This window comes from Hevea brasiliensis, chromosome 11 (genome assembly GCF_030052815.1).
Source record: "Hevea brasiliensis isolate MT/VB/25A 57/8 chromosome 11, ASM3005281v1, whole genome shotgun sequence".
Classification (NCBI taxonomy): Eukaryota; Viridiplantae; Streptophyta; class Magnoliopsida; order Malpighiales; family Euphorbiaceae; genus Hevea; species Hevea brasiliensis.
The window spans coordinates 91882171-91954259 of NC_079503.1; the positions used below are offsets into that span (position 1 = coordinate 91882171).

The window sequence follows — 72089 nt, forward strand, 5'->3', positions numbered from 1 at the left end:
ACTCTTGTAGGTGAAAGAGGATCTCACTCGCACTCTGCATGTTCTCATGTTGCTTCTGTAACTCATTACTCATGGAAGCAAGCATGTAACACTTAGCTCTCATATCATGCTCCTTCCACTTGTCCAAAGTTTCATGTTCCTCTTGTGTGGCCTCTGGAGGTAAGGGACCAGGAACATTTGAATCTAGAACATATCCTATATGTTCAAGGTTCAGGACAAGTTTCAAATTTCTTAGCCAATCAGACAGATTAGGTCCTGTCAACCTATTGTGATCAAGTATGCTTGCAAGGATATTAGATGGTAGTGGTTGTTTTGTGCTCATTTTTATCAGAAAATTAACTGCAGAAAATAACCAGATTAATTAGTAAATGTATCATATAATTAACCAAAATGATTATGGTCTTTTAATCAAATTGGTCCTCCCACTAACTTAGCGAATCCTACACTTCCAACGTAGAAAACGGAAATCCTAGTTGGATAGATTTCTAGTGGGTGATTGAATTCTTATAATTCTATTGATCATCCTCAGGTACATCCATTATTGGAATCATAATAAACTATAAGTGAGCAACTCCTTGCCCATCACATCTCATGTGAGGTTCAATCCTTTACCTAGCCCCTAATGCTCAAAATCTTAGGTACATCCATTATTGACTTATCTTGCATTAGTTAAGTTGATCCCATTGAGCCAGTAATTATGCAAATAATTTTAATGTCCTCAGGTACATTCAATATTGGCCACTAAACCATTTACATATTTACAACATCTCATGCTTAACAATTATTCTTAAGAAAATCTCTTAAATTAATTGCATCTTATGCAACTACTTAAAATTTCTTAAAATAATTGCCCCAATGGAGGGCCTATGTTATAATTACTTTAATTATAGCATTTCCAACTTAATCATTTGTTTGGAAGATTTTATGGTCATTCTAATTACTATTAAGGTCTCACTTTGCACATTATCCAATTAGCATGCATATATCATATAATAGCATACATTCCCATACATCTCATGCATTCATGGATAAGCAATAAATATGGTATGATCATGGACTTTCTACGGGATTCAATTCTGAGCCACCAAGAATTGAATCAGGGCATTCCTAGGTGCATTTCATTCATTCATTCATTTTACAAGAGTTGCTGAAGGAGTACATAATCAACACTTGATCTTGAATTCCTCCCACTGGTCCCACCAATGCTCTTGACCTCCTTGAACTTCTTGCAATCCAATATTACATGGTAATCCTTGGCATACCAAGGCGAATTTACAAGAACTTAAATAAATGAAATTACAACCCAAAAATTATTACAAACTTAATAATACATGCCCAAAATAAATTAAAATAAATTAATTAATTTACAATCCCAAAGAAACATAAAAGAAATAAATCCAATCACATTGGTCTTTTATAGTCCATGATCATCCATCATGCATATCACTATTTAACAATTAAATAAAATATATATTCTTAAATTAAATTGAATATCTCATATTCAACTTAAAAATCCATATTTGAATATGATTCAAATAAATTTAAAAATTCAGATTTGAATCTCATTCAAACAAATTTAAAAATTCATATTTGAATCACATTCAAACATTTTTTAAAAAATCAGATTTGAATCACATTCAAATATTTTTTTAAAAATCAGATCTGAATTTTATTCAATCAATTTTAAAAAATCAGATTTAAATATAATTCAAACAACTTTAAAAATTTAGATTTGAATCACATTCAAACAACTTTTAAAATTCAGATTTGAATCACATTCAAACAATTTTTAAAATTCTGATTTGGATCATAATTTAATTGTGTGATTAAAAATCATAATTAAACATTTTAATTAGTCATATGATGAACCTTTCATCATGCAACAATTGCAGAATTTAATACCAACCATACGCACCATGATCTTCCCAAGCCATGCGCACCATGTTGGAGTTCATCAAGCATGCCGCCACACCTCTTGATCCAACCAGCAATGGATCAATCATCTCATGATCAAATCACACAATTAAATCATATAATCAACAATCTAAATGGCAAATATAGTGGCTCTAATACCAATTGAAGGAACAGAAGCGTGAAAAACACAAGTTTATACCATTGAATTCAAAAATTTTCACCTAGGGTCACATGCATCATGCAAGATTTATTTTTATCTATTGGATTTCAATGATAAACAACATATTAAAACTCTTTTAATATGTTTTTTGGATATGTATTTGCCTTTTAAGATTTTAAAATTAATCAGATTAATTTTAGAACCCTAGATTAAATCAAGAACGATTACACTAACCTCTTGATGCACTGTAGCGTGTCTGCGCCTTTGAGATTCGTCTTCAGGACACCAGATGTTGTCCCTCTAGCTTGTCCACACCAAGAACACCTATGGAAGCCCTTGAACAGCTTCTAAAGCTTTTTCTATTAATTAGAAATTCAAGTTTTGCCTTTTAAGAGATTAGAGATGTAAACAGGACACTAGAAACAATTTCTAGTGTTCTTAATTCAAGAGATTGATGGCTAATCTCTTTGAATTGATGAGAGATGAAGAAGAATAGATGAAAATCCTCAAAGTGGCGTGACAAAGGAGAGGAGTGGCTGCTAGTTGCTTTTTCTTTTCATAACAACACTTAAATAGTTAGGTTAACACATTAAACCCTTGCCACATGTCACCCTTTGATTAGCTCTAGGTTTAAGTGACCCAATCACATTGTGCCAAGTGTCAAACCTATATTTAATCTTGATTTTAATCATCTTACATGATTAAAAAAAACATTTGGCAAGCTTATGTGTAATCCCATGTGTCACCATCTCATGGTGCCACGTGTCACACTGTGAAATGACCAAAATGCCCCTGTGTCTTAATTTTGAGTTCTTAACCCAAAATAATTATTTTCTTCTTCTAATTAATTTATATCAAATATAAATTAATTAATTAATCTCTATTAATTAATTTCTCATTAATTAAATTCATATTTAAACACTTTAAATATAAATTCAACTTATACTATACATCCAATAATCTAGATTTGGTTTCAAGTCATGCTAGGGACTTTGCAATTTAATTGCAAACTAAACCTATTTAATTAATCAATTAAACTCTTTAATTAATTAATTAAATCATATTTAAATAGGTAATAACTTGTGTATGTGTGTGACTTACTAGGCTCATCACTAACTGGCAATGAGTCATGATATCAACTCTTAATATCATCAGAACTCTTTCTTACCACAAATGATTTCTCTAAATCATTTTATGAACCTCATAGACCATGGTTAACACCTAGCATAGCATGCCATGGCCACCCAATTAGTAATAAGGTTTACCTTAAATGAACCTATAATCATATGTTACCATGCACTAGAATCTTTCTGTTACAAAATCACAACTCAAGCTGGAGTCATAGTTTATGTCAAACTCCATTTGCTATGAATATTATGTTCTCTTTTAATTCCAGTTCTTGATTAAAAGATTTTCTCATCAGAAAATCTTTTCTGAATAAATCTATCTGTCCTGGCTAGGAACTTGAAACATCAAGAACAATTAAATGAACATAGAATTTTATCTCTATTTACTTAGAGGAACAGATTCCATCTTGATCAACACCTACCTCCATATATAACTAGTAGGAGCCAACACATGCCATATACCCATACATAGTACAAGTATGAAAGCAGTATCAAACTCAAACTACCTATATACAAGATAACTGTGCTATCTCAGGTCTAAAGATTATATGCACTGATATGATTTATGACAAAACATTGACAAGAGTAAACTCCATGTGCTTGTCATAAGTATCACTGGTTCGGCCTACTTATCATTTATAAGTGCCTATCATGTTTGTTATATGGCATGAGACCCACCATTCCATCTTATTTATATCTCATATAAATAACTTGGGAACAAACATGAATACAATCTTTCTGGATAAGTCATGTCCTTATTATGAAGTATCCTCGATTGAGAACCTATTTATGATACTTTGTGCTAGAAATATTATCACTCATATTCTTAACAACTTAAGAATAATATTTCTAACAAAATATCAATGGACCTTTTCTATTACACATAAATATATTATGTAAACGGAAAAGTGGAAATGCCTTTTTTTATTAATAAAAATATGTACAAGATACATACTAAATGATATGCTCTAGGGCATACTACTAACAAGTAAAGCCTGTGGACCCGATGGAATACCAATTGAAGTGTGGAAGTGTTTGGGAGATATGGGAGTGGCATGGTTAACTAAATTATTTAATAAGATTCTAAACTCAAAGAAAATGCCAAATGAATAGAGGAGGAGTATTTTAGTACCTATTTTTAAAAATAAGGGAGACATACAAAGTTGCTCGAACTTTAGGGGAATTAAACTCATGAGCCATACTATGAAGTTGTGGGAGAGAGTTGTGGAGCATCGACTACTTCATGATACTTCTATCTCTCTCAATCAATTTGGCTTCATGCCCGGTCGTTCAACTATGGAAGCGATCTTTCTCATTAGAAGCTTAATGGAGAAATATAGAGATGTGAAGAAAGATCTATACATGGTTTTTATTAATTTGGAGAAGCCTTATGATAGTGTTCCAAGAGATGTCTTATAGAGTGTGTTAGAACAAAAGAGGGTATCTATTAGGTACATACAAATATTGAAAGATATGTATGAAGGAGCAACTATTATTATGCGTAAAGTGGGAGGGGACACAAGAGATTTTCCTATCTTAATTGGATTACACCAAGGATCAGCTATAAGCCCTTAAATTTTTACATTAGTTTTAGATGAATTGATGAAACATATACAAGAGAGTGTTCCTTGGTGCATGATATTTGCGGTTGATATTGTTCTGATAGATGAGAAGCGAGAAGGAGTCAATAGAAAGTTAGAGCTTTGGAGAAATACTCTAGAGTTAAAAGGTTTTAAGTTAAGTAGAATGAAGACAGAATACATGCATTGCAAGTTCAGTGAAGGCCAAACAGGTGATAGGGAAGGAGTTAGTTTGGATGGAGTGGTACTGTCCCAAAGTAATCACTTTAAATATCTCGGCTCAGTCCTTCAAGTAGATGGGGGATGTGAGGAGGATGTTAGTCATAGGATTAAAGCCGGATGGTTGAAGTAGAGACGTGCCACGGGAGTTTTATATGATCGCAAGATTCCCAATAAGTTGAAAGGAAAGTTTTACCGTACAGCCATACAACCGGCTATGTTATATGGTAGTGAGTGTTGGGCATTGAAGGAGTCGTATGCGTCTAAGATAAGAGTTGCAGAGATGAGAATGTTAAGGTGGATGAGTGGCCATACTAGACTAGATAAAGTATGTAATGAAAGTATTCGAGAAAAGGTAGGAGTGGTGCCAATTGAGGATAAGTTGAGAGAAGGGAGATTGAGGTGGTTTGGTCATGTGAAGCGTAGACATACAGAGGCTCCAGTTAGACAAGTAGAGCACATTAGGTTAGAGGATAGAAAGAAAAAAAGGGGTAGACCTAAATTGACTTGGGGGAGAGTAGTACAACATGACCTAGAAGCATTACAAATTTCTGAGGATTTAACCCAAAATCGTTTAGAGTGGAAAAAGAGAATCTATATAGCTAACCTCAAATTTTTGGAATAAAGGCTTAGTTGAGTTAAGTTGAGTTGAGTTTATGTAAAATTGTACCATTTTATCTTGATAAAGTTCATATTTAAAAAAATTACAATAAAATTTTGAAAGTAAATAAAATTTTAAATACACAATATGTTTTTTAGTCTTAAGTAATTTTAAATTTTCTCAAAAATAAAATTGATAAAGGTCAACATTTATAAGTATGCGTGTATATAAAAAGAATATATTAAAAAAAGGTCAATTGATCCCTTATTTTGTAGTCTATATCTATTACTGCAAATAAGTAATATGTTTTTAGTTAGTAAAACAAATCAGGTTAAATAGTAAGCCTCCAATTTATCATACGAATTGTAACCTCCATGCTTTTTTGTAACTCTTGTAACTCCTTCAAATTCAATAAAATATAAACTTTTCAATAACTTCAAAGTCTTTTCTCTTTTTATCTATGGACATTTGCTGAAGTCCTGAGTTAATATTTATTGTTTATCATTTATGATTTTGATTTTTCATCATCTTCATATGTGCATGTTTTCCCTGTTAATTATCAGACATACCATCTATGTTCCATTCATAAACAGTGAAAATATTAAATTTTGACTGAGTCAAAATATTATGTCTATTTTTTTTACCTATGTCTGGAGCTATTATTGAAAGAGGTTCTATTTTCTGCCAATAAAGCCTATTTATTTCAGGTTTTTTTTAGAGGTATTGTTGGTTTAAGTCATGTTTTAGGATGTTGACACTTCTCTGAGATACTTGAGGAGTGTCAAGTGCTACAGGAGTAGAAGTAGATGTTTTTAATCTACTGAGCTGATTCCTAATAACTTGCATGAATTCATACATATACATACACACACACACACACACACACACACACACATATATATACATACAATTGATCCCTTATTTTGTAGTCTATATCTATTACTATAAATAAGTAATATGTCTTTAGTCATTAAAATAAATCAGGTTAAATAGTAAGCCTCCAATTTATTATACGAATTGTAATCTCCATACTTTTCTGTAACTCCTTCAAATTCAATAAAATACAAAACTTTTCAGTGAGTTCAAACTCTTTTCTCTTTTCATTTGTGGACATTTGCCGATGTCCTGAGTTAATATTTACTGTTTATCATTTATGATTTGATTTTTCATCATTTTCATATGTGCTTGTTTTCCCTGTTAGACATACCATCTATGTTCCATTCATAGATAGTGGAAGTACTAAATTTTGACTGAGTCAAAATGTTAGGTCTATTTTTTTATGCCTATGTCTGGAGCTGTTTGGAAGAGGTTCTGTTTTCTGCTAATAAAGCCTATTTATTTCAGGTTTTCTTAGAGGTTTTGTTGGTCTGAGTTTTTTTAGGATGTTGACACTTTTCTGAGATGCTTGAGGAGTGTCAGGTGCTGCAAGAGTAGAAGTAGATGCTTCTAATTTAATGAGTTGATTCCTAATAACTTGCATGAACTCATATATATATATATATATATATATATATATATATATATATATATATATATATTAATTTTTATATATATATTTTCTTTCAATCAAAATATCACTTTTTTATGGAAACTGAATTGGAGGTGGGATGGTTTCCAACAAGTTCGCTCCTTTCTTTGGATAGCTAATAGCTAATCATGATAGTCTCTTTTCTAATGTAGAAAGAATATGGTGCCACATTGGGGTAGTTTTCATGTGCCCTCTTTTTATGCACGGGCACGAGAAGGAGAAATTATATAATGCCTCCATGATTCTTGGTATGACATGCCATTCATATTTTAATATGTGGAATTATTTTTTGCAAAATAAAATTAAAAAAAAAAAGTTTGACAAAAGGTATATTAAGACCCTTAAAGTTATGCTAAATAGTCATATAAATTTTTAAAGTATTTTGAGATACAATTAAGCCATTCAAGTTTTAAAAATGATCAAATAAGTCTTTCAAATTTTTAAATAAATCAAACAAACTATTTTACTATATTTTACTATTTTGTGAACAAATAAACCCTTTAACTTTTAAAAATAGATAAAAAAGATTGAATTATAATCTACCTCTAATATAAATCCGGCCAAGGCTGTGTATGAAGATCTTATAGTGCATGGGGTCATCAGCAATCTTGCATATCTGATTTGCAATATCCTGAAAGAAATATGGTGTATTTTGGAGCATATTGATAAATTATTATTTACAAAATAGTTCAAGAAGCTTATCTATAGAAATTTCTTAAACCCATAGAGAAGTTTTTTGAATCATTCGGCAAAGAATAATTTATTAATCTACCCCAGAATGCAATAGCTATTTACTAGGATGTTGTAAATTAGATACGCAGGATTGCTAACGAGGACTCCATGGACTAAAAGATTTTTCTACACGGCCTTGACTGAATTTATATTAAAGATAAATTATAGTTCAATATTTTTTCATCTATTTTTAAAAGTTAAAAGAGCTTATTTATCCCCAAAATAGTAAAAAGACTTATTTGATTTATTTTTAAAATTTGAAAGACTTATTTTATTTTTTTTTTAACTTGAAGGGCTTAGTGAGACCCTGAAATATTTTAAGCACTCATATGACTATTGATCATATTTTAAAGGCCAAATTATAACTTTTGCCAAAAAGTTAATAGTGATGACGTGCAAAAATGAAGTGAAAAACTAACCCATTTTCTACAAAAAACAGAAACCTATTTTACTATTATTTTTTCTTCTTAATATTTTTTTAAAATAAATACACATATTAAAATTAATTAGCTTGCCATACCAACTAAGAACTGATTTAGCATATAATTTTCCCAATGAAAGGAGTAATTATATAATAAGTTAGTGATTCCATGTAGGATGCACACATAGAATGACAAACTACTAACAAGTTAACATGTAGATGAATTCATGTTACCAAAAAAAAAAAAAAAAAAAAACTACTTGGTAGTTATTTATTTTGAGATTCACTTTTTTATTTATAGGATCTACTTTTATCTATGTGTCTAAATTTTATTTGCTTGCCATTTTATATAGGATTACCTACATGGAATCACAGTTTTATCATATAGTTTTTCCAATGAAAGGGGACAAGATGAGTCTTGCCCCTCTAAACACTTACGAATGGAAAAATGATGGACAACAAGGAATTTTAACCCTCAAATACATAGTAAAAAATTTTATACATCTTAAGTAAATTTTATATTTTATTAATTTACTTCCTTAAGTTTTCTATTAACTTTATGCACAATGAGTGCACACATTTGTTTCTTATGCCCCACTTATTAAAAAAAATGAAATTAGTGTAAAATAATAAGGCAAAAATCTCAAAAAAAACTATGAATTTTAATTTTTTTTTTTTTACAAAAATATTATGTACTTTTAATTTTATTAATATCTCACATATTTTTTTTTTCAATTGATGAAGTTAGCTCAACGAAGTTGATGTGGAAAATGACTAAAAATTAGATAAATAAATAATTCTCCCCCTCTAAGATCCATTCTTCCCCCTTTTCTTCGGGCTCCCACCCTTCTTTACTCACGCCTTTCTCCTCTCTACTTGCAACCAAACCACACACCCCCCTTTGTCACGACCCAAATTATGGGCTGGACCAATACTAGAACTTAGGTCAGTATAAGGCTTCCAAAGTCTATAATAAGCCTAACTATTCAAAGTCTAAACCTAAGGCCTATCACTGTAGTCCAATTTCAAGAAGACAAATGGACAGAGTCCGGCCAGAAATTGGACTATCCAACGGGGAGTTTTTAGCTCACTGGACCGGTAATAATAAAATATATCTATTTGGGGAGCTCAGCTCACCCTCACAATCCTCAACATAGCAATTTAATCAAATGGAAGCTTAGCTCCGTCATTCCAGATAAATACACATCCCATATATCCACAAATGCATAAATAATAGGTTTACAATTTCAAAATAAATAAACTATTATAGTCTCAAGCTAAATAAATACTTCTAGTACATACGGAGCTCTAGATTTTTAATTAATACAATGAAATACATATTGCTGCTAAAAGACTTGCGAGAAAGGAAACAGGTTAATCACAAGAAGGAGATCCTCTTATAACTTGAAAAAAAAAAGTGAATAGGAGTGAGCGTTCGACTTATAAAGTAAGATATTGATTTTAAATATAATTTCTATAACTACCTAAGACTAATACATCCCTAAGGATGAAATGTAACAAATACTAATATATTCAACAAAATTCAAATAATATTTTCAAAAAAAATAATTTGGAGCACTCACACACCCGTATATCAAATCAACATATGTATACATATAGGAGCTGATCCCCTATACAGCTCTCTTAATCTAATGCCTGCCAGCGAGATTAACTCGAGCCAAACTTTTTCTTAATAATCCAAATGAGGGGGTCAACGAGATGAACTCAAAGCCATACTCACCCCGACTTATCACAAAAAAGATTGGGCCCTAACGAGACTAGCTCCAGTCGATCTGCCTATCCTACCCATATCCAGTATCACGCCACACACACCAACCCATACACAAAGCTCTAAATTACCCTAAGGCGACACCTACATCGATTTCATCAAATAACAATGTAATACAAGGCGTGCCTAATAATAACTATATACATATACTTATAAATGATGTATGGGCAAGCCTTGAATATTTAATAATATTGAAGTCATAAATAAAATTAATATCTATTCACTGATTAACCAGAAGCTACTATGGTGGCTGAGTGGATGAGGATGGCTGACCCTAATCACCTAAACAGTTATATTATAAATTTATCAGTGCTAACTTTAAAATAAGACTTTAAAGAGACAAAAAAGTCCTAATTTATGCCGAAAATTCTGCAGAGTTTTTCCTAATACTTAGTACCTACTCAACTAGCAAAGTGGTTCAAATCACACTTCTAAAATCACAAGTCTCAAACCCACATCTCAACAATATCACATGGCCCCTCCTGGGCTCTCCAAACCAGGCAAAACTCACGTAATTGAAAAATTCAGTTATAGTCTTTAAAACTGACATTCTACAAAAATCATTTAAACTAGCTCTAAAAATTCTAAAATTTTGCCCTGCAATTCTTAACAATGCTATAAGGCTATTGCAAAAGGAATTATAATTTTCTAGTCACTCACAAATATTTTATAGATTTTTATTCTAAATCCAGCACTAGGCAATTAAGGAAATTTAGAGTTCGGGTTTACCTAAACTAATTCTGACACTTAGAACGCATTCAGAGCATCTGAAATTGGTGGCAAGGACTATAATATAGGCACAGTTTGAGATAATTTGATGCACTTTATGCAGTTTGAAAATCTGAATCAGGGAGCCGGTGGAATTTCTGCAAAATGAAAGTACCTATGCGAAGCCTACAATACTAAGATTTAGAATATAATTTTTATTTAATTAAATAATCTCATTAAAGGCTCAGAAAAATACTACAAAGTTCGTGGGACCCATTGAATTTTCAGTGTCAAAAAATTTTGAAATTTATATCACTACGAAGCTCTCGCCTAGTAGAGCGTGCTGATGGTCTTGGAATTGTCGTGGGATTTTCAGTTTTGGAGAAATTTAGCCCATAATTTGAAATAAGCTAAAACTTTTAGGGCTTAAATCGGACAAACTGCTCGCCAAAAATTCGTGTTCTTGGTGTCTTTGGAAAGCTCTTGAAGAGTAGAACGTGATTGGGACTGGACTTGGTCCGATTGGTGGCTGGATCGATTGGAATCGGCCTTCAAAGTTAAAACAGCAGGCTGCACGTGGCGATAGGAGCTGCGGTCGACGGTGGGGAGGCATCCTGGTGGTGCACCGGCAAGTTGGGGAGGGAGGGGAGGTGGTGGCTGGCAATGGGGAGGGGAGAGAAGAGAGAAAATGAAGAGGAGGGGAGGGGAGGTCGTGCGCAGGGGAGAAGGAGGGGAAGAAAAATAGGATCAGTCCGATTCAATCCAGTTCGAGTCGGTCGATTCGGTTTAGGATACCCAAAATTGAATTTTTACTGTGTCTTGTGACCCAAAATGAGACCCGAAAATTTTAAAAAATATTTTCAAAAATTCAGAAAAATTTGTGGAATCCAAATATATTTTTAATTTTGCCACGTGGTCTTTAAATTAATTTTTAAAAATTGATGAAATTTATTGTCTCAAGAAAATCAAACCCCATTTTAAAAATCCAGAAAATTCTAATTTAATTTTCATAATATTTAATAAAATAAAATATTATAATTTACATATAAAATAATTATTTAAAAATTTAGGGTATTACACCCCTTATTGACCTCTAGTTGCAAACTCTTTAACTTTTGTCCCATCTCTCTTTAGCTATACATTTTCACAAATTTTAACACACGCACACCCTCCTTTTTATTGATCTCCATTAAAACCCCATCACCATTATTTTTGTTGGATTTGATGAAATTTTTACGTAATGCATGGGATATGTCTGGTTGAAGAACCCTATAATTATGAGATTGATTACCAAAATCTTAGGAGTGATTTATGATTTATTGATTACATTCCATATGCATTATGTATCTTACATTATAAATATGATCATCTATGTATTATGGAAGACACACAATAGAAGTGAATCAAATGGAGCCCTTTTAATCCTAGGGTTATAGGTTGGGGATGGGTTTGTATTGTAGGTCAGGTTTGGGTTTGGGTTTGGGCTGTTTTGAGTTGGGCTTGTTGCTAACCTTCAAAGTTTTTCCCTTAAGGGCTTTTAAATGCGGCTTTGCACATTTAAAAAGAAAAAAAAATTAGCCCTTTTGAGGTTGTGCCCATGGATGTAAGCTTTTCATAACCGAACCATCTCTTGATAATTTTTTCCTATATTTTCCATTGTTCTAAATTTCAAAATGGCATTAGAGCTTAGGTTAAAATCCCTACTATTCTTCTCCTTCATTAGATCTAAGGGTTGAAATCCCTACTCTGTTCTTCTCCTTCATTAGAGCTAAGAGTTGAAATCCCTACTTTGTTTTTCTTCCTCAAAGTCAAGAGTTTGAAGTTCCTACTCCATTTCTTCCATTTTCTCCTCCATTTCTCAAGAAAAGAAACGAACCTAAGAATAAAAAAAGATAGATTAAAGAAAAACAAAAAGAGACAGAATAAAAAAAAATTTAAAAAGGAAAGAGATGACATATTAGAGAGAGAGAGAGATTGATGATGAATCCATGAATTTAGCAAAAATCTCATAAGAGGAGCATTATATTTGATGAAAATTTTCCTTAATGCATGGGATATTGTCTCATTAAAGAACCCACGATTATCAGAAAATCATGAGATTAATTACCAAAACTTAGAAGTAATTTATGATTTAGTGATAGCATTCCATATGTATTATGTATCTTCTGTTATAAATATGGAGTTCTATGTATCATGTAAAACACACAACACAAGTGAATAAAAAGTAACCCTTATCCTGTGGATGTATGCTTTCTATAGCCAAACCACATACCACACAAATCCTTCTATTGCTACTTTTCTCCTATCTTTTCTATCCTTCTAAATTTCAACAGTTATAAACATTGATCAAATTGTTTTCCACATCAATTACCACCTTCATGGAATCCGTAATGGGATCTCTATGTTTGTTATCAGTAACATTAACCAAGATTTCATCGAGGATCTTGTAAAGAGTTGAAGCAAGCTTTTAGTGAACGTTCCAAAACGTTTTCTTTGTAGGATATTCCAAAACATTTTCTTCAATCCCAAAACTTGAATTTTAAGCCTTCAACCTCAATATCACCCCTCAGAAGTCCATATCCAACCTTAATAAGCTATTTCATGCCTTAAACATCCAAAATAACCTCTAAACAACCTAAATCCAACAATTATACTCAAAATCTTCAAATTAACCCAAACAATTGAATCAATTTTCCTTTATGTAAATACGGTTTCAAGAAGCTAAAGGAAGTTAGAAAAAGAAAGGAAATTTACTTGAAGACAGGTTTATCAAAAAGGGAAGATTTTTCCCAAAACTTATCTCTCAACTTTTTGAAGAAAATGGAAGGAGAAAGAATTTACTTCTCTTGTATGAAGAGTTTATAGGAGTCTTTTAATGATAAGGGCTTTGGAGAGTGAGAAAGTTAAGGGGGAGAGTGAGAAAGTTAAGGGAGAGAAAATGAGAAGGAGAAAGAGAAATTGTGTTAGGTGAGAAAATGGTCCCAAAATATCTCCTACCAGCCTTGTAGTCATCTCTAGGGACTTTTGATGGTTGAACCTTAAACTTCGACAATAGATCCTAATAGTTGTGCTTGGCAGCTAAACCCGCCTCTAGAAGTCCTTCCACTACTATTCTTGATTTGTTAAACCCTGAAAGTTTGCACAATAAAACCCTACTCTTACTTACACACTATTGCATAATAAAACCCTACTCTTACTTACACACTCTCACAACTCAATTCCTTTCATTTCCTGTCACCCAGGCCTTGAAGAATATTATGTTTAGCTCAAGTAATGGCATTACAAAATGTACATAAGTGAGTCTTATAAAATAGTAACTATCTAGTATGAATCCTAAAGAAAATAACTACTTAACAATTCTTTACACTTATCTATTTTCAATTATATTGCCATTTCATGTATTAATCATAGATGGAATAGCAGGGTAGTATATAATTTCTCATAAAGAAAGGTCGGAGGGAGAGAGAGAGAGTGGAAGGAAGACATGGTTAGAGTATTTTAGATTTAAAAGAGATTTTCTTTGCTCTGATTACCCCAAAAACTTATTAACTAATAAAAAATTATATTTAAATGAAATCAAATACTCCCTCCATCCACCTTAATAAGTCACTTTTTAAAAGTTGTTTTGTCTAAAATTATTTGTCACTTTAAGAAAGAAAATTAAGATGCATTAATTATTTTTTTTTCCAATTTTACCCTTATCTCACCTAATTAAGAGAGAAAGAGGTGATAAGATGAGTTACAGAAAATTATAAAAATAATTATTGTGCTAAAAAGATAATTTAATCAAATTATGAAGAGTTTTGTTATAATTTATGTGATTTAATTAAAACCTTAAACCAGAATAAAAGTGAAAGGATTTAATATAAAATATTAAATCATATATTTTTTAAAGAGTAGTGCTATATGGATCATTATTTATTAAATGTGGTATATTATATACTTTTAAAATACTATATAATACTAAGTTACATACTCATAAAATATTATGTGAACCTTAATTATTTTATCAATATGTCATTATAGTTTAGATCGATTATATCATATACTCATAATACTATGTAAGTATTAATTATCTTATCAATGTATCATTATTCTTTAAATCATATAAATTATAAATGTTTAAAATGCTATGTAAGACTTGATTACACACTCATAAAATACTACATAAACCTTAATTATTTGGGATACTAATAGATCGAGTATTTGTGGGTACTCAACCGGACGGAACCCTAATAGAACGGGCTTAAATAATATATAATCAGGTTTAGGACAAGTTAGTGTTTGAGTAATAATACTCGTGATGAGCACGGGTCGGTTCGAGTTTTATATGTTGGGTATCTGTTACTCGAACTCGCTTATGTAAATAACAAATTACGTATAAAATATATTTTTTTATAATAGGTTTTATACATTTTAGTTTAAAAAATGGAATTTAAATGTTTTATGAAATTATTAAATTTTAAAATATAAACTATTAATAAAAATATTTTTTATGTAGATTAGTAATTAAAATATATAAAATTAAATGAGTTTAGATATTTTTTGGTTAATAATAATCGGATTTAGGATGGTTATAGTAATTTAGAATAAATTTTAATTGAATTCGGGTATTAAAAATTTTAATTGAGTTGGGGTTCAAATATAATAATTTTTACGAGTATTCTACTAATTGCCATCCTTATTAATTATCTTATCAATGCGTCATTAAGTTTCATACTTATATATTACATAGTTACAAAATTTTGTATAAGACACATATAGAATATACTAAATACTTGTAAGTACTATATATATATATATATATATATATATATATATATATATATATATATATATATAATTTTCAATTTAAAAGTTAAAATTAAGTACAATTATATCATTTTAATGTACAAATTCGTTAATATCATACTTATGAATGATGAAAAAAGTAATCTTTGGATATATTAAGAGAAAACACATGAATATTTTTATTTAAGGTGTGTTCTCTATATTATATGCAAGCAAAAAATAATACAAGAAAATGAAAAAATAATAATGATGTTGTTTGCTCAAAAACCAAAAATAATATAAGAAAATGGAGGAAAAGTGTAAAAGAAGGGAAGAGAGAGCAATAGAGGAAAAAATCTCTTACTTTGCCGCTAAAACTAATTAAGGGCATCGAGGGTATTTTATATTATTAGAAACCTTTGATTTACAGTAATTATGGATTAATTTGATAGGCAAATTTCACATGTAGTCACTCAATTTATGAGATCTTCATAGAAATTATTAAATTTTATTTTTTTTATAAAATTCAATGAATTTCAATTTGATTTTATAAAAGTTATTGTGATAGAAAATTAAAGGTTTCATATTAACCTACTAACCCGTCAATTATTTATAAATAAAATTATTTTATTTTATTAGTTTCTTAAAAAAAAATAAAGTACATAAAATGCATCTAGCTATCTTTTTTACCATCAAATCCCTCCTTTTTCTCCGTTTCTTCCCACCATTAATCACTAGTTAAATAATTTTATTTGTAAGTTAGAAGTTAATTTAAAAATTTTTAATTTTTGGTCATAGTAATTTTTATAAAATTAAATTAAACTTTCGTAAATTTTATGAAAAAAATTAAAATTTAATCATTTTTATAAAAAATATTTATAAAATTGAGTGATTATATAAATAATTATCCTTAATTTAATCTAATAACTTTTTTTTTCAAAAAATTAATATTAAATCATTAATTTTGAGATAATTAAGCATTGAATAACAATGTAAGCTTTCGTTAAAAATTGTTTTGTAATGAGTGTGGACGGATAGAGGTTAGTTGGGGGGCAATCTGTCTTCCCCCCACTATAACCGTCACTATCTTGAATTGGAACAGCTAAAAAGAAAAAAGCATTCGTCTAGCAAACTGAGTCTAAGAACTGGCGGGCGGAACTCTTCTCCGTCCTCAGTCGTCGCTGGATCAACATAAACCAATTTATTCTAATTTGAAATCTAAATACCGAAATCAGAAAGAATAAAAAAAAAAAAAAAAGCTCTGCATTTCTCCGCAATAGAAAGAGAAGGAATTTAAAGAAAAAAACAAGAAAGTCTGAAACTGAAACCAAGTCCACAGCTCTTAATCACTTTGTTTTCTTCTCCAATCGCGGTGAGCACTTCTTAATTACGATTCTTAGTTCATTTCTTCTTCTTTTTCTTTGTTTGCATTTTGATTTGATCACTTAGTTAATAATCTAATTAATAGAGGAATTCTTAATCAGGTTTCAAAGTAATAATTGTATGTAAATGGGAAGTTGTTACAGTAACAGACTGTCGAATGGTTTTAGCGAGTCAACTTGATTTTTATATGTGAAGATTTTTTTAAATTGGGATTTTTTTTTATTGGATTGGAATAGTAAGGTCCGGGGGTTTGAATTAATGGTGAGCGATAATGAAGTTCAATGTGGAATTAGTGCTTCTAGGACTTGAACGTCAATTCAATGTTTCTAACCTTACGAGTCTGGAAAAAATAGAATGTATTGAATGCCCCTTTTCCTCTTTGACCTCTCTTCCTATTTGTCTCTCTTCAATTATTGAATTTTTTTGAAGGTATAACTATGTGATTTGAAGGCAGCAGCAGCAGATCAATTGCAGGCAGATATGAGGTGTAGCTGTTTTGGTGCAAAAGGGAGAGCTGACGGTGCTCATCGTGCTACAGATGGTGAGAATTTCATCTGGGTATTTAACGAAGTTTAACTGTTAGTGAAGTTGCTTCAAATCTTTATCTATTTGTCTCTCATGATGGCCGCATATTATTATTGTTTTATCTGTTTCGTAATCTGAGACTACTTAGATTCTAAATTCTAACCTAGGGATTCAGCTTCAGTACTCAAGTGCTTTAAATACAAATTGTAGGCAAACTTTACCTTGCCGACCACTTAATGATGGTTTTCTATCTATGGCTTTGACACTTTATATGTTAGCTTGCAAAATATGTACCTGGGCTAATTTCACGTTTGGGGATTCTGTCTGGCAAGTTGCTGTATTTTACAAATCTTACGCAATTATAATTGATGAGGTTCAATAATGCACGTGCAACTGATATGAGTCATGCTTCTAACTGTTGGATGACATTTTTCATTTTTAATTGGCAAAGACAAGTAGAAGCCAAACCTAAAATTTGTAGAAATTAATTGATCTGTTGTCTGAATCAAGGTTTGTTTGTTTATGTTATCAGCTCAATAACACTGTTATTGACATGTGGATAGCTAAAAGGGGATTAGATCTTGCTTGAGGCCATATGGATTGTGGTGGTGGGTTTTAGGGATACTTGTGTAGTTGTGTGAAGGGTAGAGGTTTACCAGTTTTGTGGTTGTCTTAAAAGCCATTTGAACTGCAATAGTGTAAGACATTGAGCAGCTAGCAGACTGATTTTGATAATGCCCTGGCTGTTTGTAAACATAACTTTGTACAATATTATGGTCTAAAATTTTTATTATGTTTTTGGACAAATTTTCTTAGATATATTTGTTGTAAGCGATTAAGGGTTGCACATATTTTGATATTTCTAGGATATGGGCCATGTGGATTGATGTAAGCCTTGAGCTTTACCGGTAATGGTTTCGTCATTATCATCAACAAGCGAAAGAAAATCGGTTCATGGGTCTTTTATAAGTGCTTTGTACATTCTATATCAATTTAAGTTCAAGTTTGAACATTGATTGTGTTATAAATGGTGTTAATGTACTTTCAGCCACTGTATATTGTGCGACTTTATTTTTTATTTTTTTTTTCTCTCATTCTTTCTCACCCATTACTATATTTTGGCTTCCTCTTCATAATTTTTTTGTGTTGCTTCATTTTCTGTTGCTAGGGAATTCAATTCGTGACATCAACCATTTCTCTTATAATGAGTTGAGATCAGCAACAGATGACTTTCATTCAACCAATAAGATTGGACGAGGAGGCTTTGGAACTGTTTACAAGGTGCTCAGAATTTACAGATGGTTTAGCATGTTAACCTAATGGAAATTGCTGAACTTGATATTAACTCTTTGAAATGTACTCAGAACATTGCATTGATATTCCTTCTTCTTTCAACTTGTTTCTTATGCAAGTTTGATGGTCATCGTTTTGATGTATGATTGTTATAACATAAGTTTAGTGAATTTATGGTTGGCCGGGCTCAAAATTGATTGAACCAAAAATCAGAAGCATGTGATAATACACATTGTTTATTTTGGACATTTGTGGATTCTTACATTTCTTTAAGTTATAGCTGGATATTGATATTGAGTAAACATTACACATGTAAATAACAAAATTCTCCTCCATACTTGTAACACAACTGGAATGGGGAAAAAGAAAACCTGTAGTGCCTAGGCTATAGAGATTTTGATATTCTCATATTGCTATATCATGTTTTTGCTTAAGCATATGAACTTAATTTTTGTAAAGAGCATAAATTACCATTTAAAATAATCCTCTTTTTCCTTTTTCATCTTAAAGTTTCACTCTTCTGTTAAATATATATACCAGCTTTATTTCTTGTTCATCTCATGTTTATGAAGCCTTTTATTTATTTATATTTTCACAATTTTGTTAGGGAACCCTCAAAAGTGGAAGGCAAGTGGCTGTAAAGACACTTTCTGCTCAATCAAAGCAAGGAGTGCGTGAGTTTTTGAATGAGATCACTATAATATCAAAAGTTAGGCATCCAAACCTTGTTGAGTTGATAGGATGTTGTGCTGAAGGAACAAACAGAATTTTAGTGTATGAATATGTAGAAAATAACAGCCTTGATCATGCATTACTAGGTAAATTTATTAGAATTTTTAGTATGACAGGTGAAACCTCAGATATTTCTGAACACAGTAGAATTGGAATACTGATATTGTATTTTGTATTTTGTCCTTACCTTTTCAGGTCCAAATAATACAAATATTAAACTGGACTGGGGAAAAAGATCTGCAATTTGCTTGGGCATTGCTAGGGGCCTTGCATTCCTTCATGAAGAACTTGTTCCACATATTGTGCATAGAGACATCAAAGCTAGCAATGTGCTTCTTGACAAAGATTTTAACCCAAAGATTGGAGATTTTGGGTTGGCTAAACTCTTTCCAGATAACATCACTCATATTAGCACAAGAGTGGCAGGAACAACGTATGTGGTCCCTGAACTTTTAATAATTGCTTATTTTTGTTTGGCATTCTTCTTCTTGGTTGTTTTGATATACTTGCTGCTTTAAGTGGCTGATCTAGACAACTATTCAGTGGTTGTGCTGTCATGAGAAATCCCAATAACCAGTAAGTTTGTTTTTGGCCATTGAAGGATCTGGATTTGAAAAAAGATGTTTTATTTTTCTACAAGTGATTGCAAATAGAAACATTTATAATGAACAAGTAACATTATATTGTTTACATTAGTTAGGAATTAATAAATATAAAATTATTTTTTAAATATCTAATGACAATTTTTTCCATTTCTGACTTATCTATCGGGACCTTTGCCCTTGAAATTGGTGTCCTCCCCCACCCCCACCCGAAAAAAAAAACAGAAGGGGGAAAAGATAGAATGCTTATTGTGAGTGATACAAAACAAAATTAATTAACTTTGTACTTATCTTCTTCCTCATGCAGTGGTTATTTGGCACCAGAGTATGCACTGGGTGGTCAGTTAACCATGAAGGCTGATGTGTATAGTTTTGGGGTGCTTATCCTTGAAATAATTAGTGGCAAAAGCAGTACAAAGGCCAGCTGGGGAGAAATGCAAAAGCTCCTCCTAGAATGGGTGCGTTTATTTTCCTTTCCCAATTTTAGATGCAATTCCTGATACCTTCAGATTTTTATTTCTTTTCTGCTCATCAGCTTGTTTGCACAAATGTCTTACATGGATTCCTTTTGCAATATATTTTAAGTCCACATTTCCCTCTAATTATTCAAGCATTGGAACATTTTTCCTGCTTAGTGCTTACCATAAAAGATTTTCTTGTTAAGAAAAATTACATTTCTGCTCTGAGAAATCAACATTCTCTTCCATGGTTGAAGAAGTTAAAAATGATTACTCACCTTTTCTATAGTCATATTTTTCTGTCTAACAACCATTCTGCTTCAACAGGCATGGCAGCTTCATGAAGAGGGGAAACTCTTAGAAATAGTGGATCCAGAGATGGGAGATTTTCCCGAAGAAGAAGTGGTAAGATACATAAAAGTAGCCTTTTTCTGCACCCAGGGAGCAGCAAGCCGGAGGCCACTCATGAGCCAGGTTGTTGACATGCTTTCAAGGAACATCCGGCTTAATGAGAAGCTACTTTCAGCGCCGGGTTTCTTCCAAGATTCAGTAGGCGTCAGTGGGCCATCATTTTCAACTAAAAAGTCATCTGCTGACTCTTCTGCTAGCAACCAGATGAGCTCTGTTCCTGTCACAATCACTGAGGTGACCCCTAGATGAACAGGTTTATTTTTTTATTTATTTTTATTACTATGGATACTTATGTATTGGTAAGAGCTTTCAACTGGAAAATGGGAAAAATTAGTTAGTAGGCACATTCATATACTTCATTACTCAGTAAAGTGGCAAATTATATTGAATGCTGAAGGTGATGATGTGAGGCAATTATTTGTATGGTTATTAGGCGTGTTATTTAGGTTTTTTAGTGCTATTGGGCGTGATTGTCATTCACCGTTTGTTCAGGTCGCCGATTAAATATTGTCGTCCTTAATTTATGCCACTTCATAAGGTTTACAGACCACTGAGTAATATTAAAAAAATATGAACCCCTTTTGCAGGATCTTAGCAATTAATGATATTCAGAGTGTTTGGATTAGAGGTTTAATATAGCCGATAAAGGTTTCATACTCAATAATTACTTTAAAATTCATTTTGTAAAAATACTGAACTGTTGTTGTTCAGTTGATACGCTCTTACGCTCTTAAACTGTTATAATTTCAAAATATATAAAAAAAAATATATACATTTTTAGAGTTATTCTCAAACGGTTGTTGCTGCTTCCAAATAAAATTATTTTACCCTTAATTTGTATACATCTCAATATTATATAGAGAACGCATATATGTATATATATTACACTGTTATTTATACTTTTTTATATTATTTAATTTTTATTTATTTATTTCAATAATAAAATAAATATAATATAATAAATAAAAAAATTATATATTTATTTAAAAAATAAATATAAATAATATAATAAATTAATAATTATATATTTATTAATAATTACATGTTATATAATATATATATTTTTTTATTAGTCATTTTATAAAATTTTATTAAATATTTAATATGATTTAATTATCATTAATTATTAATTACCAACTAATAATAATAATTATTAATTAACTGCATTTAATAATTAAATTAAATAAGCACTTAGTGCCCGTTTCTAGGGGTGTGCAAACGGTCGGTTCGGTTCCGAACTGATAAAATCGAAAATTGAAAATAAAAAATTTTAAAAACCTAACCGAACCGATTGATAAGAGAAAATCGAATCGATAAATATCGGTTCGGTTCGGTTTTAAACCGATCAAACTGAAATTTATAAAATTTCATATTTTTAACATTAAATCTAAATAATAAAAACATAAAAACAAAAAAAATTAGAAATCAAAACTCAAAAATCTTAATGTTCGGTTCGGTTTTCTTTGATTTCGGTTCGGTTCGATTCGGTTCGATTCAATTTGGTTCGATTTTTTTATTTTCTATATATATTAATAATTTTGGTTCGGTTCGATTTTTTTGATTTTTTTTATGAAAATAACCGAACCGAACCAATTAATCTGAAATTATTAAAATTATAAATCGAACCGAACCGTTTAAATTTTAAAACCGAACTGATTAAACCAAATTAACCAATTTGGTTCGATTTTTTAATTTAAACCGAAAACTGCACACCCCTACCCTTTTCATAGTCCAGTCCATATTTCCATGTTTCTAGGTTACACTTAACGTGTAACATGGTGCAAACTGAAAGGAAAGAGTTTGGATCAGACAAGGGGTTAAGTGTAACATGATGCAGACTGAAAGGAAAGAATTTGGATGAGACAAAGGGTAGACATAACTGTCCATGAATGAAAATGTCACATTTCTTTTTATTTTTTTTTTTTAAGTAGAAATAAATAAACCTAATCCACGTTAATGGTGAGAATAGACTACACCTTAAAATTATAACAATTTAAAAAAATTTTTGTTCTCATATAATTTAATACACATACTTATTCATTGTCAATATGAAATTCAGAAGGAATATCCCAAATTTGCACGCCGTACACAGAGGAAGACCACCCCAAATGTTCACATTTCAATTGCTTATTGCTGCCGTCATTATTACTTTATTACCATATATATGTGAGATTATAATTTGTATTATTTTTTTAATAATAATAATATAAATTATTTTCAGTTCATTTTGAACTAAGAATTTGTATTATCTAAATTCATGTTAAATTATTTATTTATGATAAAAAAATATAAAAATACATTTTTCATTCAATTAATAATTTAATTAAACATTAGAAAACAATTAATTGATATTATCTTTTTTTTAAGCAAGTATTGAAGAAGTTTAATAATAAATATTTTATTAATTCTAAATTAAAAAAACAATGAAATTTATCTCAATAATATTGGATTTTAAAATTCAACTATTGATCCATGCAGAGTTCTAGATTTAAATAAAAGACAATAAAAGCGAATCAAAATATTTTCTGTTTAAACTTATGGAGAAAGTAAATAGGTTAATTATAAATAAAGCCACCTGTCACATGAGAAAAAATAGTTGAACAGGAGTAAGCGTTCGACTCAGAGAGTAAGATATTGATTTTAAATATAATTTTTATAACTATATAAATCTAATGCATTTCGATGTATAAAATGCAACACATTCACATAGTTCAAATAATTCAATCAATATTTGCACAAAAAGATAACTTAGAGCACACTCACAGCCATGTGTCACATCAATATATATACGAGAGCTGATCCCCTATATAGCTTTTTTAATTTAATACTTGCTAGCGAGGTCAACTCAATCCGGACTTTCGCTTAATAATTCAAGTATAGGGGCCAGTGAGATCAACTCAAAGCTGTGCTCACCTCAACTTATCTATATATAAGGATCGGGTTTCAGCAAGTCAAGTTCTAACCGCGACTATTCATCTTACCCATATCCATATCCACACCATACTCACACTAACACACACACACAGAGCTCCAAGTTATCTTAATGCAACATCTACAAATAAAATCAATAATATATGCAGCAAAGGAGCATGCATAACATTTAACTAATTATATACATACATATGAGTGAATGCATGAGCGTGTCTTGAATATAAATTAATAATATTAAAATTACAAATAAAATCAATATCAAACTCATAATGCAACTCAATACTTATTGGTTCTACTGAGAAGAAGAAAATTGTTGATTTGGATCACCTGAACAGAAGACAAAGTTATTGCCCTTGCTCAACCCCTATTTCTGCTCCTATTCATCATCTTTCTCCTTTTCTTTCTTTAATTTCTTGATTTTCAAACTACTCTTCCTCTTTTTCCCTTGTCGACGTCCATCTTTGCTAGAGAAATCTCAAAAATCTAGCCACCATCTTTCTCCTTCCTTTCTTCTTTTTCTTCTTCTCTCTTTCTCTCTTTTTCCTTTCCTTTTCTCTTTCCCGATTCTTCTACTCTCCATTTTTTTTTCCTTCTTCTTTTTTTTTTTTTATAATTCTAGAGAAGGGCTGCCAGCTGTCTCTCTTTTTTAAAAAATTTCATTTTGGTCCTTGAATTCTCTAAAAATCATATTATTCACCCTAAAACTTCTAAAACTTTACTTTTAGGTCCAAAATTAAATTAAACTTTTCTTTCCAAAACTTTATAAATTATATTTCCATTCAAATAATAACCATATTTAATATTTCTTCAAAAATTGGGGTGTTACAATTAGTATGACAATTTCATATATTAGATCATATTAAATAAGTTATTCTTATGATTTAATAACTTAAAATTAAAAATATGTATAAAATTAAAAAAAAAAAAGTGATATGGCAATGGTATCATTGACAACGGCTAAGTTCAAAAAAAATTTTAGTAGTATAATAACTTTTATAAAATTGTGCCTTATGTTTTAATAAATTTGTTATAATTATAATAATTGTAATAATTAAATAGTTAAAATAGGCTAAGATTAATTAAATTTAATTAAAAAATTTAATGAGTTCATATTTTAATTTAAAATGTTATTTTTTATTAGTCTAACTAAATTGAAAAATTAATTACTCATATTTTTAAATTTTTTTTATTAATTTTCTTTTAAGTAATAAAAAAATTTAAAAATAATCAAATTATGGGAGTGAGATACACAAAGACACTTAAATTTAAATGTTACATTTCTTTATGGAAATGTTGTATCATTAATTGATTTTTTTATTGACTCAATTAAATAAAAAATTTAATTAACTAATATTCTAATAATATAAAATGCTAATTTTTTTAATTCATTCATTCATAAACTGCAATCAACATAATATACATAATATAATATTATCATAATATATTGATTTTTATTTAGTCATTTATTATCATAATATTAAATTACCATGATTGTGTTTTACTCCTAATTAAAGTTAGTTTGTAGTTTTTCAATTTTTTATACATTTAATTTATTAATCTTAAATAAAGTTAGAATATATTTTTTTAAACCATCTTTATTTTATTTTATTTTATTTTTATTTACTAATAATTGTTTCTTCCAATTATTTTGCTATATATGTAACATTTTTATATACCCAACTAATTTTAAAATTAATTAATTTCTTAGGTTTTCTCTACCATCAATTTTCAATAATTGCAAGATTATTATATTTAATTGCAAACTCCGCCTAAATAGTTTGTGCTTAGCCAGTCCCAAGCCCGGATAAAAGAGGAGGGTTGCGGTAGGTGACAACCAGCGTAAAAATTTCGTCACACCTCATGATATGAATATTTACATTAGTTTTAGATGAATTGATGAAACATATACAAGAGAGTATCCCTTGGTGCATGATGTTTGCAGATGATATAGTTCTGACGAATGAGATGCAAGAAGGAGTCAATAGAAAGCTAGAGTGTAACACCCTCACTGTAACAATTCCGTACATTCTACTGTTCCAGTGACAGGTGTTGGTCTGGACAATTAGAACGTCTGGAAAAAAATATTTAGACTAGAGTGAGGAGTCATAAATAACTCAAATAATATTAAGAAAAATTTAGGAAAAATTTTAGAAATAAAATACAACCAAGTTAAATGAGCCGGTGCCCTAGCGATGGGTAACCTCGTGAAAAGTTGCAGTCTTCGCAGCTAGGAGACCTAAACCCGGGAGAAAATTTATGAAATAATTATTGGGACTCCAGAGAAGAGTCATTGAGGTTTTGATGGCATTAGAATGCTAAGAAAATGCTTAGAAAATTTATTCAATCGGTACAGATAATTTTAGTCTTTTAAGCTAAATGAAGGGTATTTTGGTCATTTCGCCTTCAGAGACGATTTTTGACCATCTTGTCCATTCAAGTAAGGGAGAATTATGTCCAAAAATATGAATAAATATTGAAAAAAAATAATTAAAAATGAGTAAAGAAGGAAGAAAGAAAATAAAAATAAAAATGAGATTAAACGCTAATTATGACATAAGCTTTAAGTAAAATGATGTAATTAAAATTTGTTCCACCAATCATACTTAGACAAGCACATATAAAAAGACAAAAAAAAAAAGAAATAAACCAAAAATTCATTCATCTTCTTCATTTCTCAAAAGTTGGTCGAAGCTCTCCCTCTTCCAAAGCTTTCCACCATTGTTACTCTCTTTAAGCTTAAATTTCCTTAAAATCTCACCATATTTCCCATAATTATCTTCATAAAAACTTAACATCTAACCTAGCTAGAGTGTTTGGAAGTAAAAGGAAGCAAGAATCTTGAAGTTGGCAAGAAAGAGACTTTGCTAAACAAAGGTTAGTGCTATAATCATCCTACTTCTTTCCTTTAAGTGTTATAAGCATGCTAAATCAAGTTAGTATGACATGAAATTGAAGAAAATATCAAGCATATGGGAACTTAAATTTTTGGCAGCTTTGATGTATGAGGGTATGATGAGTTTAATTGGTATTAAACTTGCCTAGAAATGGTATTAGATATGTATATATGTGATGGATATGTTGATGGAGTATAGGTTGCATGGAAGTTGAGTATGGAAGTTAGGGTTTAGAGCAAACTTAGGGTTTTGCTCATGTGTTGGTGAATGGAAGTCCTAATTGTCAATTAGTGACAATTTGGCTATGTTTGATGAGGAATTGAAGCGAATTATGGCTTTGGATTTGAGGTTGGGTATGCTGCCTCATAGGACCCGCAAGGCTGGATGTGAGTCCAGCAAGTTTGGGTAGCTGTAACTTGAGTTGTGTAGGTTCAATTGGTGCAAAGCGAATTGGACATGAAACTAGACACATAATGACACAACTTTGATGAAGAAACCTTGCCTAGAAAACAAACTTAGGATAACCTAAAAATTAGCCAAATTCGGGTAACCAATTCTGGACCTGGTAAAAGTGATCAAATAAACAATGTTTGTTCATTTGGGCATAACTCAGAGTATAAATATCCAATTGACCTGAATTTTATATCAATAGAAAACATAGACAAACAACTTTCATGAAGAACACAAACTCAAATTCTGAACCTAACCAATTCAAATTGCTAGTCCAAATTAGGACACCAAATTTGGCATTTGCCCAGAAAATCTGGGTAACGACCAATCCGGCCAGTTATGGTAAATTGACTATAACTTGAGCTACAAAACTCCAAATGGAGTGATTCAAAAAGGAAATTAAAGAAGACACATAAAGAAACTGTAACACCCCTGATTTTTTATATATTATTATTGGGCTTCGTATAGGTATCCTCAATTCGCGGAAATTCGACAGTTGTCCGGATCTGTGAATTTCCGGCCAGACAGACCAGCTACCGAAAAAGTCTCCGAATTGGATCGAGGTTTTGGCTACCCCACCATTGTCAGGCATCCCGAGCGCGTTCCCGAAGTCGGAATCGGCAAAGGTAAACCCGAACCTTATTTTTTCGTAATTTTCTAGTGCTTAAATAGGATTAAAAATCCATAAAATATTCGTGGTAGGTTAGAAAATTACGATTCTTTTTGCAATAGCTTAGTAATATTTCTAAGGACCAGCAAGTAGTTTTATAATTTTTAGAGCTTATTTGAGCAGTTTTGCAAAAATGATCAATTATAAGGACTAAATTGAAATTTTACATATTGTGATGAATGATTGATTTGATGGGCGGGAGGGGCTGTGTGATGTGATTGAGTTGTGGATATATGGATTGTGGATATAGAAGTGTGTTTTGAGCCCTTTGCGAGTTGGGTAGGTCCTAGGTATAGGGAGATTCTGGGATTTTCGGCACGACTTAGGACGTATTGGGTCTTTTCTTGATTTGTATTGGGTCATTTGTATTAAATAATTGTAATATAATTGTCAGGTGAGCCGGGACAGCCTTCTTCCTCTGCCCAGCCGCCACAGTGATTGCCGTCAAGTCTGTGAGTAAAATATTAATTTTAATTGTAATTTCGATATTATTATATGTTCAAGCATGCCCATGCATCACTTATATGCAAATATTTATGTAGTTAAACTCTAGGCACGATTTATGTTGCATTCATAACTGTTAGCGTGCCATGGATGTTGTTGTGGTAATTTGGAGCAGTGTGCGTGCGTTGGCGTGCATGTGATGTGGTGTGGACTATGGATAGGACGGGTAGACACGGCTTGAGATCTTCGCTGGGACCCGGTCCTTCGGGGTAGACACGGCTTGAGTTCTTCGCTGGGACCCCGATTTGGTTATTAAGTGGAAGTCCGAGCTGAGTTCTTCGCTGGCACCAGGTTGGATTTAAGAGAGCTGTATAGGGGATCAACTCCCATATATTATGATTGATGTTACAGGGTGCGTGAGTGCTTCAAATTACCTTTTTGTTGTTATGATGTGAAAATATGGTTGCTGTTGCATTTCACTCCACAGGTTGCATTAGTTCTAGATAGTTATAGAGATTATGGTTAAAATTGATATTTTACTCTCTGAGTCGAACGCTCACTCCTGTTCAATATTGTTTTTCTCAACTAGGAGGATTTTATTGTGGTTTACTTGCTTTTCTCCTTCGCAAGTTGTTTATCAATAGTTTTGTAATTTTATTTACTCCTAGAATTTTCGCATGTGTTAGAAATATTTAAATGATTCGGGTCTATAATATAAATTGTCATGTGGACCTGTAAAATTATATGCATGTTTGATGGATTGGATGAGGGAGCTGAGCTCCCATTTATTTTTATGCCGATATGAGTATGTGGAGGGTGAGCTGAGCTCCCCAATTGATGATATATTTTGTTTACAGGTCGGATGAGTCAAAACTTCCCCGTTGAAAGGTTCACTTTATGGCCGGACTCTGTCCGGTTGGTTTCTTGAAATTGGGCCCAAATGGGCCTTAGAGTTGGGTTAATGAACAGTTAGGCTTACTACGGGCCTCGGGGGCTTTAGGCTGGCCCAGGTCCTAGTGCCGGTCCGACCCATAGGTTGGGTCGTGACAAATGTGGTATCAGAGCTTAGGCTCTAGATTCATGGGAAAGAATATAATTGGGAGTGTAAAAAAGAGTCTTGTTAGGATGTTACATGCGGAGCATAGGATTCTGTTTTGTCTTTTCTGTAATTCTTTGTTTCTAGATTCTGCGTTATACCTCGGGAAATATAAAAGTACCTCAGTTAGTGTCTTGATTTTCGTGGAGTACATAGAAATGTGAAATAGAGTTAGCAGACATGTTGAGGTCTATCATGAAGATACGTACTCCAAGAAATGCTATGTTTCTGTCTGTATGGGTTTAAATGGTGTGCCTATTTCGTGCAAGGCACGAGTACATAAAGGTGAGGATACCACTGCTGGCAGTCATCAGTGGGTGACCCAGTCAGAATAAGTTTATGATAATAGAAGATTCAAGAGAGATAAGAAATTAGGAGACCTAGTCGGTCAGGACGTATCGTAGTAACTATACAATGTTCTCGATGTCTGCTCTGTAAGCTGCAGATTACAGTACCGACATGAGATTATTGTGTAGAGCTACGTACTTCCCTGTAGTGCTTATGATGAGGATGTTGCGAGGTCTACTGTTTTGGTACGATAATACGAGCAGTTTTATATCTGCAGAGGAGTTGGGAACTCCTGGTTAAGAGTTTAGAGCTAAAATATCGAAAGGTCACAATTGGGTGGTAACTAGAGTCAGTGACTCAGTTACCCAAGCATGAGCTAGAGTTACAGTAAGAGTTGCCATCAGACTGAGGTTTGGACTAGTTGCAAAGTAAAGGTGACACCTATAGAGTGAGACCATCTAGTCTTCGGTATGGAATTTTGGATGATTTTTTGCAGTATGACAAACATTTTGCTTAGAGCTTAGTGAGAATAGTATACCTTGTGTGTATTAGTATGGAATAAAGTACAACCCTACTACCTAGGGAAGGTCAAAACTATGAATTAATGATTCACAGAGCTATAATATGATAGGAGAGTCATTAATTTGACATGGTTTGGGCAACGTGGTAAATGTAGTACCTTTGTTGCAGCAAGTTAGGGTATAGTCCTATATTTTCAGAAGGGATCGAAAGTTATTATTAACAATGGGGACCAACAAAATAGTGCCCCAGATGGGACTGTAGAGTGTGGTAGAGAGTAGTTGGCTCGGGTATCCTGGAGAGGATACAAGTCCCATTATAGGAATCATATATAGTCAAGATCATGATGGATGTAAATCCTTTAAATTGGATGGCAGGTTTGGGTGCCCGGAATCTTAAATATTGGCGAATTGAGTAAATATAGAAAAAAATAATAATAATAATAATAACAAATAAATAAAATTACTGCAGAATCAGTTCTCGAGGTAGTAAGGATATTATGTAAGCTAAAGGATAAGAATAGAGATCCTACAATAAAAGTATGACTGTAATTTCCTGAGTTCCTTTCTAACTTCACATTATTCAAAACAATAGTATAATCTAATTATAATAGTGTTAAGAGAAATAAATTAGCGAAGATAAATTATAGAAGGCCAATGGATAGAGGAAGTGCAGAATGAAGGTTTGGATAATTGATTACAGATGCAATATAATCTAAATGCCAGTGGAAGTACTAGCTAGAGTGGTCAAAGGACCAAATCTGAGTAGCACAGATATGTGATAACGTGGTAGAGACTCTGAAAAAGATATAGTTAGCAGGTACAGCTGTCATGTTAGGAAGAAGAATGGAACCAGGGATAGAATAGTTAAGTTCTATTTTGGATAAGAAAAAGGAAATAAATGAAAGGACAACCTAAAGGGCGCGTAACAAAAGGAACGAAGTTAAGATATAGGGTAGGCTAAGTGTTATTCTTGGCAAGGAGAATGACAATGATGGAAAACCCAAAATGGGACCACATTAGTAAGAACAGTGATGGAGGTATGGAATACAATAATAATGAGTAAAAGCTAGAAGGTGTGCGATGATATTGTGGACTATCTAATTAGGCAGAGAAGAAGAAGTTAGTAAGTAGTAAGTTTAATAAAAATTAATCTAAGGGATCAAAAAGGTATGATGAGAGGAAAAGAATGATAGATAATGACACAGAGGCTTTAAGTTAGACTTTTGAGATAGTGACAAGGTAGTTAGAGGTTCATTATGAATGTCAGGCAAACATTTTTAGTGTGATCAACAGAATCACTTTGTAGTGAAGCAATAACGACATGACAACAGTAGGGGTAGAACGAGAAGTGACAAGTCTGGGTGGTTATAAATCACTAGAAAGTTCAAGGATCAAACTAATGACCATAGATAAGATTAGAATTAGTGTTGGAAGAATCTATTAGTAAGAGAAATCTTTCAGGAATCAACAAAAGTTAAGGCACAATATAAACGATGATGGATATGAATCAGAGGTCGAGTATAAGTAAAGTTAATAAATTATAAAATATTATGTCAGGAAGGACAATGGTTCGGTAAAGAGTTCATGCAGATGACATCTTATAGGTAGAGCACAATTGTGCTAGGAGATGATGAAATTTTAAGAGAAAGACCAAGAAACATAGGTTAAATGTTGTTATATGGACAATCCAGCGTAGTTGAATATAAGAGGACATTTTTCTTTCTATCCAAGTTTAGCTTGTGCTATTGGTTCTAGAGGGCTGTATAAGGAACAAAAATTGAGGCAAGGAGACCTAGTTATTTGAGATTTTAATAGGCACCAATTCATATACAATTTCTGATATGAGAATGACAAGAAGTGCATACCTAGTGTTAAGTATGAAAGGACGATCAGAGTAATGACAGGAGTTAAATTGAGTTAGCTACTAAGGTTTGCGACTGTTCTAAACTATGAGCTAGATGAAGTACTATTTATGGATGAGTTTCAATAGATGAAATTGTTACTAATGGGAAAAGTTGAGGCTGGAGTTTGGAAAGCTATGGGCAATATATGTGATTATATTAAGGAGAATGAACATGTGAAGTATCTTGTTTAGAATTAAGGCATGGCACACATTTTCCATAGCCGTGTTAGTTCAGATGGAACTTATAGTTCTGGGGCTCATATCCATCCAGGATAAGCAATTTCCTACTAAGGCTGGTAGGGAATGATAATATTCGATAGTTAAGTTGGGAAAAGGGGTATACAAGGAAAATTTTCTATGGTTAATTACAAGTGTTACATAAGGTGAAGAATGTGCTAATAGGAGTAAATCGTAAGGTTAGAATTCCTGAAGTAATAGAACTAGTAATCAAGATAAGACTAAGAAACAAAATGAAAGTTAAAGTTGATGATGGGATAGACATCTTTGAAGGAAAATGTGTAAGGATGAGATAGGACTAAAAATTAAGGAATAAGTACAGCAGGTTGAAAAGATATCAACAATACTAAAAAATAGGAAAAGGGAAGTGGATAAGATCCAAAGGACAGGAAGAGAGCTCGATAGAGTCAGTTATAATGATGAGGATAAGGAGTGTCTAACCACTGCCCCTGTGTTAACACTACCTATGAGCGGTGAAGGATACACCGTGTACTGTGACGCCTTCAGAGTTGGCCTAGGGTGTGTTTTGATGCGGAATGGAAAAGTAGTGGCTTATGCTTCAAGGCAGCTGAAGAGGCATGAGCAGAACTATCCCACCCATGATTTGGAAATGGCGGCTGTAGTCTTTGCACTAAAAATCTGGAGACACTACCTATATGGTGAAGTGTGCGAGATATACACCGACTATAAGAGTTTGAAGTACATCTTCCAACAGAGGGATTTAAACTTGAGACAGAGGGATTTAAACTTGAGACAGAGGAGATGGATGGAGCTTCTGGAAGACTATGATTGCACCATCCAGTACCACCCTGGGAAGGCCAATGTAGTAGCAGATGCTTTAAGCAGAAAATCTTACGCGGTTGGCGCACATTTCAGCAGAGAAGAGACCGTTGATTCAGAAAGTACATGAGTTGATGGATCAAGGTTTAATCCTAGATCTTTCAGATGAGGGGGTCTTGTTGGCTCATTTTTCAGTGAGGCCAGACTTGCGAGATAGAGTTAGAGTTTCCCAACACAGAGACCAACAATTAATGAAGATCATAGAAAGAGTACAGCAGGGTGAAGGTGGTGAGTTTGGATTTGCCAATGATGGCGCCCTAGTGCAAGGTTCTAGGATATGTGTGCCCAATGTGGACAACCTCAGAAATGAAATCATGCGAGAGGCACACTATACACTGTACAGTGTCCACCCAGGTTCCACCAAGATGTACCATGATGTGAGAGATAGCTATTGGTGGAATGGCATGAAGAGAGGCATAGCAGACTTTGTGTCCAAGTGCTTGACTTGTCAGAAGGTGAAGTTTGAACACCAGAGACCGTCAGGGAAGTTTCAAGAGCTCCCTATCCCAGAATGGAAGTGGGAAATGATTTCTATGGATTTTGTGGGTAATTGTAGACCGCCTAACCAAATCAGCTCACTTCTTGCCTGTGAAGACTACATATTCTGTGGCACAGTACGCCCGGCTCTACATTCGAGAAATAGTCAGATTGCATGGAGTTTCGGCTTCCATAATATCTGACAGAGGGCCCCAGTTCACTTCTCGATTTTGGAGAAAGTTGCAGGAGGCACTTGGCACAAAGTTGAACTTCAGTACGGCTTTCCACCCTCAGATAGATGGGCGATCAGAAGGACAATCCAAACATCGGAAGACATGCTTCGCATGAGTGTTTTGGATTTTGGAGATCAATGGGATGAGCGGCTAGCTTTGGTGGAGTTTGCCTACAACAATGATTATCACTCCAGTATAGGGATGCCACCCTATGAGGCACTATATGGAACAAAGTATAGGTCTCCTCTGTGTTGGACGGAAATGGGGGAAGCGAAGGTGCATGATGTAGACCTAGTGCAGTACACTTCAGAGATAGTTCCTTTAATCAGGAACGATCAAAACAACTTTTCAAGAGGCGTAAGAGTTATGCACCCTGCACGGAGGGATGTGGAGTTTGCAGTAGGCGACTACGTATTCCTGAAGATTTCTCCAATGAAGGGAGTCATGAGATTTGGAAAGAAGGGCAAGTTGGCACCTCGGTATATTGGACCTTTTGAGGTTACTGATAGAGTTGGAGCGATTGCTCACCGGTTGGAGCTACCACCCAACCTTTCTCACGTTCATCCCGTGTTTCACATCTCTATGCTCAGGAAATACATTCCCGATCCTTCTCATGTACTACAGTCGGATGTAATAGAACTAAAGGAGAACTTGACATTTGAGGAGCAACCTGTAGCCATAGTGGACTACCAAGTGAGACAGCTAAGATCAAAACAGATCCCTATGGTTAAGGTTTTGTGGAGGAGCCAGTCAGTGGAAGAGTGCACCTGGGAGTCAGAACGGGACATGCGTAGCAAGTATCCTTATCTGTTCAATGTGTAATCATGTACTTTATTCTGCCTTGTGTAAAATTCGAGGACGAATTTTCTATAAGGGGGGAAGAATGTAACACCCCTGATTTTTTATATATTATTATTGGGCTTCGTGTAGGTATCCTCAATTCGCGAAAATTCGACAGTTGTCCGGATCTGTGAATTTCCGGCATGCACTGACCACTCAGGAAAAGTCTCCGAATTGGATCGAGGTTTTGGCTACCCCACCATTGTCAGGCATCCCGAGCGTCCCGAAGTCGGAATCGGCAAAGGTAAACCCGAACCTTGCTTTTTCGTAATTTTCTAGTGCTTAAATAGGATTAAAAATCCATAAAATATTCGTGGTAGCTTAGAAAATTACGATTCTTTTTGCAATAGCTTAGTAATATTTCTAAGGACCGCGGGGCAGAGTTTTATAATTTTTAGAGCTTATTTGAGCAGTTTTTGCAAAAATGATCAATTATAAGGACAAAATTAAAATTTTACATATTATGATGAATGATTGATTTGATGGGCCCAGGAGGGGCTGTGTGATGTGATTGAGTTGTGGATATATGGATTGTGGATATAGAAGTGTGTTTTGAGCCCTTTTGCAGGTTGGGTAGGTCCTAGGTATAGGGGAGATTCTGCCGGATTTTCGGCACGACTTAGGACGTATTGGGTCTTTTCTTGATTTGTATTGGGTCATTTGTATTAAATAATTGTAATATAATTGTCGTGAGCGGATGACCTTCTTCCTCCGCCACCGCCACAAAGTGATTGCCGTCAAGTCCGTGAGTAAAATATTAATTTTAATTGTAATTTCGATATTATTATATGTTCAAGCATGCCCATGCATCACTTATATGCAAATATTTATGTAGTTAAACTCTAGGCACGATTTATGTTGCATTCATAACTGTTAGCGTGCCATGGATGTTGTTGTGGTAATTTGGAGCAGTGTGCGTGCGTTGGCGTGCGTGTGATGTGGTGTGGACTATGGATAGGACGGGTAGACACGGCTTGAGATCTTCATTGGGACCGGTCCTTCGGGTAGACACGGCTTGAGTTCTTACTGGGACCCCGATTTGGTTATTAAGTGGAAGTCCGAGTGAGTTCTTCACGCACCAGTTGGATTTAAGAGAGTCGATAGGGATCAACTCCCATATATTATGATTGATGTTACAGGTGCGTGAGTGCTTCAAATTACCTTTTGTTGTTATGATGTGAAAATATGGTTCTTGTTGCATTTCACTCCACAGTTGCATTAGTTCTAGATAGTTATAGAGATTATGGTTAAAATTGATATTTTACTCTCTCGAGTCGAACGCTCACTCTGCTCAATATTTTTCTCGTGCTACAGAGGATTTTATTGTGGTTAACCAGCTTTTCTCCTTCGCAGGTTGTTTATCAATAGTTTTGTAATTTTATTTACTCCTAGAATTTCCGCATGTGTTAGAAATATTTAAATGATTCGGGTCTGTAATATAAATTGTCATGTGGACCTGTAAAATTATATGCATGTTTGATGGATTGGATGAGGGAGCTGAGCTCCCATTTATTTTTATGCCGATATGAGTATGTGGAGGGTGAGCTGAGCTCCCCAATTGATGATATATTTTGTTTACAGGTCGGGTGAGTCAAAAACTCCCCGTTGAAAGGTTCACTTTATGGCCGGACTCTGTCCGGTTGGTTTCTTGAAATTGGGCCCAAATGGGCCTTAGAGTTGGGTTAATGAACAGTTAGGCTTACTACGGGCCTCGGGGGCTTTAGGCTGGCCCAGGTCCTAGTGCCGGTCCGACCCATAGGTTGGGTCGTGACAGAAACAACTTTGGTGAAGAAAATTTTACCAAATTTCCACTGTAACAATGACCAATGGAACAATAAACTTAAGGTATGAAAATTAAAAATTTTGAATAACATAAGATAAGCTTTGAAATGGTATTGGCAATCAATGCCAACAAAAATAAAATGCAAAATGTGGTATCTTGGTGAACTTTGGTTCAACAAATCTATTATGTATTAAAAAGTCAATTTTTTTGTAGAAATAGTTAAGTGAATAGTAACCTCAATGAAATGAATGCAAGGGACCAAAACTTAAATTGCTAATGATACCTCACTTAAATGATTTAATGTTTGTTTAAATTATGTGATTAGTTTGATGGGATTTGTAGGCTTATCACAAATGGAACTTAGGAGAAATAGTTGATATAATTTGAAATGTGAATTATAAATTACTATAAAGAAAATATTAAAGGTATAAATAATGTGTAAACAATATTTGGGGGCTTTCCCTTTTTATTGAATAAAAAAAAATAAAAATTTGCTTGATCCTAGATACATGTGAATTGGTGTAATAGATTAGAGATGAAATTGTAAATGAACTATACAAATGAAATTTATGAACATATGCATTAGATAAAAAAATGAATTTGGACATTGTATACCCCCTAGGAAATAAAATAAAACCTATTGACACTTAATGGTACATGAGTAAAATTAAGAGTAATCATAAATACTTAGTAAGCAAAAACATTTCTTGAATTTCAAATGATAAATTATATAAATAGTATAATAAATAAATGAACCATATTAATATATGAATGAGACATTAGTTCTCATTATTGTAGAAAGGAAAAACACTTTGAGTACAATGGTACATGAGAACCATTGTTTTGAATTGTGATAATTATGGATAACATAATGAATATATAAATTACGCATAAATTATATAAATATTAGACTTAGATATTTATGTTTCTATTATGAAAAAGATTAAAATGCTAAAAATTATAATTAGAACCTATAATAAAATAATGAAACTTATAAACACTTAATGGTACTATGTGCCCATATATTGCTTAGACACGTGTGTCAGATTGAATAGATTGGCATGCCAATAGGGTATTGTTTTAGTAGTACTGCGTAAAGTTTTGTGCCCGTATTCATGGCTTTATGCCCGTATTCATGGCTTTATACCCGTATTCATGGCTTATGCCCGCACTCATGGCTTTTAGCCATATTATATGTTATTATGGCTTTTTAGCCATACTGACTGGATACGTGGTTGACGTTTCACGTCCCATGGTATGACGGCCCGAGACACCGCGGTGTCCAGTGCCAACGACCGTTATCCAATTTAGTCAGGCTGTCATAGGTTACCTGGGCAGTGTAAATTATTGAAATTATTTAAAAACATTAATAATTAAAAACATTAGAAAGTATTGAATGAAATGAGAAAAAAAAAAAAAAAAGATTAGCAATAAAAACATAACTGAATCAAGTAGTACAAATGAAATTTTTAGAATTGTAGGAACCGAAAATACAATACTCTTAGAATAAAATATATATTAAATATTATTACTGTAAGGCTATAAACGCGGTACTTTCAAAGAGGAATGAATTAGCATATAAGATAGTTAATACTAGAAATATCATTTTAAATCAAATTGATACTTGAATATCTAGAATGTTTGATTCTTTCTTATTTGTATACATTATTTCTTATTATATTATTGCACCACTAAGCAGAAATGCTTAGCGCGATGGATTTGTTTCCTTCGCGCAGGTATTGAAGGCAAAACCCAGTGGATATTAGACTGAGATTTTGAAGTCCAGTTCTGTAGAAGTGTCAGAAGAGTTCAAGGTTGTCACTTCCTCAGTAATGCATGTAGATAGGGCCCATGTAGATCACATTATGTATTTTGTATGTAAAAAATATTTCGTATGTTGTAATGTAAACAAAGAATTTGTAAGAAATATTTATGTGATGTAAATTAATAAATTGATTAGTTCATATGTAATTAATTTATAGATCATGTAAATTATAAACTTGTGTAATTAGTTTATAAATCATGTAAATTTATATAATTTGAAATTTTTACATATAAATTAAGTATGAATGAAAATGTATGGAAATGATTATGAAATTGAAATATATGGATGAGATTTGAAATATGAGATGACTATGAGAATGATTTATAAGATAATTATGATTAGTATGGATAAGATTTTATTGTGAAAATATTGTTGAATTTCAAGCAGGTAAATAGTAAAATACGCCAAATGGTAATAGAAACAGGGGAAACTCCGCTAGTTTCTCCTTAGTAAAATAATTGATATTAAGATATAACGAGTTCAAAATTACATAAGAAATAAAGTAAGATAAGTTAGGGTGCTCCGGCGCTGAGTGTGACGTACATTGCTCGGCTACACTGTAGACGGGTAAGGGGTATCACATAGAGCTTTGGAAAAGTACTCTAGAGTTAAAGGGTTTTAAGTTAAGTAGAACGAAGATAGAATACATGTATTGCAAGTTCAATGAAGGCCAAACTGGTGATAGGGAATAAGTTAATTTGGATGGAGTGATACTGCCCCAAAGTAATCACTTTAAATATCTCGGCTCAATCCTTCAAGTAGATGAGGGATGTAAGGAGGATGTTAATAATAGGATTAAAGCCGGATGGTTGAAGTGGAGAAATGCCACTGGAATTTTATGTGATCCCAAAATTTCCAATAAGTTGAAAGGAAAATTTTACCGTACAGCCAAACGACCAACCATGTTATATGGTAATGAGTGTTGGGCACTGAAGGAGTCGTATGTTTCTAAGATAAGAGTAGCGGAGATGAGAATGTTAAGGTGAATGAGTGGTCATACTAGACTAGATAAAGTCTGTGATTAGAGTATTAGAAAAAATGTAGGAGTGGTGTCAATTGAGGATAAATTGAGAGAAAGGAGATTGAGGTGGTTTGATCATGTGAAGCGTAAACATACGGAGGCTTCAATTAGACAAGTACAACACATTAGGTTAGAGGATAGAAGGAAAAGAAGGGGTAGACCTAAACTGACTTAGGGGAGAGTAGTACAACATGACCTAGAAACATTACACATTTTCGAGGATTTAACCCAAATTCGTTTAGAATGGAGAAAAAGAATTCATATAGCCGACTCCAATTTTTTAAAATAAAAACTTAATTGAGTTAAGTTGAGTATTATATTTAATTGCAAAATAAAAAAAAAAATTTGACATTACTCTTCAAAAATAATCACTCATTTGGAATTTAAAAGAAAAAATGGAATGAGAGAAACAAAGGAAAAATTGAAAGAAAATTTTTTTTAAAAAAAAATTTAACATGACACCTATTAAAAAAAATATTGCATGCTCTTTGACGAAAGAAAAATTATTTTCATAAAGTAAATAAAATTAAAAAAAAATTAATTAAATGAGAAGAATATAAAAAAAAAATAGATAAAATGATGTATCACTTTAAATATACCAAAAAAAAAAACTTAGTCCTCATCCAAACTCTTAAATGGTTGAATCCAATTTTATTCCAAAAAAATCCAATCAATAGACACGGTGAGAAGTGGACATTTTTTTTAATTAAGAAAAATAAGATTTGTTGTAACATTGTTAATGGCAACAACATTAAGAAATTTTTTTCTTTTTTCCTTGTTGGGTTACAAAAGGTTTGTTAAAAAATCAGAAAATTATGTTTAAGCCAATATAATCTAAAGTGCATATCAATTAGCTCATGCTAAGAGGTCAGACTGGGCCTTAAAAAATAGAAGAATACTAGAGTAGACAGAGTTGAAGAATGACCCACACACAAAAAATTAAAAGCTTAAAAAATACTTTAAAAAAAAGTTGGCTTCCCAAATTACTGTTCCCATTTATTTTTTAACTCTCCATATTGAGTTGTAATTCTGCAAAATAGTTGAGTGTGTTGTTCTTTTACTTTCTGCAACTTTGCTTCTTTTAATTTCTCTGGAGAATTTGTCTGAGCTTGGAATTTTTCTTCTGGCTGTTGATAAGGGCAAAATTGTAAAAACAAAATCTGAATTGTGCTTCATGAATGTAGTTGGCAATGGCAGGATACTGATATGAAGAAGGACAAAATGGAGCAACGTCGTTTTCTAATGAGGAGTATGGCCAGATATGCCAAGTGGATGAGGGCAAAAATGTAAAACAGAAAATTTAATTTACATATTAAGTGCAGATGGACAAAGCGAATAAAATATAGTTGTAAATGCTTCTTCTTCATCATCTCAAATCAATTAGAGATGTACTGTTCATTCGGTTTCTTTAATATATATAGTAATAGATGCTTTAATTATTTATTTTATAAGAAAATTTTGGAGCGACTTTTTTCTTTAATACGTTGAATACAGATTTTATAACATTGATGAATTGAAGATATTAAAATAAATGTGAAAATAAAATTCTTTGTTTTAAAATTTAGTTAAATTGATTTTTTATAAAAAAATTATTTTAAAAAATAAAAATTAAATATAATTATATGAAATTTTAATTGAATCATTCCACCGTAAATTATTTATTTCAAATAAAACATTTAAAGTGTTCAAACCTTTCAAGTAGGAATTACTGTATACATTTTTCTTTTTAATGCGGATGAAAATGAAATCCACGTGTGCTTTATTACAATAAAGACCAAGAAAATTAAGGCTTTGTTTGGATGGAGTGAGGAAAAAGTAATTAATAAAAGGGTAAGGGAGGGTAAAAAAGAGAAAGAGTGAGAAGAGTTACAATAAAAAAAAAATCTCATATTTGAAAAGAGATGAATTAATGAAAAGGTGATGAGAGATCATGTATATTATTTATGTTTAAAAAGAGGTGAAAGAAAGGTAAATAATTATTAGAAATATAAAAATATCTTTTTTATTAGATAATTTATTAAATGATAAATTCATTATGATAAATCTTGAATTTGTAAATAATAATAGTCCACTATAACTAAATCAAAAAATTAATAAATCAAAATAATAATACACAAATCTAACAAAGATTGAATGAAGAATGAATTATTTAGAAAAAAAAAATTGATAATTGAAGTATAATAATTATATCAAACTATTGAAAGAATAAATAAAAAAAATAATAATTAAAGTATAATAATTACAACAAACTATTTAAAGAACAAATAATTAAGAGAGGAGAAAACATGTATAACCACTTAAGAAAGAAGATATTTATTTACAGTGATACCCTAAGTTTATTTTTAATGGATATAATTAAATTTTTAGTAAAAAATTAAAATACATTAGAAAAATAAAAAATAAAGAAATTTTCAATTCTTACCTCTCTGCGCTTACACCTCAACTTGAAGTATAAGAAAAATTTGAATTTGAAGAGTAAAAGAGGATAAACCTTATACTTACTTACCCTTATCCTTTACTAACTCACTTCTTCTTAAACAAGTTATAATAATTACTTATTTCTCTTTACCTTTATTTACTTTTCCCTTACCCCACCCAAACAAAGTGTCACGTAAAAAAAGGGAGGAGAGTTTTCAAGAGTATGCTGCTGAAGGTCTATACATGCTTTCATGCAGGCATACATTTAGATATGGCAATGACCAATTCCGAACCTAAATCGACAGTTTCGATTCGAAGTTCAGGGGGACTGAAATCAATCCTTCAAAGTTTCCCAAATTTCAGTTTAAACCAGTACGATTCCGAACTTACCAGTTCACATTCTGTTATTCGTCTAATAAAGGAGCATACGACTGACTAATCAATCATATTATATTTGAATTTACACACTATTATTGGCATCAACAGAATAGAGAAAATATATATATATTAATAGAAATTCAATCGCATGAACAGGAGGGTAATTTTCAGTTGTTTTACCATGCCAGTAAACAAGCTTTATGAAAAGCACGAAGTGGTCTACAAAACTAAATTCCAGTTTATGCAATATACCCCCTTCAAAGAATAAAACCCACTGTCAGATCTGCATGCAGATAAAAAGACAATAGCTCGACAAGACAAGGAATATGAGGACAAAATATTGATAAAGATCATACAAAATATAAAATTGAAAAAGCTAGTGAAAACAAGGTAATGCCATTGCAAGCAATTAGGCAGTTGGTTTTGATTCGGCTTCCGAGGCATGCTGGTCACCAGTTGGAGAAACCACTTCTTTGGGAGGGTGCGATGAACCATTTGAAGTGGCATCTTTAGGAGATGCAACAGGCTCCTTCACATCAGAACCTGTTGCATTTGATGCTGCATCTTTTCCAGTTTTGGCGTCCTTTCCATCCTTTCCATCTTTGGCATCCTTTTTGGGTGCAGGTGGAGGTGGTATCATGTGAGGTGGGGGTGTGTGTTTCAGCTTCACGAGTATCTGGCGCATCCTTGAAAGATCAGTGGGTTTTCCTGGCTTTGGCCCCTGGATTACAGTAATTGACGGTTTCTTTTCTTGATCCTTCTTGCCTCTCTTCTTCTCAATATTGGGAACCTCGTAAGGGATAAGCTCTGCTATTGCTTTCCAGTACTGTTTGTCAGCCTCTTTATGGAATTTCTCTTGGTTGGCCAAGTATAACTGCTCCACACACAACCAAACAATCATGATTCGATGGCTAGAAAAAAGACTTAAAATCTAGCAAAATGAATCTCTGTTGGAAACTTTACCTTCTCCCTTTCCCTGTTATTAGTTTTGTTGGTCTCAATGTTAAGCTTCCTTTTCTCATAAAAAGCAAGTATATACTCTTCCGCTTCTTCAATAATCTGCTTCCTCATTTCCTTCTCCCTCTTTTCCTTCTCCTCAAGATGAATGGCATTTTGACTGCCCAGCCAAATCAAAGCAGAAGAAATCAGAAATCAAATAGGCAAAAATCTCAAAGGAACAACAAACCTTCACATTTATACTTGGTATGCGTGAGTATTCAGCGACGATTCTCCGTTGAATAAGACAGAAACTAGGCATCAATTTCCCAAATGAATCAAGCATGGCAACAATTTGAGACACGTCTTACCTCCATACAGAATTATATGATATTTCATGGGGTAGATCCAACTTGACTGAAAAGTTCCAAAACTTCAGTACTACATACTATTTGGAAATTTGTACTTATTGCCAAATTTAGATCTTAGCTATAATTATTTTAAGTCTCAAATTATTAAAATAATTCCTATAACCAGATTCACCAATGCAACTCCTATACTACACATCAAAAGCAGAAGTTGAAGTACACCAAGCTAAAAGAATACTTCAATGCATATCTTATAATATAAATCAGCTTACTAACTAGAAAAGCATCACAGATCTCGGCAAGTTATAGTGAAAAACATCAGATCTAAAACAAAAGAAACAGAAATCAAACGATGAAAAACTCACCGCCGCCACTCGCGAAGGGCGTATCCTTCCTCGGGCTCCATCTCAGAAGGTGGAGGAAGCACAGGCCCATCCGAAGTAAAAACGCCATCTCCAGCTACATTATAACCGTTGCCGTTGCCGTTTTCAACGTGGATCGTGCTGAACGGACTCTGCGAATAGCTAGCGTTCGGATCCACATCGACTGAAGAAGATCCGAATCCAAAGACATCAGGAGAAGAGGCAGCGACATGATCTACGGGGACATCTCCGCTGGGGAACTCGCCAGTGCCGCCGGTGGTGAAGTTGGAGTAGGAACCGAAGTTGGAGTAGCTATCGTCTTCTTCTTCTTCAAAGGATCTGTGATTGGACGTGTGAATCTCCTCGCCGTCGATGCCGAAGGTATCGAAAGAAGCCATGAGACGCTTTGTCTCTAAGAGATTAAAAGCTCTGTAGAAATGAGATTTTTCTTTCACTGGGAATACAGTGGAGGAAGATTCAAACTTAGAGGGGAAGTGTTGCTTTAATGCTTTTATTGACCCTTTTATATAGCTACCGGTGACGCTGACGCGACAAAGCATTAAGGAAAGGAAAAGAAATTATAGGATTTTACTTTTACGGTTTTACCTTTACTTTGATTTTGCTTTTACCTTTACTTTTTAACCCCAAGAGTCGGAGTTTGGTGCTGGCCACAGTAAACGACGTTGTTTTTAGAATTTTATTGTTGCTTGCCGCCATTTTTATTAATCTTTTTTATTTTTCTCGCAAAGTATTATCATGGTAAATTTTTGTTTTTCTTTTTTTATTGTTGATTGAGGTAGAATCTATAATAAAACAATAATAGCCAATCTCTTTTGCCAAAGCAGTCACCACGAATGGTTGAAATATAAATTTATTAATAATTTTTACTGCATTTACAAAACGAAAATGATTAATGATATAAAATTTTGATAGCAATTTAGGACTTCTGCGAAATTCATCTTTCAGAAAATAATTCATTAAGAGAAAATCAAAACATATAGCCAATCAAATAAGTACAATTTTAACACTTCCTGTAAATTTTCCGGAGTTGAAAAGCTCTAAGTTGAATTATCCCAACCAAGTAAGTTCCAAGTCTTCAAAATGTCTGCGAAGTATTTTTGCCATTCATCTTCCTCACCAGGATTATTGTAATGACGTCTCTCATTCAACTTGTTTTTTTTTTATGTGAATATGTTGCCCTTGTCTTTTCTAATTTATGGGCGACCAAAAAACAATTCCAAATCAAGAGATATTAAGTAATGGACAATTAAGATGAAAATTTTCTACCCATTTAACAAGGAAAAAAAAAAAAACTGTATTACATTTCCTAGGTGTAACTCGGTATGCACCTTCACCTTGTCACTTGGGCAATGCCAAAAGAAACTGGTTGATTAGCTTACAGTAACATTGTCAATGGTTAGTATTATGCAGAGACCCTGAGTACCAGCCAGAAGCTGCTCTTCATCCACACCATTTTTGTTTCTGCTTAAACATATGAACAATATGAACAGTCCGAGCTAAGTAGGCTCTCCTGAAGCACTGGCAGCATCAACCACAAAAAAAATGGGGATACACAGCACCAATTTTCTTTTCCACGCCAAGCTTGAGTTCCCAGAATTGGATACAGTCATTGTTTTGTAGCAGAGGAATTTCAAGGCCCCATTCAAAGAGGTGAGACAAAAGTGGCTTGAAATCCAGAAACATGAACATCGTAGAATAGCAGTCACTGAGGAAAATCTGCAATAAAATCAGTCACATTGGAGTTCCACTTGGCTTTGTTTCACGTGGATCAAAAAGTCCCAAGGTTAAGAGTCATAGTTGGTTCAGGAACTGAACAGCCTGCCAGTACTTTACATCAAAGTGGAACAGAAAAAGTTGTATGATCTTCAAGGAACAGGAGGAGCATTCTTGGGATATCTAGCAGATGAAGGCATACGCTGCAGAACTTTTAAACGTTTATTTGACATCCCTTGCATTGGCCTTATCCACATTACAAAAAATACAAAATAAGAAATAATAAACATAAAATAAAATAAAAGAAAGAAAATGGGAAACTAAGATGCTAGTCCATGCGAAAGGTTTAGCATCTGGACTAATAATCATAAATGCGACAGATAGTGTAACTGTTGTCCAATTATAAAATGGAAAGCCAACTAAAGTATGGAACTTATCAGGACAAAGCTGAATGCCTACTATTGCATAAGATCTTGGTTATCGGAATCATGTTTTATCCTCTTTTTTAAAATATGCTGGGCAAAGCTATAGTAACAGTTAATTGTGCAAAAAGAATTTACTAAACCCCAATAGGTTAAAATTAATAAAAGTTGAAAGATCCAGTTGCACAGCATGTTTTCAAAACACTTAACAGGAGAAAGTAGAGTTTTTAATGGGACCATCCATCAGTCCACTCCCATCTATTGCGATATTAAAATGCATTTCAAGTCAAGCACTCAAGCAGGCCATATCCTATTCTCATGGTCACAGCTCAAAAAGTAACATAGAAAGCAAGGAAAGAACTAAGTATTCAACGTGGGCATATGTGGAATCACAAACCTTGGGGAACCCTGGCGTTTTGGCGGAAATTGACCATACATTGTTCTTAGAGCCTTTTCAGCAGCCTATGCATAAAGGAGCTCAAATAGATAATTAAAGTCCATAAAGATTGAAACAAGAAGAGTATTCTAAGTCCCATAAAAGAAGATTTTAAATATGACAGAAGAAATACCTGCATTTTAGCCTCATCCCATGTTGACCCAATCCCCTTCCCCATAACCTGTCCATCTATTTCGACCTAAGAAGTGAAAAACAAAGTTCACTTACGATCAAATTGGAAAACAGAATTAAAAAGTACAGAAAGTCATCTGATAAGCAGGAAAAAAAAAAAAAAAAGATACTAGCAAAAGAATGAGAAAGAACTCAAAGTATTCCTTCTATTCAATGGCTTAAACAGCTGAACAAAGAAATGTAGCTGTTTCAGTTAGCTTAAACTCAAAACACAAGAACTCCAATTATCAACTTCTTTTTTCTCCTAATTTTGTGTGAAGGAAGTTTAATCCACTAATTCATCACAGATATGGCAAAACACCAAACCAACATAGCAGTAATTATACAAATCAGATACACAAAATGATGCTTGGGATTGGGATAGACACAATTTTCAAAACGTTCAGCCAACCTCCATGCTATTCTGTTTCCAAATTTTAGTCACAAGGTGTCTGCACTGCTAAAGTATAAAATACTATGATCCCGTCTCCCCCTCCTTTTTATTTTAGTTCTTTTATCAATTGAGTTTCCTCAAGAAGTTGACACAAATTGTTCTGCAACTTACTTAGAGAATAGTGAAAATAAGCACTTAAGAAGAAAAGCATTGTCAAACTTCATTCGAAGTATTCAACTAAACAATCACGTCAATGCAAACCTGTGCATGTACTTCATCCTTCTGGCCTGAATTAGAAGAGAGCGGTGTCTGTGCAAGAAAATTTACCCCAAGGCCTTCCGTCATGCACTGAAGACAATAAATGTCAATCCATGGCAAATCAACATTGAGAAAACTTCAGTCACAGAAAGAAGTAATAAACATTACGACAAAGATGCATCTGTTCCTTGGAACTTACTAATTCTTTGAGTGCAGTAACTGAACCCATTGATTTCTTAGAGCCTTCCAGTCTAGGATCCAGAAACCTAGATGGCTCTGAGGCAGATGATGATGAGACAGGCTCATCTTTGGGCAATGTCTGACTCCCAAAAGAATTCAGATTACCCAAATAACCATTTTCATTTGCACTAGAATATCTACTTGCATCCCCATGCAAAGCCCCATTATCTGGCTTAGCTTGTGCCATATATATGTCTGGAAAAACATTTTCAAAGCTGTCATGATCACAATGTAATGCAGGGAGAGGAGAAATTTCCAACCTGACAGAGACTAGAACATCACATTTAAAAAAACAACCTAGATGAAGCAATTTACAGCAAATATACTATGCCAGCATTCAAGTAAACTACATCAGATGGCAAGTTCAAGGTATTTAGCATATAGACACGGGAATGACACAATTTGGACTTCTCATTGAGAGCCTAAGCTCCAATCAATGACAAGCCTGAGATGCTGAAAATCTGCAGAGTGCAATCCAATAAGCATCGCTGATAAAGAGAAGAGCAATTATTTAATTTTGCTAACAATGACTTCTACATGCCTGAGGTTAGTGGTGTAGTTGCCTTATACACTAGATAGGCACAACATACATTCTGCACAATAATAAAACATGCTACCAAACAGATAACTAGATTATACCCTGACATGGTAAAGGATAGCACACTTATAATGAGGAAACTTACTAGCCAAGTTCTTAACAGAAACCTCAGCCGCAAGATGTTGGGCTTCCCTTCTTGTTCTACCAATTCCCTCACCAACTTTCTCTCCAGCAAACCAAGCCTGCAAAAGTAATGAAGGAGATAAGAAACTGTGCCAATTCCTCCATTCAGGCAAAATAAGTCATTTTGGATATACAGAACCCCCCCAACCCCCTACTTTCCCCTAGGAAAAACCTTCCCTCTTTTATTAAACAAGATTGAACAGAAGATCACACTGAATTTTACCCCTCCAGTGATCCAACTCCCTGATAAATAACATGCGAGTCATTTAAATTCCTTGCTCCTTACAGCATTAGGAACAATGTTCTACTTTAAGGTGACAGTATGCGTGCAAGCATACGCTCCTGCTAAATCTTAGAAAAGAGTTTTTCGATGGCCAAGCTTGGTAAATTAATATCAGTTATTAGGTCCATAAAAAAAATGTCATCCTAGTTTAAGTTCAACATTTCATTTTGATCAGTAAGTGATTTGCTACGCACGTTCTCTTGGTTGCCCCCATAACAAAAGAGACCAATTCTTATCAAATAAGAAAGGTCTATCCAGAAATTTACTGCAGTCTGGAGAGAGAGGAGGGGAGGCATCAACTATTATGATTGGACAAGTAGAAATTTCACGAATGCTGAAAGTAACATTGAACTTAAAAGTTTTTGAGCTAAAGAGCTTAGAAACCTCAATGGAGAACTGCAGATCTCTGCTATCAACCAATGAAGGCCTGAATTCCACCTGTCAGTCAGGTTCTAAGTTATATACAGAAATATGCATAGAATTATGTGGATATAAGGGTATGACATGCATTAATTATTAGCCCCAACTACTTTTTTGTCTTTTGCCTCCAAATGCAACTCTTACTCATTACCTTGGCCCCACACTTCATTGCAATTTCCTGCAACACTCCAACTGGAGTTTCTGCACTTCGAACAGCTCGTTCAGATTCAAAATCAAGATCCCTGTTGCTGGAAGATGGTCGACTCAATGGAATTTCCTCCCCTTCAAAACAAAAACCCAAGACACCATTCTAGTAATAAAACAGAATAAATTGGACAACATAAACACAGATATAATGCAAACCAAACAAAGCACCAGCATAAATGCTCCACAAGTTGCATAAAATTTTTAAAAGCAAATAAAGATGAATATCAGCCAAGAAAATCAAAAGCCAAAAGGCATCCATTCAGATTGGAATTTGAGTTCAGAAGATGTTCATGAGGAATGAGAAGCAGGGTTTGTGACACTCATGTTAGCCTCAATTTATAATCCACTATGTCAACAAAATAACAGAGCTTAAATTGGCTCTGCAGTGCATCTCAAACACATCAGCAGAGGAGGTTAAAATAAAGTGGCAGAGCTCAATCCTCAATCTTGGCAGTTCTCACTGATGGGCAAAACTGGTGTTTGACAATATATGCAATTGGCTCTTTACTCACCTGAGAAAGAATGATAGTTGGACATGGTATGGTTTATCCTCAACCGATCATCTCTATAAGGTGCCTGCAACTAAATAAGATGCATCAAGGAATGGTAACTTTAGCCTTTCAACATAAAAGTTAAAAGAGTCAGACCAAAACATTAAACATTACCACTTTTGGCAATCTTTGATTCTCATGAAGCATTCTCTCAGATGGAATAGAATTCTCAACCTTGGGGAAAAAGGGTGTATGATGAGGTCGGTGCTTTTCAATGTGCACTGGTTCTGAATCCAGAGAAAATCCTCTTGGTGTTGCTCGATTCAGCTGCCTGGGACTCATTTCTTCCTCCACCGGAACCCAGCTTCCACAAGACTGCACCCGTGGAGTTGAAACTTGCATTGAAGGTCTTACAGGAAATTGTGTTTCACTCGGTGCATGATCTCTAGTATCTTGTCCATGTTGCAGTATAAGAAGCCGCCTCCTTGTATCAGGATCTAATTCTGATTCTGGCACCTCACCCTCTTCTCTAGCAGGAGAACTTTGCAAGCTTGGTTCTGGAGGACCAACCTGAGCCAACGGTTTGACTAATGAGGTTGCCTGAGGAAACTGCATGCTTGGAAATGGCATTACAGATGGCTGTGCTGCTGGCACTGGAGTTGAACTTGAAGAAGATACCACTGTGTACTGAAGAGGAGGAACAAGCCTTGAATCTACATTGGCGACTGTTGAAGGGAACATTGAAGAAGCTGAAAGTGCTTCCTGAATGAAAGAAGAAGTAGATAAAAGAACAAAATGAAACCAATTTTGACTTGAATGTATATAGATGCAAATATATTTAATCACCATAAAATCCAGAAGTGCAAAACAAATAGCTCCATATCTCAACATCACTCCATAGGGCCTTTATTGAAATTACGAAATTCCTACTCATTGCACATCAAATACACATATCAATTTGGGGAATAAGAATCTTAACTACCTTTAGTCGTTTTTCAACCTCAGCATCTGCCATGCCATCAAACAAAAGTGGATCTTTGTGTCCATTTGAAGTAGCAGCATCATCCTAAATGGCACAGAAGTTTTAATAATAAACAAAAAGCATAGTATAGGTCTACTAAGAGATAAGAAGATATAATCATATAATTCAAGCATATATTATCAAGGCATAAATTAGGAGGCTGTATCACACAACTCCCAACAACCAGAAGATTAAAGACACAACTAACCTCTGAAACCAAATAGTTGCTAACATCAGGAGGAGAAGGAATGTCGCTCATATCATCTTCATATGAAATCTCAGGTATCCTTTGTAGAAGACCCTCATCAAATTCCCTGTTATCATATTCAAATGTCATGTCATGCCCATAGAAGATCATTTGTGTGAACAAATTAGACGAGAATAATAGCTCAGAAACATAAGTTTCAATGGTAAGATTACATAGGTGTGTCTAGTGTCTACATAAAAAAAAACGTCTCTTAGGGCTTTGCATTCTTACTTGAAGAAACCACCTCTGACATTGCAGGCAACATTTCTTGCAACGCACAACACTGGAACAGTATTATTTGCCTGCAACATAAGAATTATGATAAGTGCAAGCTGATAATGGCATTGAGAACAGGAGTTGATAAATACAAGTGATATTGCAATATTGCAGATTCCAACTACATAGTAAAATGCACGTAGTTTATACTTCTGCTTGTGGAGCATAGTATGGAGCAAATGCAGGAACAACATGCACCCGAGGTTGATCTTTCTCATCCCACACTTTTAAACGATCATCAATCACCAATGCCATCTTAGGATGGCATATTCCATCTTGAAAAACGTTGAACAATGACTTCCTTGAACCTATAAATTAAAAACCAAAGAACTCAGCACTAGCAGAAAATGCAACTATCACCAAATAAGTCAGATCACAAATTACAGATATAATTAGCTCAACTGAATAACCAGCAGAGAGAATTGGAAGCCATTGGCTGTTTGGACCAATTCACTTACCAGACTTGACACACACAATCCGGTCTAATAATTCTTTTGAGTTTATCAAGTTTGACTCTGGATCAAGAAGCCTCCACATTTCTAAAGCATAATCTCTTTCAGCCATTGTGCAAACATAAACCTCAAAACGTTTGCGCCCTCTAGCAGTCAAGTAACTTCTAAGTTCTTCCCATGCAGGTCTCAACCTCACAAGGACACTTGTATCACGAATCTACAAATAGAAAAATTATTTGATACATAGACCATAATTAGCTATCTGCACAGTACAAGCTAAGAAACAAATATGCAAGAAGAATTCTTAAAGTACACCATAGTTGTATCCTATCAATTTATGCATGCATGCCAACATGAAACACAAACTCATATTAAACTACTAACAAATAGAAACTTGACATCTGATATGGTGTCATTCAAAGATATAACATTACGTAAACTTTAAAATCATTATTTTTCCAATTTTACTCCAGAATTCATGAAGCACATACCTGTGGATTGATGCGTGTCAAAATAATATTCCTCTCTTGTAATCGTATCAATGGGCGCACTATAGGTTGGTGGTTATCAGACAAGGCAGGAACAATCTCAAGCTGGGTTTTGATCACCCTTCCATTTTCAATAAACTGATCATTTTCCACGTATTGCTTCAAAATCGTCTTGTCATCCTGATAACGCTTCACCTCTGACAGCATACCAGAAATACGCTGAGGGTCCATCTCAGTGCTTATTTTCCGCTGCAAAGCCTCGATTCTATCTTCAAAAGATCGCATTGTGTTTGCAACAATGAGGGTCTCATCAAGATCAAATACAATGCCAAGACATCTGAGGTTCAGCATGACAAGACAAGCATTGTAAAGCCCTGCTGAGACATTGAATCCCCAGAAGCATGGATAAAGTCTTTCATCATTTCTAGAATACATTGCCACCAAATGGAGCTCCTCCCCTCCTATTGGCATTATGGCAGTCTGGAAACACCATAATGCTAATAACAATTAATATCAACAAAAAAAAAAAGCAATGAAATTTACAGAAATATTGAGAATTTAAATCTGTTGATTTGCAAGATACATAAAAAATAAATCAATAAATAAAATAAGAACAAGCATTATGAAGATTAAGAGAAATAAATTGGAAAAGAAAAAAAAGCAAAACAATTACACAAACTTGTGTTTCAGATTATACAGCACAAAGACAAATTACAAAAGTTTCTTCTCATATCCAAATTTTAAGTCATATTTCCTAATATTTAAGGCCAGAGGAGCAGATTCAATAACAAGTTACTGTTCTCAACAAGTCTAGGCAATATCAGAAGAAGCTTTCGTGCAAAACCCGACTAGTTTCCATTCTACATCTACCATCATACATCCACAGCAAAATAAGATATGAACACAAGCAAAGTCCATTTACCATTATGCACAAAAACTCTTAAAAGTGTAATATTGCTGAAACTTTAAGAGGTTTCAGGCCTGTATTCCTACAGCATTTTTCAGCCAAAAAAAAAAACTAATGCTGCCAGTAAAAGCAAGTACTCTTCTTCATATGGCTGCAAAATTAGTCAGTGAGACTTGTGCTAGTGAATTGCATCAGAGTTCCATGCATTCAGCTCATGAAATTGTACATTTCAGACAGTTCTCACGAACTTAGTGTAAAATTTCTTCACCAAAATCAAATATAATTTAAAAAAAATGAAAAAAAAAATCATCTGGGAAGAATTATTGGAGTTCATAAAGTTCTTATAAATTTAGGGTTCACTGGAAATTATCTAAAAAATTCAGACGGGCACTTGTCCATTAGTTCAGAGTCCCCTGTGCAACAAACTGAACTGGGTAAAGTATGGAAATTTCTGGGTTTTGCAGTCTGGTTTCTTTTTCTTCATTTCCTTTTTCTTTTTAGGTTGTGGTAGCTTCTTAAGATTAGGTCATTCTGCTTTAATGCTATACCTTGTTTTCCTGGATACAGGAGGAGTGCAAAAGATGAAGCGGCGTGTCAAGAGAGCCTGTATTCTTGGACTCCATTTTGAAGCACATCCCACATGTAATGGTATGTATCACTGCCAGTGGAGGACACCTCTCACTCGGTTGCGAGAAGTGGCTTATTCTGATTTCCTTCCCCGTCAATATCTCATCTATCACTCTCTTCTTGTTGTTGTGATTCTCTTCTTCTCCTTCTTGTTGCTGTTGTGGATATATTTCTACTTCTCCAAGTAACTCCTCCCCTTTATACACTGCCGATTTATACATCTTTACCAAAAGAAAATATCAAAACCCCTTTCTCATAAAACTCAAAATCTCCAGTATTTAGCTTCAAAAACTTTCACCTTTTGAATATCACAAGAGTCTCCATCAAAATCCATCGTCATCGTCATCAAAATTTAGATATGATCAAATTTTTGTGAAATTAAAAAAGGTCGAGAGAACAAAAAACAAACAAACAAACAAAAGCTAAATCAAAATTAGGGATCTTGATTGCTCAGATTTTAAGACAATAGATCTGTAATTGAGATGATCCAAAATTCAAACCCTAAAAACAAATTTTGCTTCGACAAGGATCGATCTGTGAGTGATATGGTTCGATTGATTAGATCGATAGATAGAATTACCAGTCAAGATGGTGCTAGGGCTTGGTATTTCGTTTCAATGATGGCAGAGAACAAGTCTCAAAAAAAAGCAAACCCTAGATCCAGATTGCGAAAGGTCAAAAATACTACTCCTGCGCTGTGGTGTGCGTAATGGTTGATAGTACTAAAAAATTCAAAAAAGTATAATTATTGAGATTTTATTTAACCTAATTTATTAGAAAGTCATCCATCAATTTGAAGCTTCCTCTTTAACCACGACAGCGTAATCTGTGGCCTAAATGACTCTGACATCTTTAGAAAAATTAAATTAAATAAATAACATTTTTCTTTTTCTATAATTTTTTTTTCCTGAAATATAACTAACTAATTATAATTTTTAATTTTTTTTAAATAATTTTTTAATTTTAAGTGATAATTAGATAATATATAATCACATATTACGTGGATGCTTCTGACAGAATCGCCGCATAGGGATAGGGTTTTGTGGCTGTGGATTCAGATTCTTTGGCCTTTCACGTAAGCTATCATTTCCCTTTTTTATGTAAATTATTGGAAAAGTAAATAAAAGAATTACTGAAATTTTGCTTTTTTCTTTTTTAGGTAATGTGTATTTTATATTATTATACTAATTATATATATATAATATTATATTATTATAATATATAATTTTTAATAATTAATTAAATTAAATTATTATTGCCATCTTAACATGATTATGTTTTATTTATAATTAAAATTTACTAAGAATTATAAAAAAAAATTAAAAGATATATTAATTTAGTAGATTAACATATTATAAATAAAATATTAGATATAAAAATATGAATATTTGAATTTTGTAAATTAAAATTTATTATTTAATAAAAATTATTTTTATTGTAAGATAAAAATTTATATTTTATATTAATTTTATTTTAATGCAATAAAAATTTTAAAATTAATAATTTTATATTTTTATTTTATATATATTGATTTTAATAATTAATTAAATTTAATTTAGTCATTTATTACCATAGTATAAGTATGCTTTTTTTTTCTTCCCATTATTTTTTATTTAGTTTTTAAATATTTATTTTCATTTTTTAAATATAATAAAATAATTATTGTTTAAAAAACTTTACTCTTAGAAAATCTAACACGATTTTTTTTAATTTTTTATTTTAATAATATTAAAATATTAATATTATGTATAGAATTAAAATATTTAAATTAATTGAGAAATAATACATTTAAATTTTAAGGATAATTAGTAATAACATATTGCCGTAAATGAAATTTATAATTAAAAAAGCAAAATTTAATCCTTTAATGAGGTAGAATCATTATAGGATTAGAAAATATGGGATAGGATTAAATTGGAATGAGAATTATAATGGGATTAGAAATTGAATTTATTTTTAATATTATAAGAAAAATTATATTAAATATATAGAAATATTTTTATTTATCCAATTATTTTTAATTTCTCAGCTATTATTACTTTTATATATATTATAAATCGAAATATGTAATGTGAATCAAATAATTTATGATATTAAATTATTTTATTTATATCTTGTAAATTTAAATATTAACTACAAAACTTATTTGATTTTTTATACATGTAAAATTAAATGTTAAATTTAATTGCTTAAATTAAGATATTAAAACTTTATAGTAATTAATGTTAGAATTATAAATAAACAAGAATACAAAAAAAATTATTAAAAAAACATGATTATAATATATCATAATCATGACTCGTGGATAAGTGTAATGCCAATAGAATTTCTCATACATATAAAATTCCTTTTAAAATAAAATTTTAATAAGATTAAATTTTAAATTCATATATTTAGAGTAATAAATGTTAATAATTAATTAAAAATAGCCTTTGTAGTATTTATTTCAATCCAAACTCGATATTCTTTTTAACATAAACTTACGATTTTTTTATAGAAAAATAAATATAATTTATAATTTTTTAATTAATTATTTTCATAAAACTGATTTTAAAAAAATTACATTCTAAATTAAGTTGGCATTAAGGTAATGTAGGTAGAGCATAACGTAATGCAATGTAATTAATTATATAATATAATTAAAATTGTAATGTAATTGTCATTACATTTCTCTGTTGATTGCAGAATAAAAATACAAGTAGTGTGATATAATGATAATTTTTTCTTTTAATATTTAATTTATTTATAATGTTAATAATAAGTGGGGTTACAATGATTGATAATTGAGAGATTATGGTAGCTAAGTAGTAGTGGTGGTGGCGATAATGATAATTAGATGGTGACGGTGGAGGCAAGATAAGGTAGTGGAGGTGGTAGTGGTCAGGTGTTAGTAGAGGTGACAATAGCTAAGTGGTGATAACAATGGTCAAGTGATGGTGATTCCGATATTGGTAATAGGATGATGATGGTGGTGGTGGTAGTGGTTGTGGTATTGATATTAGTAGTGACAGAATATGAGCGGTGGTGGTAATAACAGTAATGGCCAAGTACTAGTAATTGATAATAAATAAATAAAAGAATTAAGTAATCATGATTACATTCATTTTTTATATAAAATACCATTATATTATTTTAAGTATAATTAATTATATTGCTCAATTACCATTTTATTACGTTATTTTTTTTTTTGTATTCTCAAATAACATAATCAAATGCACTATGTAATTACAATTATCTTACAACTTTGATTACGTTATATCAAACATGGCCTAAATTATTGATTTCCAACTAAATTGTTCCTTTCTTGTTTTCGGTTGGTATTTATATCAATTTTGGTGCTCCTTATTTATACATCTTGGTTTAGGGCTATTAATGTTGGCTAAATTTGTTGTTGATTTGAATTTCTTTGTAGGATTTAAAGTTGATTGACTGGAGATATTAAATTGGTCTGATTTTAGTGGTTGTAATTTTTCTTTTTATACAATTAGATTTGACTAGGACTCAAATTCAAGACCTTACAACCTTGAACACTACTCTAATATCACTGAGTTAAAATTTATTATTTCATTATTCTGATATTGATTTTCAAAGTTTTGGTTTCGGTTACTTTTGGTTTGGTTTAATTATAGGCAAAATATATATATATATATATTTTTTAAGAATAATTTTATAAATTTTAGCAAAAAAAACATGTGTCTACCAAATTTATACAAGGAAAAGATATTGTAAGTGTATGTAAATAAAAGGATGTATTTTATTAAATTGGAAATTTATTGTATATTTATCATATAAATATAAGGTGAAACAAAATAACAAAGAATAAAAATTACATGAATATGAGCATATGAAAATATATATATATATATATATATATATATATATATATATATATATATATATAATTTTAAATGTAAATTAAAAAATTACATGAATTTAACAAAATGAAAAAGTACATTTATTGGAACCCACAAGGAACATTTACTAGATAGTTTTGGGTAATTTATTATTTAGTCTTGGGTTTCGATTGGAATTATGATTTGATCCTTATATTTTGAAAATCAAATAATTTAGTCATTCATTTATACTTTCATCAAAATCATAGATCATTTTGTCTAATATTGTTGTTAGTTTAAGTGAAAAAATAAACATGCCATTTATTCAATTAAGAAAAATTTACTATTTGACAGTTGAGTTTTTTATTTGTATTATCATAACTTGATCTTATATTTTAGAAATTAAATAATTTAGTTGTTATATTTAAAAATTAAACAATTTAGTCGTTATATTTAATAATTGCTGAAATTATTAGAATTTATTTTTTTATTCACTTTGCTCATATTAAAATTTTTTTATTGAATTCTTTTTATAAAACAAAAAAATTTAATTTATTTGATAACAATTAATTTCAATTGAAGTGAAACATAATTTTCCTTAAATTAACTATCTTTATTAATATTTATACCAACTAACATTGAGAATATAAATATTTAATTAAAAAATTAAATTGATAAAATTAAGATAATGCTCTCAAAATTAATTTTTAAAGTTTAATGTGGGTTTTTTTTTTTTTTTCAAATTCTAGTTTCATAGCTTACTGTATAGCAATATAGGAACATATATATTTAGGAAGCTTACTAATAAATGACTAAATGATGGTGATGTTAAACTTAACTATATTGTTACATTTAATTACTTTGAAATGGATCTATTAACTTAAGTGATTATAACATAACACAATGTTTTTTTTTTAAAAAAAATTTGTCATTTTCATGATAATTGTTTATAAATATAATATAATGCAATATATATATATATATATAATACTTTAAAAGTATTGAAAAATTCTCATAAAAATAAAATTTCAATTTATTCTTAAAACTAAGGAAAATAAGTCTTATATATCATTAACATACATTTTATATATTTTAAAAGAACCGAATAATCTCTCATTTTATATGTCAATTTTTTTACATGGCACTTTTTATGAAGAAGTTATTCTCTAATTATTGGTTATTTAATTCTTATAAAATTATGTAAAAAAATAGAAAATACTAAATATTACAAATTGAGTAAATGAAATATAATATAAATTAATAATTTTGTCCTATCGTCTCGAAGTTAGGTTTTTTGATGCATACAAATATTGTTGTTGGAACGTTGGTACATAACTAATGGAATACGTAGAGTATCCCCATTACTCGATAAAATAATCTTTCAATGTCAATAGAAATTTCCTTGTGTTTGGTTATAGCAGGATGTTACGTCAATTTATATTTTCAAAATCACACTATACAATTTTGTTAATAGTTAAATTTTTAATTTATCATGTTAAGTAAAATTTAAATTTATATTATATTTTCAAATAATTATACGTCTATCAAAATAAAATTAATTTCTTTTAAGTATTTCTTCATAATGTAATAATATAATATATCATATTTTAAGAGTAATTGATATAATTTTGTATTTTATAAATAATATAAGGATATAAATTATTCTTATTATCATTTAAAATAATAAATATGACATAATTTGTTAAAAAAATAAAACATTAATATAATAACATTAAAGGAATAATAATTAATAATAATATATATATATACCAATAAAAATATCACAATAACCAAAAAAAATATAAAATTAATAATATTCAATTAATATATGAAAAATAGAATTTTATTTCAATCGTTTGTTAACTTTACTACAAAAAATAAAAAAAATAATAAAAATTTGAGTATTAATACAAATATAAATGATTCATAAATTTTTCAAAAAAAAAGCAATATAAATTAATTTATATTAATGAAAGTAATAATATTAATCATTTATTAAAAGATAAAAAAATAATATAAAATTGAATATTAATACAAAGTCAAATAAAGTATTAAAAGTAAATATCATTAAAGAACAGAGAAGATTGAGGTTAGAAAGTTAAAAATATTTTAAAAAAATACAATTTTAAATATTATTGAAAAAGCAATTAAAAAAAACTATTCATTAAGAATGAGATATCAGAATAACATTAATGTTTTAAAAATCATTAATCCTTAGGATCATTAACAAAATCTCATTTAAAATGTAATTTTATCAAATTAGATGAATAATGGGTAAAATTCTATTCACACACACTTATATAAGGTAAAAAAAATAGTGATAAAAATTACATATTTAATTTTTGATCAATTTTATTATAAGATTAAAGTGAAAATATTAAGATTTCATTTATTTCACAGAGAAAACGTTTTTTATTGAAATTATTTTTGAAGAAAATGTTTTCTATAGAAATATTTTCTATCATTTAATTATAATATTAAATTAAAGTTATGTATTTATATCATATATATTTAATTATTTTTATATTTTAATAAGATTATTAAAATATAAAAAATAACTTTCTCTTTTGAAAATATGAAATTATTTTTATTAAAAATAACTTAATTTTTTCTTTAATCGGAAAAATAAGTTTTATTGACTGATTTTCTGAATTCCCTAACACTAAAATATATAAAAAATATTTTCATACAACAAATGAAGCCTAAGATTATAAAAGGCAGTGATTATTTAAATTTATAAAGATTTATTAATATCAAATTATTTTTTTATAGAAATACTATATATTTAATTATTATTTATTTTAATTATTGAATTTATCTAAACTTTCCTTTTTAACATGTTTTTAAAATTTTAATATTTATTTGATTACAAATTTTATGTACAATATATTTTAAACTTTCAAAAATTAAAATTATATAAAAATTTTTCTTTTGTAGTTCACTAGGAATTCACTGGGAATTACAAAAATTTTATTATTATTATTATTATTATTATTATTATTATTATAACTTTGTTTTTTTATAAACTAAAACTCACTTTATTAATAATTACTCTTAAATGAATTAAAAAATCTAATTTAATGATTAAAAGAATAAAATACAAATAAAGTCAATTAAAAATAAAATAATCATAGAAATTATTATTATTATTATTATTATTATTATTATTATTATTATTATTATTATTATTATTATTATAATATAAGGGGGAAAATCTTAAAGAGATGCTAAACTTGGATCTAAATTGCTTGAGCAAGTTGGCAAGAATTATTAGAAATTAAATATTTTTGTCAAACCTATTATTGAGAAAAGAAAATTCCAACCTACTTTGAGATAGGACTAAGCTTTTATCGAAAAAGTTTTGAAGTTATTGGGAAATTGATAAGGGTGAGAATCAGTGAGTTTTGTTTGTTAATTTTAGTAGGTGAAATGAAATTAAATTATTGAAAAAAATTAAAATAGAATTAAATCAAATAAATTAAATTATTTAGTAAATTAAATTGAATTAGGAAAAAAATTAAATCATATTAATTAAATTAGTTCAATTTATTTTAATTTGATTTTTAGATTTAAGCTTTTATCTTAAACTTATTTTTTAGACTTATTTTAAATTTAATTTCAGTTATATTTTTTATTTTTAACTGTAACTTGATATCTATTAATATTTAATTAAAAAATAAATTATTTGATTCAATTATATCGTTTTCTTAGAAAATAAATTAAATCAAATAGTTTGGATTTCTTAAAATTAAAATCGAACTAAATTAAAAAAATTAAATTAAATTGTTTTATTTTTTTTTATTTTAATTAAATAATTACTTATATTTGATTTAATAAACTATTTTAATCCATTCATTCCTTATTCGTTATTAATCATTAGTAAAATAATTGAATTTATAAAATATACGTAAAATTTTAAAAATACTCTTCATTATAAATTTTTCTTTAAATTTCTTCTAAAATTATTTAAGAAAAAAATATAAAAAAGAAATAATAAATGCATTTTAAATAAAATTTTCTTGAATTTTTTTTTTATAAATGATGGCTATTTTTGAAATTTTAAATTTATTTTAGAATATTGTTTTTTAGTTAATAGAAGTATGAATGAAAATTTTAAAATTTACCAAATTGAATATTAAAAATAAATTAATTTAAAATTTAAATAATAATAAATTATTAATGATTACTATAACCAAATTTTAACAAAAGAAACTTATATCACCCTTTTATTTATAGTATGCAATTTATGATTTTGAATTCAACGTGTAGCTGACATAGATGAGCCCTCTGGCATAACAACGAAGCCTTAGACGCTTGTTTCTCAACTCAATTCATCGAAATGATCAAACTATCCTCACAAAATCTCTATTTAAGACTTGTATTTTAATAAAATTAATTATTTAATCTTTTATTTTAAGCTAATTATCCGACACGAGATGTCTCAAACGCCAAAAAATGATAAATAATATTTTGAATTCTAAGGTATAGATGTATATGTTATCAATGCCACCATAAGTACACAACCTATGGTATCACAAGGCTCGAGGAATCCTATCATTATCACCTATGAACTAAAAGATTCGAATTAAAGGGACTAATGATATAGTTTTGCCCCAAAATGTGAACCTTTGAGTTAGAGCAACTATACCCATGCCCGAGTTTCTATGGATTAGATTGAGGTAGCAGGATAGGTTTAAGGTGATCAGATAGTGTATCTTCGATCCTATAAAATTGAACTATGATAAATCAGTAAGGGATCGACACTTTTGGTATGTGATCAAAATGACATGGACGACATGGTTCCATAACGTTTGGTTGGAATTAAGTACACTGATGAATATATGTGCCTTTACATACATACCGATAAGGAATGAGTAAAAGATATCTAGCAGTGATATATGGTGATTGTCTCTCATCACAATATAACTAGGATTCAAATGCTTATATAAGTACATTTTACATACATTTTAATTAATTCACTATTTTATTATCATTATTGCAAAATTTCGTTATTAACTTAAGAGTCAGAATAGCTATCAAATTGCTACCAAGCTTTACTTTATTTTTTGGTTTTAAGCAACTCACCATAGAACCATGATAACATCAAATACTTCTATTTTAGTCCTTAAATATTTAAGTGCTTCTTTTATTAACTTCTTTTTTTATCGGTTAAAATAAAAAAATAGTTATAAAAAGTTATTAAATAGTTAAATTACTTAATTATTTAAATTATAAGAATTGAATGGTCAAGTTCCAAAAAAATAGGAGAAACTAAAAAGCTAAAGGATAAATAACGTATTTTTAAATTACAACAATCGAATATTTAATTTATATTATATATAAACGAACGAAGAGGGAAAATTAATTTTACCTAAATTGTCCTTTATTTTTAAAATTAATTGCAATTATATTTTTATTATTTAAAATAATTTTAAAATTTATATATATTTAAAATAATTTTAAAATTTATATAAATTTAAAATTCTTAATTTTAGAGTTAGTATAATTTAAAATTATTAGTACTATTTATACTTAAATACAATTAAATATATAATTTTAAAAAAATAATTAACTAAAATAAGAAATTAATAAATAAAAAAATTTAATTTCATCGTATTACAATATTTATTAAGTAAAATACTTTTTTAATATCTAATTTTTTTAAAATTTGTATTTACAATTAATTATTTATTATATATATTAAAATATTTTATTAATTACATATTATTTTTTAAGTTAATTTCCATCTAAGAATTTTTTTTATTTCGCTAAAATAATATATTAATATTTATAAAATTATGAATATTAATTAAAATTAAATATTTTGATGATTAGAATTTATAAAAATAATATAAATAATATAAATCATCCAAAAATTACTATTAATTTTAAAATTTATTAAATGGATAACTTAAAAGGAATTTTATTTAATTTTAATTAAAGATCAATACTAATGAAAAATTATTAAAGATAATTAAATTTAAACTTAATTAATTTATTTCTATTTATATTTATATTATTATAGGTACAATTTCTAAAAAATTGTTATTATAGAACTGATATTATACTACTTATAAAATATTACTCTTATATTAATAATAAATAATAACATATTAATTAATTAATTAAATTTATATATGTATATATTATTATGTTATTAATATTTTTCTATTTTTATTATTGTAAATGTATTTTAAATAAATTGTTCTCCAATTTTTTTTTTATAAATGATGGTTATTTTTGAAATTTAAAATTTATTTTAGAATATCAATTTTTAATTAATAAAAGTATGAATGAAAAATTTAAAATTTGTCAAATTGAATATTAATAATAAATTAATTTAAATTTTAAATAATAATAAATTATTAATAATTACTAAAACCTAATTTTAACAGAAAAAAAAAACTTTTATTGGTCTGCAATTTATGATTTTGAATTCAACGTGTAGTTTACACATAAGCACCTTCTGGCATAACTCCAAAGCCTTAAACACTTGATCTCTCAGCTCAATTCATCGAATTGACTTAAATACTCCTACAAAATCTCTATTTAAGACTTGTATTTTAATAAAATTAATTTAGTATTTTATTTTAAGCTAATTATTCACCACAAGATGTCTCAAACACCAAAAAATGATAGATGAAGTTTTGAACTCCCAAGATACAGACATGCATGTCATCAATGCTACCATAAATGTACAATCCATGGCACCACAAGCCTCGAGATATCCTGTCATTATCACCTCCAAACCTAAAGATTCAAATAAGGGGGACTAATGATATAGTTTAGCCCCAGAATCCGACCCTTTGAGTTAGAGCTACTATACCCATGCCTGAGTTTCTATGGATCGTATTCAGGTAGCAAGACAAGTCTTAGGTGATCAGCTAGTGTTTCTTCAATCCTTATGAGATCGGATAGTAAGGGATTAGCACTTTTAGTATGTGATTAGAATGATGTGGATAACATGGTTCCGTAATGATCGGCTGTAATTAAGCACGTTAATGAAGACATGTGCTATTACATATAGATAAAGAATGAGTAAGAGATGTCCAGCCGTGATTTACGGTGATTATCTCTCACTACAACACAAATAGGTTTCAAATGCCTATCCAAGTACATTTTACATAATCTAATTAATTCAGTATTTCATTGCCATTATTCTAAAATTCCATTACTGATTTGAGCACTGGAGTGGCTATGCAGGGTTTACTCAATTCTTTGGTTTTAAGCAACTCAAGAACTCTGATATCCATTATTTGGTGACCTAGAGAACCACGTCAACATCAAATACTTCTATTTTTAGCCCTTAACTGTTTAATCGCTTCTTTCATTAACTTCTTTTTTTATTTCATTCACTACTTTTTTATTAGCCAAAACAAAGAGAATATAAACTATTATTAAATAGTTAAATAACCATATTATTTAAACTATAAAAATTGAATGATTGAATTCAAAATAACAGGAGAAACTAAAAAATTAAGGGATAAGTGCCAAAAAAACCTTGTGCTTTGTAAAATTTTGCAATTCTACCCTATATTATGGAAATTATCAATTAAACACTAAACTTTTGGATCATTACCAAATGTACCCTACCATTACCTAATCTGCTAACCCACTAACATAATGGCCATGTCATCACCATGTAAGCTTGCCACATCAGCAATATTGAAACCCTAAAATTATCCCTAAATTAACCGCTAAAGTGAACCTCTAAATTAATCCCTAATGAGTGTTCCCCTAAATCACCACTACTATAAAAGCCTACTAAAAATCAAAATCCCTAAATTCTTCCCCATCTTGATTCGTGGAAATCTCTCCTAGTTTTTAACTTTCACAACCTTTTTCCCTTTCGATATTAACAATCACGAGAATAACAGTGAAAGAAATGGCCTCAATATCATCTGTAAGTGACATGTCTCCTGCCCAAAGTGAAGAGGTTTCAATTGAATCATTGGTTATGTGCAAACATGGAGTGCGAGCTTTGCTATATACATCTTGGACAATTGGTAATCAAGGGCGTAGGTTTTTTAGATGTGGATCTTGGGAGGTAACTATAATTTTTAGATTTCCGAGATAATGTTGTGGGTTTGGAGTGGAAATTTTTAGTTTTGTATTGATTTTTGTTTTGAACAGCAAATTCTTCTTTCAGTGGCATGATCCACCATGCAATGGATGTGAGAAGGAAATTATAACTTGCTTGTTGAGGCACAGAAATGCATTGAAAGAGAAAGTAAGAGTCTTAGAGGAGATGAACAACAATATGGCAGATAAATGGATAGTGATGAATGAGAAATGTGAACATTTTGAGACTCTCAGCAAGGAATTGCAAGGCAAAGTTAAAGAGTTGTCAAAGTAAAAGAAAAAATTGGAAAGTGAGATTTGTGAAATGAAGAAGGAGTTCCTTTGGCAGTGTGGGAAGATGTTCTATTTTGTTTTATTTACTATTATTGTTGGGTGTTGTGTGCTGGTTATGAAAATGTGTAGTAAGAATGAGAATAGGAATGGGTTATTTATGCTGCTTTGAATTGATGCATCAATCTTTAAATTTCTGTTGAATATATGTTGAAAAAAATTGAGATATTTTGCTGTTATATATGGTCCTATGAATTTGACAGTAGCATGAAAGATTTATAGTGCATTTGATAGTAACTATGTGAACTTATTATGATAAACAACGTATGAAACTGGGGATATACTAACTTGAAATATAAACAATGAGAAAGCAACTAGATAAATCCATTAAGAGGAGTAAGAGCTAAGAAATTCTAGGAGAGAATTAAACATATGAAATTTCATTAATTGCAATATAAATAGGAGTAATTACCATGCACCATATTTCTCACTAATTAAACATATAAATCCTATAATGATAAAAGTAACTAGCACTTTACAAGCCATTGCTCCCTAAATACATATTTCCTAAACAAAAAGACTGTAGAAACATTTTTGTGCAAGATAAACATTGTTGTATCACAAAATAGAAAGCAGCCCTTTACAAGCTTATGCTCTAAAAGTACGTCAAATCAGTTGGCATTCTGATGTGCATTCTGAGTTGCACAATGAGGTGCATCCTAAGTTACATTATGAGTTAATATTGATCTTTGACTTCCTAAGTTGTCATTGTCAATTTCATTTGCCAATGTTCCATCCATTGCACCTCTGGCAGTTCTACCACCTCTTTTAGCCCTCCCACTCCTGACACCTCTTACATTACTGCCACCTCTAGCAGCTCTTGAATTGCTTGGTCTCTCAAGTCTTGGCATCTGCATTATGAAATAAATGAACTTAAATAACATGCAATAAGTATCATGTTACCTTGATTTGTAACATACCTTTTTCCTTTCATTTAAAAGTATTTCATCCTATTCAATGTTGAATGGAAGAAGGTCATTTTTCATTGCCCTCTTTCTTGGAGTATCAGGTAATTCTCTTGGTATTGCCCCAGGCCTGCCCTCAAGTGGAGGTCTCCCTATTTTCTTTTATCGGCTCAGTAATTAAGTTTACAATTAAACATCTCATAAAATTATAATCAACAATATCAATGCCACTTACTGGTGCATTACTGCTGTCAAATGCATTACTCTTTAGAGTTTTACAAGTCCTTATGTTATGTCCATAACAATTAAAGTTTTTGCACTTGATCATCAAACCATTTCTTGGTAACTTCTCTATCCCGTTACCAATTGTAGCACTCTTTTCAGTAGGATCCTTCTTCCTATTTTCCTTGGCCTCCTTATCACACCTTACCCCTCCGTAAGGCATAACATGATCCCATAGTAGGCTCAATGAATCACCGAACTTCGTCTACCGATAATTTATTAAATATACTACAAGAGATTTTAAACTATTTCAATTCATTTTAATTGGTAAAATAATGTTAAAGTATTATTTAAAAGCCTTTAATTGGAGTTTAAATACTAAGTGAGAAATTTGGTAAATTTTATTTTTTACAAATTTTATAAAAATTTTGGCAGAGTGCCGTCTATAATTGGAAAAAACAGTTCTTCTAACACCTGTAAAAACACTCCCAATAAATTTATTTCAATCCCAACTCCAATATAGTCTCATTTCAACATAATTCAACACAATCTCAAGACAGTTTAGTAAAACTCATCATCATTTCATTTAACTTAATTTATATAAATAAATCTCAATTTACAAAAAGAAAATAAAAAATAATATTATTACAGACTTTAATGTACAACTGCTCAATTAATTACATACATACATATGAACAAAATAATATTTACATTAACTAACTTACAAGGGTATAAAGTAATACCCGTACAAAAATTCTCAATGAAGCTTCCCTAACAAACTTAGCAGCTTACTCCGCTACTTTATCTTTCCCCTTATCTGCGACAGCAAATAAAAGCTATCACTGAGTAATTTTTACTCAGTGGTACACAATAAAAATTTAAAGATGTTGAATATCAAAACATACATTAATAAGCACAAATTTAAATCATTTCACAATGATAATTCAAGAGATTGAAGTCAACTTTTATAAGACCATTTTGTCAAATAATTTATAAATCACAGTATTGCCAATCCATACACAACTTAGGTCATGATACAAAATTTCCGATCAATGCCGTGTTGTACACCATGACAAAGCAATCTCAACCCCACTAATCGAAATTAATGAGGGAGGTGGCTAGCTAGTTATATGAGTACTCATCCGATCTCAGCATCAACTGGCAAGCCAGAGAGGGAGGAAAATAGTCTATCTCAACCCCGTAAACGGAGGAGGAATACAGTAATACTGTCATGCTAAGCGTGAATCCAAAACCAATTCAAAATCAAGTTATTCAAACATTTCATTCAAACATTAAGCAAATTTTTATTTCGAATTTCAATTCACAATTAGGCAACACAACATTTCTCGAAACCCATAATTAATACAAATAGTTCACAATGCACATCTAAACAAGTTTTCAATTAGAAAATAATAAATCAAAATTTATTATGCACAAACCTCGTATGAGTTGCCTTTAGGCCTTGACTCATACTTCTCTTATCTTCCTTCTCAGTCTCTTTTTTGACTGAAACACACAATTTACAGTGTTTCAGTATCATGTCTTATAATTAATTCAACAATTAATTTCATACATACTTGATTGTACCTTTAAATTTGCTTAAAATGGAATTCTTTAAATTTGGAAAATTGGGGTTACTATTCATTGCACTATTCAAGTCAAAATGTTGACTTTCTCATAGTTAATAAGTATGTTAATTCTAATTACACCCACATACCACATTTTGAGTGTCAAATTTATTGGCATTGATTGCCAATTCAATTTCTAATCTCCCCAAGTGAAATTTCAAAAATTCAGTTTTGGGTCACTGGCTTGTACTATTCCATTGGCCTTTTTACAGTTGGAATTTAGCTAAATGTCCTTCATCAAAGTTGTTCCTTATTGTGTCTAGTTTATTTCCTTTTTTGAATCACTCCATTTGAAGTTTTGTAGCTCAAGTTATGCTATTTCTAAGGTGGCTGGCCGGATTGGTGCAAAACCCAGAAATTCTGGGCAACTAGGGTTCTGGTAGTTTTAAGCAACCAAATTTGGTTGATAATTTGACTTGGTTATAGGCAGAATTTGGGTTTGTGTTCTTCATGAAAGTTGTAGTACTATGTCATATCTTTCCAATGGTGTAAAAATCAGATAATTTGAACCTTTCTACACTAAGTTATGACCATTTGAACAAGTATTGTTCATATGGTCATTTCTGTACAGAGGCAGTGTGCCTAATCCAAATTTAACCAAATTTTACACTAGTTTAAGGTCATTTTCAGGGTAAGGTTTCTATACAAATTGTTGTGTTATGTCTTAATTTTCATCTCCAATTGGCCTCACACTAATTGGAGTAACAGAATTTCAATTTTGGTCCTTTGAGTGGACCATGGTCAGGCTGTCCAGAATTGGACCCTTACCAACCAGCATTCTCTTCCAATTCTCACCATTCAAATACACTCTAATTCCCACCAATTAACCAAATTGAGTCTCAATTAGGTCAAATTTCTTTAATTTTAAAAACCCTAAATTTTTCCCTAAGGTCAAGAACCCTAATTCTTCAATTGGTTCAATTCATGCAATTAAAGTGCATACTTCACATTTATACACTTATTCAAGCTCATCTACACCTTTAATTCCAACAAATTCTATCAAACCCTAATTAATTACATGCTGGCTGAATTCCATGAAGTTTCGTACATGAGTAGTTTCTTGATTTTTTTTATGCAATTTCCCACTTATTCAATTAATTCCTATGCATTTTATTCAAATTAAGTTGGAAAGAGGGACTTACTTGTTGAGCAGAATTTTATCTCCAATTTCCTCAATTTTCTTCAACTCTTCTCCTTCTAATCTTTCTCTTGAGGTTCAACTTGAGGTTTCTATTATCTTTCACAAAGAATTTATGGTTTAATTTGAGTTTAGAAAGCTTGATGATAAGTTTTCATGGTGGAAAATGTAAGAGAGGGAGAGGAGAGAGAAGGCTCACGGAAAAGGAGGAAGAAGACAATAAAATATTTACTTTTTAATTTGTGTATTTGACTTTTAATTGGTATATATTTATCCACAGTTTCCATTATTAACAATTATAATTATCGTGTCATGCTTATGTCACTCTAGTGATATCATAAAGAGTTATTTTAATTTCTTTTCTTTTATTTTCTTTTCCTTTCTTTTTTCATAACTTCTTCAATTTAAATCTATATTTCAAAATTTTAATTTCTTACATTTTATTATACATTTAGGCCAAGAGTCACCTTTAAGGGTGAATTGACTAATTTGCCCCTCGCCGGTCTGATCCGATTTACCAATAACACTGTATTTCTTCCTAAACCTTGATCTAATTATTTGACCTGATTTTTAACTCTTTTCTGTGATTTTTTCATTTCCACTTGCTTCGTAAAAATTCTTAGGACTGCAGTGTAACAATGTCCCATACGAAATTAGGGTTACAACTGACCTCGCAGTTACTTCCCGGTACGGTCATCCATCGCTGTGACCCCCGACTCATTTTACCTTTTATGCTTTATTTTCTGAATTTTCATTTCATCATCATATAGTGGCTATTTATTTTATTAAGGGCTTTTCTATATGACTTAAATATGGTCCTAATCTTCTTAATTGTCCGGACTGACACCGGTCACCAGAACAGTGAAATGCACAGGATTATGAATGTAGTGGTGTTACAATTCTCCCTCCCTTAAAAGAAATTTCGTCCCGAAATTTTACCTGGTCTTAGTCTCTGAACAGCCGTGGGTGCTGTTTCCTCATATTGGCCTGAATGATAGCACTTTCACTAATGGTATCTGCTTGTTTCTCGGCTGCTTCACCTCATATGCTAGAATCTCAATAGGCTCTTCCTCATAAGTAAGGTCTGGATTCACCTCAATCTCTTTTATTGGTAGCACATGAGATGGGTCTGATTTATACCTCCTTAACATGGACACATGAAAGACATTATGTATCTTATCTAGCTCTGGAGGTAGTACTAATCTGTATGCCAAGGGACCCACTCTTCCAAAACCTCATAAGGTCCAATGAAGCGAGGACTTAGTTTCCCCTTTCTGCCAACCTCATAATCCTTTTCCAAGGGGAAACTTTAAGGAATACCTTATCACCCACTGCATATTCAATGTCACTCATCTTTAAATCAATATAGGAGATCAATATAGGACTTCTGTCAGTCTGATACAGCCTTGACTCGATCTCTGATAAGCTTAATATTCTCCTATATCTACTAAACAATCTCTGGGCCTATCAGCTTCCTTTCACCTACTTCATCCCAACATAGAGGAGTTCTGCACTTCCTGCCATACAAGGCTTCATATTGAGGCATCCCGATGCTTGATTGATAGTTGTTGTTATAAGCAAACTCAATCAAAGGCAAATGTGTATCCCAACTACCTTCAAATTCAATCACACAAGCCCATAGCATATCCTCTAATATCTAAATGACTCTCTCAGATTGGCCATCTGTCTATGGATGAAATGCCATACTGAAGTTCAATCTAGTTTCTAGGGCTCTCTGAAGACTACCCCAGAATCTAGAAGTGAATCTTGGATCTCTGTTTGACACAATAGATACTGACACCCTATGAAGTCTCACAATCTCATCAGTATACAGCTTAGCCAATCTGTCCAGACTGTTGTCCATCCATATTGGTAAAAAGTGAGCAGATTTGGTTAGTCTGTCCACTATGACCTATATTGCATCATAATTCTTCTGTATTCTTGGAAGTCCCATTACAAAATTCATAGTTATCCTTTCCCATTTTCACTCAGGCATTGGCAATGGATGTAGTAATCTAGTTGGCACTTGATGCTTTGCCTTAACTTATTGACAAGTTAGGCATTTGGATACAAAATCAGCTATGTCTCTTTTTATACCCATCCACCAATAATATTCTTTTACCTCTCTATACATCTTAGTGCCACCAGGGTGCATAGCAAAAGGAGAATCATGTGCTTCCTTCATACTGATTTGTCCCAATTCAACATCATTAGGAACGTACATTCTGCCTGGTGTAGTAATAACCCATCATCATTCACAAAAAATTCAAATTTCTTGCCATGCCGAA

General features: G+C 31.4%; 3 protein-coding genes across 9 annotated transcripts; 1 reads left to right on the forward strand and 2 right to left on the reverse strand.

The window, feature by feature from the left end:
- Positions 1 to 16627: 16627 nt before the first annotated feature.
- LOC110657512 (putative serine/threonine-protein kinase) lies at positions 16628 to 21342 on the forward strand. Its single transcript, XM_021814749.2, has 7 exons — positions 16628 to 16921; positions 17362 to 17473; positions 18626 to 18738; positions 19358 to 19568; positions 19678 to 19915; positions 20392 to 20542; positions 20870 to 21342. The coding sequence occupies exons 2-7, from the start codon at positions 17413 to 17415 to the stop codon at positions 21200 to 21202; spliced, it is 1107 nt and encodes a 368-aa protein (XP_021670441.2). The 5' UTR covers positions 16628 to 16921; positions 17362 to 17412; the 3' UTR covers positions 21203 to 21342.
- A 20973-nt stretch (positions 21343 to 42315) lies between these two features.
- On the reverse strand, positions 42316 to 44379 carry LOC110657511 (clathrin light chain 1). Its single transcript, XM_021814748.2, has 3 exons — positions 43872 to 44379; positions 43166 to 43319; positions 42316 to 43076 (listed from the first exon to the last, which is right to left on the reverse strand). The coding sequence occupies exons 1-3, from the start codon at positions 44264 to 44266 to the stop codon at positions 42612 to 42614; spliced, it is 1014 nt and encodes a 337-aa protein (XP_021670440.2). The 5' UTR covers positions 44267 to 44379; the 3' UTR covers positions 42316 to 42611.
- Positions 44380 to 45135: 756 nt separating this feature from the next.
- On the reverse strand, positions 45136 to 54421 carry LOC110657510 (RNA polymerase II C-terminal domain phosphatase-like 1). Of its 7 annotated transcripts, none has more exons than XM_021814744.2 (17): positions 53585 to 54419; positions 52133 to 52609; positions 51648 to 51858; positions 51340 to 51497; positions 51145 to 51215; positions 50875 to 50980; positions 50628 to 50711; positions 49820 to 50407; positions 49667 to 49730; positions 49099 to 49229; positions 48912 to 48965; positions 48207 to 48303; positions 47483 to 47793; positions 47287 to 47373; positions 46594 to 46659; positions 46422 to 46486; positions 45136 to 45848 (listed from the first exon to the last, which is right to left on the reverse strand). In XM_021814744.2, the coding sequence occupies exons 1-17, from the start codon at positions 53882 to 53884 to the stop codon at positions 45755 to 45757; spliced, it is 2964 nt and encodes a 987-aa protein (XP_021670436.2). In that variant the 5' UTR covers positions 53885 to 54419; the 3' UTR covers positions 45136 to 45754. The 7 variants fall into 7 exon arrangements, 6 of the variants coding, with proteins under 6 accessions (XP_021670436.2, XP_021670435.2, XP_021670439.2 ...); XM_021814743.2 differs by having other exon boundaries at positions 49667 to 49736; XM_021814747.2 differs by having other exon boundaries at positions 47483 to 47718; positions 53585 to 54417.
- Positions 54422 to 72089: the final 17668 nt, after the last annotated feature.

Coding starts and splice junctions, on each gene's coding strand:
- LOC110657512 (XM_021814749.2), top strand. CDS start 17,413: ATGAGGTGTAGCTGTTTTGGTGCAAAAGGGAGAGCTGACGGTGCTCAT. Junction 19,916..20,391: donor ACAAGAGTGGCAGGAACAAC/GTATGTGGTCCC, acceptor TTCCTCATGCAG/TGGTTATTTGGCACCAGAGT. Junction 20,543..20,869: donor AAAAGCTCCTCCTAGAATGG/GTGCGTTTATTT, acceptor CTGCTTCAACAG/GCATGGCAGCTTCATGAAGA.
- LOC110657511 (XM_021814748.2), bottom strand. CDS start 44,266: ATGGCTTCTTTCGATACCTTCGGCATCGACGGCGAGGAGATTCACACG. Junction 43,320..43,871: donor GCCCTTCGCGAGTGGCGGCG/GTGAGTTTTTCA, acceptor TTGGCTGGGCAG/TCAAAATGCCATTCATCTTG. Junction 43,077..43,165: donor ATAACAGGGAAAGGGAGAAG/GTAAAGTTTCCA, acceptor TGTGTGGAGCAG/TTATACTTGGCCAACCAAGA.
- LOC110657510 (XM_021814743.2), bottom strand. CDS start 53,884: ATGTATAAATCGGCAGTGTATAAAGGGGAGGAGTTACTTGGAGAAGTA. Junction 51,216..51,339: donor ACTATGCTCCACAAGCAGAA/GTATAAACTACG, acceptor CTTATGTTGCAG/GCAAATAATACTGTTCCAGT. Junction 50,408..50,627: donor AGGTTGAAAAACGACTAAAG/GTAGTTAAGATT, acceptor TCTTTCATTCAG/GAAGCACTTTCAGCTTCTTC.